Below are 70532 nucleotides of genomic sequence, written 5' to 3' on the forward strand. Positions count from 1 at the left end.
TATCAGGAAGGGAAAAAACCCCCCTCTAAATCCCACTTTCCCATAGTTGCTGCTGTTCTCTAGCCCAGGGTTTCTCAACCAGGGTTCCATGGCACCCTCAGGTTCCGTGAGAGGTCCCCAGGGGCTCCCTGGGAGATCACAATTTATTTAAAAAATTATTTCACATTCGGGCAACTTCACATGAAAGAGGAAAGTTTCATTCTGTTTTTAGTTTAAGAACACTCTTCACGCATATCTACAGGCCTATCCATGAAACAAATATATTTGAACCTGAATGTCCAGGGGTTCCCCGAGGGTTGAAAAACATTTCAAAGGTTCCTCCAGGGTCAAAAGGCTGAGAAAGGCTGCCCTAGCCTCTTCTCAAAAGAAAATGTGTGTGTAACGGATGCAATCTGCCCTGTTTTACACAAGTGAGCTCCGTGTCCTGTCTTCCTTGCAGAGTCACTGAGAGGATCAGGTTTCAAGTATCTTGTACAATCAACCACAGGGAAAAGAATCCCAAGCCGGTAAAATAAATGCCCATGTCGTTATTGTGTCGACAACTTACAGGAGAAATCCAAGATGCATCAAAACTCCTGGAATGTAATGCAGTTAATTAGAGAGGCAGGAAAAAAGGCCTCAATTTTTTCCATGGAAATATCTGCTCAGCCACCCTTCTCCAACGTAGTGTTCTCCAGATGTGTTGGGTGCAGTATGCCAGCTGGAATTTACAGCCTGTGCCCATCTAGAGATCACTAGGTCAGATGAAACTTCTATTGATCCATCAGTGCATCGCCTGCGATGGCATTTTGGGAAAGCGGCAACTCACAGCCAAAAAGGTACCACCAACTGGACAGCTCATTTGTAGGAGAGGGATGGCCAGATGAGGAATCTACAAAATTGTTGTCCTCTTTTAGTTGGCGCGAGAGACCTGTGGCCCTTGGCCTAATTTCATCTTGGGAGGGGCAGAGTCCAGAGGAAAGAGGTAGAAGAGAAACACTGAAAAGAGGCATTGTGTAAGGGATTGGCTTAGCTGCTGGGGAAGGGAGGGAGGGAGGGCTGCAAGCCGTGCAGATCAGACACCTTACACCTTCTCCCCCACCCACCTGCTGAATGAAGAATGTGAGGGAAAAGGAGGGTGTTGAAGGGTTTGTGGAAGGAAAAAGAAGAGTGACCACACCCTTCTTTTTCCTTACATTGTCTCTCAAAGAAGGAAGGCTGTCTCTGCCTGTTGCCAAGACAGTTCCTGTTCTTTATCACAAGAAAACACGTCCTCCCAAAACGGTTTGCAATTGTCTGTTTTTATAAGCACGCATTAAAAAATAAATACAGGCAGTCCTCGCTTAATGACTGCCCTGTTTAGCAACCAAAGTTACAACTTCGCTGAAAAAGTAACTTTATGACCAGCCCTCACAGTTAAAACCATTGCAGCATCCCCACAGTCACGTGATCGAGATTTGGGCACTTTGCAACCAGCAGGTGTTCACGACCGTCGCAGTGTCCTACGGTCACGTGATCACCATTTGTGCACTTCACAGCTGGCTTCCAACAAGCAGTCAATGAAGAAGCCGGCAGTAAAATTGCAAGTCACGATCATGTGATGTCTCCCTTAACGACTGCAGGTGACTCGCTTAATGAATATGGCGGAAGTGAGGTCATAAGTCCATCACAGTCATGTGATGTCTGGCTTAGTGACAGAGCTGCTGGTCCCAATTGTGGTTGTTAAGTGAGGACTACCTGTATGCAACTATTTTCCATCGATTCCTCTAATATGGCATTTTTCAACCTTGACAACTTTTAAGATGTGTAGACTTCAACTCCCAGAATTCCCTAGCCAGCTGGGGAATTCTGGGAGTTGAAGCCCACACATCTTAAAGTTGCCAAGGTTGAGAAACACCAGGCTAGAAAATATTGCAGCCCGAGGAAGAGTGCAACCTCCTCCAGCCAATGCAACATATTCCCCGATGAACGGTTGGCTTTGGGGTCCTCCCACCTCCCTGCCAATCCCACTCTGCTCCCCCACAGGTAGGCAACAAGTTAGGGGCTCAGGATCTCGGTTGTTTAATTAACATCCTCATAATTACATCGGGAGAAACAAAACAAACATCAGACAGTGACCATCAGCGAACGGGCTGACCAATCTTCCCTTGAAAGAGAGGCCCCTCCCACCCCTCCTTGAGCCAGCCCCACCGGCCCACCCAGCTCAGGTGGAGGACAGGAAACCTGCGAGCGTGTACACCCGCAACCCCGGCCGCTGGCTTCTGACGTGATGCCAGAGGTAACGGGACAAGCGTCGGAAGCTGGCGCCACAAGGGCAGCTGAAGCGGGCCAGGCCGGGATGGCAGGAGTTGTGTCTCTCCAAGCCCAGGTGCCCTCTGAGTGACTTCCCACAGGCTGCGCAAATGAAGAGGGCTTGCTCCAGGTGCTGGAGCTGGTGGCGCAGGAGGTGAAGCAGGCCGCGGAAGGGGGACCCGCATTCGCACAGGAAGCTCCGTCCCCGGCGTTTCTGCCCCCTTTGGTGTGAGCGGAGCTGGGAGAGCCGGCTGTAGCGCACCCCACAGTCGGGGCACTTAAAGCGCCAGATGCTGCTGCTTCGGCGGGGCGGCTTTTGGGTGTGCCGAGAGGTCCGTCGCCTGGGGGGGGCGTGACGCTCGCCTGCTGCCAAGCCGCAATGGCCAGGCCCGCCCTCCATTTCCACCACGACGAAGCTGTCTTCTGCCACCTCCCTGGGACTGGCGCTCTCTTGCCCCGCCTGCCAGTTTGCGTCCCATGGCTCGGAGGCTACCGGAATGCCGCCCCCGGTATCGTACTCCAGGTCTAAGACCTCGGGATGGTCCCCTGTAGTGCAAGGCAGCAGCCGCACCACCACAGGACTTTTGGGGCCGGTGGTCGCCGCAAGAGGGGGCTGCTTGCTCGGCTGGTACAAATTGGGCAAATAACCTGGGAAGTGGAAGCTCGCCGCCTGCGACTCCCAAGCCTTTTCTCCTTCATCTGTGGCCTCGCTGTGGTCCAGAGGCAAGGAATTCCCATAAGGGAAGGTTACATACTGAGGCTCCGGAACCAAATGGAAGGCAGTTGGGTCCAGAGAAGAAATCTGAGGGTCCGGATCCAAGTAGAGTGTGGGTGAGTCCTCGGACGTCTTAATGATCACTTGCTGGAAGGGACTGGACTCCGCCTGGCCGTCCACGAGAGCCGGCTGCTCCTCCGCCTGGAGCAGCACTGTCCGGTAAACAGTGCAAGGATTCTGGCCAACCCACCCTGGGCCAATGGTCGCCTGGTCCTTCACTCCACCAACCTGCAGAGTATTCACGCTAACCGGAGTATCCAGAATGGCCGCCTGCTCTTCGGTTCTTAGGAACACAGGTTGCACGGTGTTCACGCTCCCCTGGCTGTCAAATACGGTTGCCTGCAGCTCGGCGTAATGCCGCTCTGACGCCATGGGCACAGCCTCTGCCTCGTCGCCGTCCAGAATGATGATCTGGTTTTCGGCGTTCATGACCGCTGGCTGGAAAAGACCCCCGGCCACTTGGCCTTCCAGGACAGCCTCCTGCTTCTGCCAAGGCTGCAGAAGGTTGATCCCGGTGGCCCCATCTAGGACGGCCAGGGAGTTCCCGGACTGGGTGGAGCCGAGCAGATCCCGATGCTGCCACATCTCAGCACTTGTCCTTTTCTGGCGCTTGATGGCTTTGCGCTTGCCTGTCCTTGGAGGCCTGGGAACCTGCAGGCTGGCTGGCTGGCTGGCAAGCTCCTGTATGACTGGAAAGTCAGAGGCATCTTTTCCTGCTAAGGGGTTCCTAGTGCCACCCAGAGGCTTGTAAACATAAGAGACTTGGGAGGACCACCGACTTCCCTTCCTGTGGTGGACTTTGATGCCCAGGCGCAGCAGCTTCAGGTGCCACTTGGTGTGCCGGGCAAATTGCTCCGGGCGCAGGAACCGCTTGCCACACTCCAAGCAGCGTAGCTTGCGGGGTGGGGATGGGGGACGGATTGGGTTCTGGGCTGTGCGCAGCTGGGCCACCGCCTCCTCCTGAGCATGGTCCTGGAGGTGCTGGGTGTAGTGCCACTCCTCCATGAAGACTTGCAGGCACTTCTGGCACTGGTAGGCACCGAAGGCTGGTATTCCGGGAGGGGGAGGACCTCCAGGGCGCAACGGGCAAGAGAACAAGGGAGGGATCCATTTCTCAGAAGCAGACAATTTAGCAGCGGCTGGAGGGACTGTGGGGCGGTGAACCGGACGGCGCTGGACAGGCCGTGGGGGCCGTCTGACAGGCAAGAAGAAGGTCAAATGGTCTTCCCCATCATCATCGCTGCTGGAGATGTCCAAGGATTCCCAGCAGAGGCAATTCTGGGCATTTTCCTGGTGGTGGAAAGAATCACAGAATGTGTAAGCTGACAAGGAGCTGGCAGGTCATCTGGTCCAGCCTCCTGCATTGGCTGGGCTGGGGTTGGAGAGGGAGTTTTCAAAATTGCAATATGTCTGTTTTAGGACTCGCAGGACAGCTTTCTTCGGTTCTGCATCTCAAGATGGCAGGAAACCGGGCTTTCAGTTTTCAGCAAGTGTGGTAGTTCGTGTGGGTTCCAAAGATGGTCAAAATTGAGGGCCACAGGTTGTCCACCCAGCCCCAGAGACAGGCAGAGCATGTCACATCCGCATCCAAGGCAAGAGAATAAGTGATAATTAAATTCTCTAATCCAGATGCACGCATTAAAGAGCTCTCCAGATGTTTGCATTATAATGCCCATAATTCCAGACCACAAACCTTGCTGATGGGGGCTTACAGGACCTTTAGCCACAAACAATGGCATACTGACCCCAGCCTTGGGACTGCTGGCAAAATTCACCACTAAACTGAAATCTGAACAAATGCTCTTAGTGGTTTAGCTCTATTTTTCTGTGGCCACACTCCAAAACAGGAGCGCCAGGGCCTGTTCTGGGGCAGGGTTCAGGAGTTTTAAGGGGTGAAGTTGGTACCTTAAGCCTTCGCAAGGCTCAAGGCACCTGTTTTTGCACCGTCATCCCCACCAACCTCCAAAAAACAAGCAAACAAAACGAAGGACCCCAAATTGGAGGAGGTTTTCTGGGGACCACAAAAGGGACACAAGATGGCTGCATTTTTCCCCCAATTCTGACATGAGAATAATTACCTATGTAGCACCCCATGAGCCATCTGGTCAGAGAGCTTCTACAGACCACCATTCAAGTATCCCCGCAGCCCAAATCAGAAACAGGACAGTGCCTGCTCCCTACCAAATGCAGAGGCAATTCTTCCAGGGCCCCATCTTCGGTCACTTCGATCTCAGCCCCAACATCCATCCCTGCCACCAAATCCATTGTGCCCTGAAAAAAGGAGAGACACCCTGTGTGATCTTTGCCTCGACAACTGAGACTCCAGATCCACGTTACTGCAGGCATTCAAACTCTGCCCTGCGTCCTGGAGTCACCTGCTGAGCTCAGAAAGCTCAAAGAAAGGTAATTCTGCTCCTTTCACTGACGGAGGCTTCACTGGGTCTTAACCGATGGCAGCATCTGCCCAACGGTGTCTGGACTCGGAACCTAAGGAAGATCGGGTGTGATTAGTACTTGGATGAGAAGTCTTCAATAATACCAGGGCTGGAGGCCAGGGTGGGAATTTGAAGAAACAGCCCAAAGAAGGCAAGAGATGTGGGCATGCCCTCGAAATTCACCAGGAGTTTGGAAAAGCTCAAGTTGAAGATTTTACCTTTAGGCTCAACAAGCAACAGAGGAAGAGAACTCTGAGGTCCTGGATGTTTTCTCTGGTATCATGGAAGGCAAGCTATCGGACCAAGTTGCACTGATGAGGAAGTACAGCTAAGACCTTTTGCACCTTCTGGAAGCCCTCTCAAACTTGAAGCCTTGCTGATTTCCAATGGGGAACTCCCCTGGGGAAGGGGAGGAATGACTGCTACTGCTGTCCAAGTCCCCAGCAGTATCAGGAACTAGGAATGCAAAGCACGACTCCTCCTGGCTATTTGGACACATCCCTACAATTCTCTTGGGAGTGGAAGTGGTTTGCAATCGTCTGAGGGTGCTGGTGGTGACGACGACGACTTCCCAGGCTAGCCTACAGCCCTGGCAGCCCCCATCCATGCACTAACCCAGGCCAACCCTGCTTAGCTTCCAGATTCAGCCAAGGTCACCTGTCAGGTAAGTGCTGCCACCTGCTGAGCAGGCATTTCATTCACACCAGCAGATCCCTGTCTGGAGCTGTGGCTTAGAATTAACCAAGCTGCAACCCTTGAAACGGTAGGCAGAAGACACTACGGTCCAGACCAGCTCCTGCCAGCCGAAACTATGAAGGCTACACTGCCTGGGAATTCCTGAGCGCTGTAGCCCCTCCTATCTGCAAGCCCCGGGTGGCATCACACCTATAAAAACTGCTGAGGGACCTGCCTGCAACATGGCTTAGACCCCCCGCCCCGCACCCTTTCATTTCAAGAGGGAGAGCGTGCAACGTTTGCTTTTTAGTCACAACGACAGGCCCGAGAGGCCCCGGACAACTGGAACCATCCCCTGACCCTAATCCATATTGTCCCACCTTTCTGATTTTTAGACTCGCCCTTCCCCAGCCGGGCGCCCTCCGGGGTGACAACTCCCAGGATTCCCAGCCACGGGGCGGCAGGGATTGCAGTCCTAAAATCCCCGGGGAGGGGGTGGGGGCAGAGGTGGGAAGCTACAGATCTCCCGGTTCCCTTTGCAGAAGGCGGGCTTCCCCCGCAGCCTGCCCCGACGCCGGGGGTCGCGCGCCAATGCTCCAAGCCTCCCCTCCCCCCCGCTGCAGGGGAAACCCGCGCGACGCGGCGGGCTGCGAACTTGCCTCCTACTTCGCTCCGGCTCGCCCGACCGAGGCACGCCCGGCAGGCCGAGCAGAATCAGCAACGCCCGGCCAGCCCGGCAGTCCCTGCCGCATGGTGCTCGGCGGGCCCCGGGCAGAGGCACCCGCAGGCGCCGAGGAGACCCTCCGCCGCTGCCCCGCGCGCGCCGCGGCCACCTCCCCTCCCCGCAGCGCAATGGCAGCGGCGGCGGCGCTTCCAGCCCGGGAGGAAAGTGACCCGCGCACGCGGAGAGGAGCAAGGGCTGCCGGGAGTTGTAGTCAGCCTCCCGCTTCCTTCCTTCGCTGCTGCAAGTTGGATTCGGGCGTCCCACTGCAGTTTACGGAATAAGCCAGCCACACGAATAAGCCAAGCAAGGAGTTATCTCTATCTCCATCCATCCGTCCATCCATCCAATCATTGCCAGGACAAGTCCCTGCAAGATTTTGGAAATGGTTTGCCATTGCCTGCTTTCTAGGGCTGAGAAACAGTAACTGGCCCAAGGTCACCGAGCTGGCTTCGTGCCTGGAACTGCTTCCTGCCATTTCCACACACGCAAAGGTCCTTGGTTGAAGGGCATTTTGAGTATTATTCTTGGAGCCCCCTCCCCCTTTCCTCCAGCAGCTCAGAGCTGAGCATATGGGTCCCTCTTCACACTCTTCCTCACAACCCTGTTAGGTAGGCTGGCCTATGACCCCATGTCCTCCAGGGAGCTTCTGTGGCTGAGGGTGACCTTGTGTCTCCTTGAACTTTGTCCAGCACTGTAACTACAAATCCAAGCCTGTTCTGAAACTGAACTTCTGAAGAACTTTCATTTATTAGGTTTGATCCTAACAAAATCCCCTGCAATTGTCTACAGCAGTGTTTCTCAACCTTGGCAACTTTAAGATGGGTGGACATCCCATTCCATGCTGGCTGAGGAATTCTGGGAGTTGAAGTCCACCTGTCTTAAAGTTGTCAAGGTTGAGAAACACAGATTTACACAATATTACCTTGGATTTTAGAACTGCAAGATACCTTTAGACCAGACCACTTCCTCCCCTCCCCGCAGGACTTGCACCACGTGGAATAAATAGCACTGAAGTCAACAGGCTTCACTTTGGAAGAAAATCTGGCTATCCAATCAGGGCTGCAAAAGTCCAGCTGGAGGGGAGGTTTAAGGTGCAAAAGTTATGTCTTTTTGCTGCCACCTCGTGCTCGTCCGGATTTTTGCAGCCCAAACTTAAGAGACCTGACCTGGTGCTATGTTGGACTACACATTATATTCTTTGGCTACAAAATGTTGCCTTTATGGCCTTTAGCTACTCACAACCATGAATACCATGTAATAGCCAGAAAAACGGGTACCACGTTCTTTGTTGCACTACAAATACCATCGTCCTCAGCCAGAACGACTGAGTCAAGGGGAATGTAGTCCAAAGTCCAATGAAGTCCAATGGGGATTGTAGTCCAAAACTACCACTCATTCTCACTCCCACCACTAGATGGCGCTATGGCTCCTCTGTAGGAATCCAGCCGTCTCCGATCCACCCGATAGATTCCGGTTCCAAGACACGCCCCTCCCACTCGAAGCCTCCCTGGACTCATACTTGTAGGCTTTTGGCGCATGCGCACGCACAAAACTGCTGCGACGAACTAAACGCTGACGGTCTCCCAACCACCACACACAGCCTTGACGTAGAGAGGGAGCATGCGCCAAGTCAAAGCTAACGGTGCTCACGCTCGAAACAAACTATGACCTCTTGCGCCTGCGCACTAGCTCAAGCAACGGTGGCCGACGAGGTACGTTTCCTGCTTCCTTCCGTGATGTGCTGATCCACACATCGCTAATCCCATCTGCCTCGCAACGAGCTTTTCCCCGACTGACGCTACCTTCTAGTTTACGTGACGCTGGGCCGGAGTATTTCTTCCATAAGCGGGCTCGTTATCGGCTTTCAGGACTCCGCTGCTCAGGTATTTCTTTGCGGGACTGAGAATAGGTAGTTCCTGGGGCTGTGCGCCAATATCCTTCCGCGAACGTTGAGAGAAGCCAGCGTTATCCCTCCGCGAGGGATATTTAGTGCCGGCAGCTACCTTCTTTCTTGTATCCATCCACGGGGCGGTTGCTTAGCAACTACGTCGGACCTGTAGGGCATGTATCTCTCCGCCAATTACTACAGGACTGTCTCTCCCCAGAAATTGTGCTTCTTAACCCCAAACTTTGGATGCTGTTCGTCAGGACTGAGCCACTCTGCACATGCTCAGTAACATTAGTTGCTTGCATTCTGCTTCCCCAATATGTGCTGCCTTATTTAGGTCACTTTTAGCCAATAGGTGCCACTTGCTTGCTTGCTCTCTCCCTACCATTCATATTCGTTTGTTTATTGAATTTATATCACCACCCATCTCACACATGTGACTCTGGTCAGCATATGCAATTGCAGCCCAAAGCTAAACAACATAATTCAAACACAACCATTAAAAAACAGTTTAAAAACTATAATAACAAAAAGATAGGGGCGATTGCATGTTCTCTCTCTCTTTGCAGCTTATGATTTTATTTAAGAGAGAGAACTGCCTGGAGGGATGGGGGAGGAGGTATTTCTCCTCCCACCCCCCATGGGCCGAACACACAATGTAATAGTAAGAATAATAATATCAAAATCAACAATCCAGAACTCACAACTGAGCTTTTCTCCATTCAAAACAGAAAAAGAAGAGCTGGCACAGTCTTCCCCAACCTGGTTTACATGCCTGGAGGGCACAAGTCTGGGGGAGAGGCTGGCCTTCACATATGTGAACATGCATGTACAGGTAGCCCTCATTTCGTAATCACAATTGGAACCAGCAACTCTTGTTAAGTGAAGTGGACACTGTGAAACCGGGACTGTGCTTCCTATCTGACTTCACTTTCCTTTGCTTTACAGACCTGCGAAGGTCGTAAATGCAAGGATTGGCCACAAAGTTGCTTTTTTATCACTGTTGTAATGTGAATGGTTGCTAAATGAGGGAGTCACTAAACGAGGACGACCTGTGTTGCTCTGAGGCCTCAAGCAATTCCTCCCTGAGTGAATAAAGGCAGAGGAAGGACATGAAAGCCGGCTGGGGCTTTCTCTCAGCCCAATCCACCTCACAGGGTTATTGTGGGGAAAATATGAGGAGGCAGGAGTCTTAGGGATGTTTGCCACCTTGAGTTACCTATTAAAAAAAAGGATAAAAATATAACAACCAGCATCACAACTGCTTCTCTATGGAAAAGGAGCCTGTTGCAGAGCCATTGGCCCTTGGAGGAAGAGTCTGTGCTTTGTTCACCTTTATCTTAGAACATGTCCTGACAAGCGGGAACCACGCCGAGATGAGGAATAAGTCTCTAGTGTTTTATTACTGCTACAGTAGACAGAAAATCCTACCAAACTGAAGAAGCGTGGGAAAACCCAGACAGATAAACCCCAAATGTCCAGGCAGGTCTGTTCTGTGTCTCTTTGAATGACGGCTTAAATTCTCGCTACTACGCATGTGTTTTCCCCCCTGGAGAGGGGCCCCCTCCTGCTCACCATCAGTGCTCATGACAGAACAGTGTTTCTCAACCTCAGTAACTTCAAGAAGTGTGGACTTCAACTCCCAGAATTCCCCAGCCAGCATGCACGGTCATACAGACAAAAGCCTACCTGTTCTTAGAAAGTCTTGCCTTTAGAAAGCTTGTGGGTGCGGATGTGTGTCTCTTTAGCCCACATCCCCACTTACATACACTGCTTCCAAGATTAAACTTTTACTTTTGCTCCTCATGCTCGAAGCCTACTGACACACCTTCAGGTGATGTTTCTCCACAACTCCATCATAAACTCCATGCATTTTCCTTTTGAGGCCAGGTAATACTATCCTTCACTCGTGTTATCATTCAGAGCCTAGACGGGACTCGTGTTCTCTTCCCAGATCCCATTTCCACATGTCCGAGTCGGGGCACAGTCAGCCTGGACTGTATGAACGACGCCGTCGCTGGAACCGGGAAAAGGAGCTGGGTCACCAAAGCTTGTCTGGGCCAGGGCGAGAGCGTGACTATGTCCCCTGGGACCGGGACCGAGACCGGCGGGTAAAAGTCTGCACTTCGGCTGGGATGGCAATAAGGGGAGGGATCCACCTGAAGTCTGACCCCACTCTCATTGTAGGAACCTATGGACGAACCAGTGGGGACGATGATGCAGAAGACACCCATCATTCTGGCCAAACCTCCTGCAGAGAGGGTAGGTAGGAGAACATGATCCACGAGTTTTAAGTTTTATAAGAACAGCTGATATATAATTCAGAGCTCAGAATTCAGCAGTGGAAATTTCTTTTCCAAAGGTAACTGTAAAACCCTACTTACCTGCTTTAATATCTATTAAATATCTATTATTCTTTCCTCAAGCATTGGGGCCAAGTTGATTTGACTTCCTGCCTGGAGGGGTATAATATAAATTTGGATTCCTGACCACCTATTCATTTTTCTTGTTTACCTGTACTGTTTTTTTTAATTGTATACTTGCTAAGTTTGTTGATTGTGCGCTGCCCAGAGCCACAATTGTTTGAGCTGGGCAGCCATATTCATTTCTTAAATACGTTCTCTGTCTGCTTTAATGTTTCGAAAGAGAAAGAGTGTGTAGGGTATTCTCTCTTCTTCACACATGTCCCCACCTTTCCCATTTCATATTCTTAGTGTGATTTTCTTTCCCCCAGAGAAGATAAGGGAACACAGAATCCGAAACAAACCCACCATGGAAATGCTTTCTTCCCTGCTCTGATTCTTTTCGGCATCTTATGGTGAAGGAGCTGTCCCCGTGTCCCCAAGCCTTGGGAAGGCAGTGGGACATAGTAGCTATGAGCGGAAGGGGCTGTACATCTGAGAGGGATTTTGGATCTCGGCTTGCTTGTCTTCACAGTCCAAGGGGGCACCAGCCTCCGCTCCCACCCCAGCACCTACGGCTGCTCCTGCCATGGAAAAGCCCATTGTGCTGATGAAGTCACGAGAGGAAGGCAAAGGCCCTGCTGGAGCCACAGAGGTGTCTGCTCAGCCCCCCGCAGCTGTTGCCAAGGTGGAGAAGGAAGGCCAGCGTCCCACCCAGCCGGTCTATCAGATTCAGAATAGGGGTATGGGCTCAACTGCATCCAGTGGCATTATGGACCGTAAGTCTGGACCGAAGGGCAACTTCTTGGATGGAATGGGTGTATCTGGCAGTGAATTTGCAATGTCTTTCCTGGCAGCTCAGGGGCATGGTATCACTTGGGATAGTTAGATCTGCCTCTTGAAATTGAACTGCCGACCCTTGATCCTGAGTTAACTATTAAACAGGGGAGTGAATGGGAGGGATAATATTACTGTACACTGCCTTTATGTGGAACTTGTGGATCAGGGTATCACCTGCTGATTTTTCCAGCTGTGGTTGGCCAGGCAAAGTTGTTGGCCCCGGAGAAGATGAAACATAGCATCAAGCTGGTGGATGACCAGATGAACTGGTGTGACAGTGCTATTGAGGTATGGTAGACAATCTGGACGATTTCCACGCTTGCTTGCTTTTTTTTTGTATTCTGTATCTCCCATTCCTGTAACTTTTTTGGAAACTGTGCTCTGATGTGGCTAGTTGTCCTGAACCTGTTGCTTTCCAAATCTGTTGGATGGCTTTTTTATTTGCTTTTTCCTTTTAACTGGTTTTTATAGCTTTCAAATAACTTTTTTTCTGACTTTCTGTTGGGGTGTGTGGAGGGATTGTTTTTAATAATTTTGTATTCCATCCCAACCCACCTGCTTTATTTATTTATTCATTCTTCAAATTTTGCCACCTCCCATCTCCCCCGAGAATCATAAATTACTTTATTCAATATTTGTATGCATCTTACTTTTGACTGAGAGACAAGTAGGAAAAAATGAAGAACAAGGTTCAAAAAAGTGTATTCATTGTAAACCAATAAATAATAGATTGATAAGTTCCACCATTGCTAGCCAATACCAGTGGGTTATGTTTTGTTCTGGAGAATATAGATCAGTGTTTCTCAACCTCGGCAACTTGAAATGTGTGGACTTCAACTCCCAGAATTCCCCAGCCAGCATGCTGGCTGGGGAATTCTGGGAGTTGAAGTCCACACATCTTCATGTTGCTGAGGTTGGGAAACACTGATATAAATAATATATTTTAAACTACCATCATACCTTTACTAGGTGTTATGCTTACAAGTCCCACCCACCTCTTTCTCTCTCTCATATTAGTACCTCCTGGACCAAACAGATGTGCTTGTAGTTGGGGTACTAGGACTGCAAGGTACTGGGAAGTCCATGGTGATGTCACTGCTATCAGCTAATCAGCCTGAAGAAGATCAGAGGTACTTGGGAATTAGGGAAGAGGAACTGGACTTGCCATTGGATACCAGATTGATGAAAGATGGTTGGCAGTGAGATTTGAAAATGAACTGACTAAGGAAGATTGTTATGGGACTCTTCTTAATTCAGTCATGGTGTGAGTTTGGAAGGTTTTTTTAAAAAACTGCTTCAGCATAGGAAAAAAGAATTAAAAAAAAGAGAGAAGAAAAAAGGAACCAACAAATCATAGTATGATACTTACAGGAAACCATTCTGCTTAATTTTTAAACGCATCATTACACTTTGACCTTATGAAGTAATATTGATCAATCTTTCCATTACATTGATAGAGATCCAATTCATGCACAGTAAGTGAATACATTCTTGCGATTCAGGTTTGTAAATCTAGGGGACATACTACATTAAAGTGTGGTGTGTGTGTGTGTGTGTGTTTGCTGCCTTCCCTTGGTGAACCTGTAATTCTATCTGCGTGATGCTCCAGATTTTTGGTATGTAATGCAGATGTATATTTGCATCCTTAAACTAATCATTTTTTTAACACCATGTTAAGAATATATGGGTATTAAACCAAAATGGGGCAGTGTCCATTACCAGTCCAGAAATTTTCATTCAGCCACCTTGCTGTTTGAATGTTCTTGTTTTAAATACAGTAAGTAAAGTATTATTTTCTGCTGAAGCAATGGCTTCCTTCCTTTCCCATAGATGCTGAATTCTAGACAGTGTCAAGTTGTTCCTTGAGTATTTGAGCGCTTGAATGTGCTGTGCCATCACACCAGTTCAGCTAATCAATGTATTCCTTGAAGTTTAACCCACAATAGATTTTCAGTCATCTTTAGCTTTTCTCTGAATGCTTTTTCCTTCTTATAGGACGTATGTGTTTCGCACTCAGAGCCAAGAGATCAAGGAGCGTGGGGGTAACCAAACTAGTGGCATTGACTTCTTCATTACTCAGGAGCGTATCATCTTCCTTGATACTCAGGTCAGTGGTTCTGTGATCATTCTATGATTTGTTCTAGCTCTCTTTTTGAAGAATTCTCTGGGCAACTTCTAATGGTCCCCAGGGAGGTTCAAAACTAGATGACAATTGCAGTTTCCAACCATCAACATTGGACTATCTGTGGATTCTTGCTTGAGATTGTAGTTTTTCAAGTCAACCAATCAGACTTGAGGTTCTTGGGACCACTGGGAGAACACCTCTGTTCTGCAAACTGTTTGCTTCTGTGATGTTAGAGGGCAGTGTGGGAAAATGCAGTCTGCTCTGTATGTGCTGCATAGGCAGAAGCGGTGTTTTGGATTTGCTAGAAGGATCGTGATAAAGATGCAGAGAGAGAGAAAGGGTTGGAATATTGAGGGTAGCAGTTGAGCGATCACCATTGGGTGAAAGGAGATAAAAAGGAAGTGCTGTGTCTGCATTTGTTGTTCACTGTAGATGATAAAATGCTGCTTTCAACAGATTGTTGCACAAACAATATCATTTAGTACAAGGTGTGTTCAGGGCCCCTGTCCATTTAGTTTTCTCCAGAGGAGGATTAGCTTTAGCTGAGAATTGAGGGCAGGACATGAGTTACTTTGGCTAAGGAATGAGAGCTAAAATCCTTCAATAGTTTTTCTTCTCCTCTCTGTAGCCCATTCTCAGTCCCTCCATCCTAGATCATCTGATCAATAATGACCGCAAGCTGCCGCCAGAATACAATCTACCCCATACCTATGTTGAGATGCAGGTAATGATCAATCTAATATTTTGTAGAGCAGGGGATAGAGGTGGTTGTAGGGAATATCTACAGCACTTTCACTTCAGACAAGCACCAGGGGGAACCTTCCTGTAGAAATGGTGGGGGCCCTGTTCCATATGCGTTTGCTGCTGAAGGAATATGAAAGGTGGAAAACTCGTCCAATTCGATCTAGTAGGTTGGGTATGCTGTGGGTCCCATCAGCCAGGGAGTGTCGGTTGGCGGGAACTAGAAGGCGGGCCTTCTCCTCCGTAGCGCCTGCCCTCTGGAACATCCTCCCTCCAGAAATTAGGATGTCCCCGACCCTGCTGGCCTTTCGTAAGGCCGTGAAGACCTGGCTTTGTGCCCGGGCCTGGGGCCTCGAGCGTGTGGATGGTCCCGTCTCTTGGCTGTATTAACATCCATGCACTGCTCACTTGGCAGCCATGTATACTTATTTTGTACTTATTTTATATTTTAACTGTTTTAATTGTAATTGTTTTATGGTTTTATTGTTGTAAGCCGCCCAGAGTCACTTGCTGAGATGGGCAGCTATAGAAATCAAATAAATAAATAAACAAACAAACACACACACACACACACACACACACACACACGGACGATAAACCTGTGTTCTTCATTTCCTTTTTATTTATATATATTTATTGAGGATTTTACATAAAGTAAAAAGCAAATCTAAAGAAAAAGAAAAGAAAGAAAATAGAAGAAAGAAGTGCAAGAAAAGAAAAAAGAGAAAGAAAGAAAAACCCTAGTTATGGAATGTAATTACTTCCGACTTTCTCTTCAATAGATATTAAACCTATTGTCTCCCCTCCCTCTTCACTCTTCCAGAAATCCCTTCAACCCTTCATTTAATTCCTATCTGTTTCAGTCATGAAATCCATAAATCATCATTTCATTTTTTTCTTCTTTTAGCAAAAAGCCCATAAAAGGTTTCTGGTCTTTTTAAAAAGCACTTATTGTTTTTCCCTGACCAAAGAGGTCAGCTTTGCTATTTCCACTGATTCTCACATTTTCTATGATCTTTCCTCCATTGTGGGAATTTCTGCTCTTCCATCTTTGTGCATATAATAATCTTGTCTTCCTCATTTCCTTACATTAATTATCTTAGCCTTCTTGCAGCCTTCATTTTAATCTGTATTTCATTTTAACTAAAACTATCTAAAAGAAAAAAATAGCTAGAATGCACTATTTAAAAATAATATAAAATTAAAAGGGCAGAGCATAAAAAGATGCGTGCTGCTGGACTGCTGGGTTCGCTCCAGCTTCTTATCTATCATCTATCACAATTTTGAAATTTCGTAAAGCTTTCACTTTAGCCAGGCTGGACACACGGCCCTCAGCAGTCCTTTTTGGATGTTTTAAGGGCATTCCTATGCACCTTTGACTATGTCCACGTGGTGATGGCTCAATAGAAACCCTAAGCCATATGTTGTTATATTGTTCCTTATATAAAGATTCTAGACAGATCCTTATATATCCATTATTGAAGAAATTTCCAGGCAGGGAGATTTTCAAACCATTAAGTTTCAACCAATCTCTCACCTGTATAGGCTCAAGTCAGTAAACCAGTCCTGCACCACAATGGTTTGAAAATCTCCCTACCTGGAAATTTCTTCAATAATGGATATATAAGGATCTGTCTGCATCTGTCACAAAACTCCCAGGTTGCCTAGTTTTGTGCTGCCATATGCTGCACCATCACTTAGGTTTTGAATTTCTTAACATAGTATTTTATTTCAATTCATTTTAGTATTTTCATTCTTAATTAATTTTGGATTGTAGTATATTAATTGCTTTTTGTTTATATATATATTTCATTGGGTTGTACCTTCAGTCAATTTACCATCTCTAAATTATGATCATGATGCCATCAGTTCAGGAGCAAAGATGTTCTTTGTTCTGGTGAGCACAGATCCAGACCCAGAATCTCTGTGATTTTTGGCACGCACCTGATGGTCCTTTCCTGCCTTTCTCCTCCCTTACAAAGCTGCTTTCTTTCTAGTCCCTTCAGATTGCTGCCTTCCTCTTCACTGTCTGCCATGTGGTCATTGTGGTGCAGGACTGGTTTACCGACTTGAGCCTATACAGGTGAGCGATTGGTTGAAACTAGCCTTATTATGAACCAAGAACTATAGCCAACTGTTTTAAGTCCAAAGCCCTTTAGCAATTCCTTTTCCTGCTGCTTAAGGCCAGAGCTGGATATATAACCTATTCTTTTAAACCAAAACCTGAATTCTCAAACCTTACCTATAGACGTCGTTCAGATAGTAGCTCTCCGAATGTAGGTATTTTGGGGTGTCTTGATAATAGCAAGACTGCTAAATTTTGAACAGCTTGATATGTGTATAGTTGGTTGGGTTTAGTTCCATTTCTCTGTCTTTGAGGAAACTTAACTGATCACCTTAATGCCAACTACAGGTAGTCCTTGCTTAACAACCAGTCGTTTAGTGATGGTTCGAACTTATGACGGTGCTGGAAAAACTAAATTACAACCGGTCCTCACACTTGCACCTGTTGCAGCATCCCCGCAGACAGATGATCATGATTTGGGCCCTTGGCAACTGGTTCACATTTATGACCTTTGCTGTGTCCTGTGGTCACATGATCTCCCTTCCTGGCCAGCTTCTGGCAAGCAAAATCAATGGGGAACCGTGTGATTCACCTAACAACCACGTGGTTCGCTTAATGCCTGCGGTGATTCGCTTAATGACCACCACAAAAAAGGTGGTAAAATCAGGTAGGATTCGCTTAATAACTGCTTTGCATAGCTTAGCAACTGAAATTCCAGTCCCAATTGTGGTCGTTAAGCGAGGACTACCTGTAGTAGATAGAAACCAGTGAGATGTGCTTTCTGGGTGCTTGTTATATGTGGGGTTACATCTGTGTGCCCCCTTCCACCCTCAATTTTTCTATCTCATCTTTAAAGCTGTCTTCCCTCCCTCATTTCTCCTGACAAAATTAACATTGTGAGATACCCTTGCTGTAACAAAATTAGGGAAGCGTAACAGAAAATCCTGCCATCGTTCCTCCGATTGAGTAATGGGAGATTACTACTGTTTGAAGGGTTTTCTTATCCATTGCAGGTTCCTTCAGACAGCTGAAATGGTAAAACCCTCCACGCCATCTCCCAGCCACGAATCCAGCAGCTCCTCAGGCTCCGATGAGGGGACAGAATACTACCCACACATTGGTACGGAAGAACAGGACTTTCTGGGCCCTGATGAGTCATCTCTTTCTCGCTGTAGTGTCCGATCCCCAAAGGGGGTGGTGTTAGGCTGGAAGTCAGGAAGTGGTGGGTGGCAGAAGTAGAAAATTGTGAGGAAGGCTGAGGCTGTGAGAGGTCAAACAGCAGGACGCCACCACAAGTCCCTCTTTATAGTATCCTCCTGTGACATCTGTCTTCTAGTTGCTTGCCATATATTTTTCCTTCCTTCTTGGATGAGAATTAAGCTTCCTTACTTTTAGATTTCTAGATCCTGTCTTCGTGCAGAATCTTCCTGTACAGATGGAAGATTGCACACTCGCTCAACTAAGAACTTTTTATTAGGAAATCAGAAAAAAAAATCTTTTATAGCAGTATATTTGGCTGTGTTCTGGCTTGTGGGAGGCAAAGTTATGCAAAGTTCTGAGCTGAGAGAACAAGGGCACTGAACTCATGATTCTTGTGAATGATCACCATTTGTCCCCCCTCCCCATCTCTAGTTTTTCTCCAAAACAAAGCCAAGAGAGAGAACTTCTGCCCTCGGAACCTGAAGCAGATGCATCTTGTGATTGACAAGATTATGATGCACTCCCACCTGAAATATAAAGGTAATGACTTGCTTTCCAATTAAGGCTGAAACCTGGAACAACCGAAACAATCCAGGTTTTGGTTTGTCTGGACTATGACCCATCCAGAATAGCCCTGCAAAATTCTCAAGCACAGAACAAAATGTATTTTCTCTTTCGTGTATACCTCTAGTTCTCAAGGTGTTCTTGAACACCACCAAATCCCATCAACCCTGATCAGCATGGCCAATAATGAGGCAGGCTGGAAGTTGTGGTCTAACTACTGGAAAAAAACAAACAAACACATGCTCTCTCCAATCAGTTTACTTTTATTTGCTTACTTATCAAATTGATGTAGCCCATCTCATGAATGTGACTCTGGGCAGCGTACAGTAAAAATGAACAATAAAAACACATATTAAAATAACCACAAAAACAAGGAACATGCATATAACACGGGAGAGTTTAAACACTTTTAAACTCAGACATAATAGAGCCATTTCAGGGCTCCCTGTTCCCAAGGGATCCCCAAGCCTGCTGGAAAAACCACATCTTGAGACATCTCCAGGCCAACGGGGGCTAATCTCACCTTGAGGAGGGGGGATGATGTTCCAGGGGGCGGGTGCTATGGCAGAAAAGGCTCACCTCCTGGGTCCTGTCAGATGGAACTCCTTAGCAGCCGGGACCTGTAACATACCGTTCCTGCCTGACCTGATGGGATGGGTGGAAGTAATCGGGAAGAGGCGGTCCCTCAAATACCCTGGCCTTATGCCATTCCATGTACATTTCAACGCACAGCCCATTCTAGCATCTCAGCACTGTCATTACTTCTGTGCTATGATGTTGATTTTGCAGGAAGAATCATCATGGACAGTAAAAAGGGAAGGTTATAAAAATGAATAAATATACTTAAGAATTAATTTTCCTTTTCAAGTAGGGGTCTTTGACCTAAGGTTCTTGGCTTAAGTCTCTCAGAGTTTTCCTTTATTGAAACAGAGAAATCACTAAACGTTATTACAAGAGTGATACTTTGAATAAACTGAAATGTACATGCTCCAAAATGGCCTCAGACAATGTGTTCTGCTAGCGTTAAAACTCTACCTGTGCCTGAAAAAGTTGGTGTTGTTCCAAGGGATATTCATTAAGCTGATTTTTAATAACAAATCATGACTGTGGTGTTAAAATTTTGCTTTGCAATTTGCCTCTTGATGTAAAATCTTGTCTCTGGGGGTGAAAGGCTAGAAGGATGGTTGAATATTCAACATATTGCAGATTATTTATATATAAATATACATATACATTTTAACAGATATTTGAAAAAACAACTAAGGAAAAGAAAAAAGAACAAAAAATATAGAAATTTACCAGCTGTGTAAAGTTAAATAAGAATTTTCAAGTAATGTTAGTACTACAGTATATATAAAAATCGTGTAACAATTTAGCAGTTTAAAACTGTTAAAATCAAATTGCCGATCACTAATTAGCAAAGACAGCCGATTTGCAAAGAATCATCAATAGGAATTTTTTGTGTAATTCCTGCCCAGAGCTGTCAGAAAGTGGGGGAGGAGGGCTCCTAACTGTTGACCACGGTTGTTCCTGGCAGTCATTCAATGCTCAGATGCTGTTGCACTTGGTTATGTGTAGAATCAGTCAACAAGCAGATTAGGATGACTGTTCCCCCTCGAAGGAAATGTCCATCCAACAGGCTCACATTCAGAAGAGTCATATGTATCACAGGGGATTGTTCCCCAAAAAGAGAAAAGTATATTCACTTACTCAGATTCCCTTTTTCTGGAAGGCTCGGACTGACAAAAGACAGGAAAGCTGTGAAGTTCCACTTTTCTCCCGCTAGGTACTCTTTCCATGCTTGAATGTAACGTATTCCCTGGCCTGCCACAGAGCTACCTGGACACAGAGGTCAACCTGTTCTTACTGCCCTTCATGGATTCTGATACAGACGATGTGCTACCCAGAGCAAGTGAGTACTGAGAATTCACTTCCCAGCCTTTACTTGTCCATAGATCAGAGCGTGAAGCTCCTCCGCTTCCTTCTTCCAGGCAGGTTCCTCTCCAAATAAAACATCTAGATAGAGCAAATGTGCAAAACATTTCAAGGATGAAACATCCCAACCTCCATTCAGCCTGAAAAACAGGGTGGCCCAACCACAGAAGACCCATCCTGAGGTCAGACCACTTTGGGTACACTGTGAACCAGACCTTCTGGTTTTGGAATATGTTGACCTTGAAACATTTTGAACTCGTCTCAAACGTAAAGAAGAGAAACCTGAATTTAAGATACTGCTTAATTAGAATATCCTGACTTTGAACCACAATTACGTTCATTATAGAAGTTGGTATGGGTTGTTTTGAGCAGAAGATGGAAAGGAGATGGTGCCAGCTCCTGCTTTTTCATTTGTTTTTTTCTGTGCCTATATCCAGTACCTGCCACTGCATGCTGTTTCTCTTCTAAACAAAGAAAATCTGAACTGAGCCTTGCATTTTACCAGGGAGGAAAAAGTGCTTAATAGAAAATTGTGATGAGAAACAAGGAGAAAAAGACTAAAGTTTTTTTTTCTGCCAGATTTCTGCTCAACATACGAGTTACATTGTTCTGTCCCAACATGATGCCTTACAGAATTCTGGGGCTTCCATTTGTTTGAATATTGAACTGGGCAAGGGCCTGTGTCCTGAGAAAAGGGGAAGCTTGTTAAGGTGGGGGGAAGGTGGCTATAGCTTCTGCATTCCAGCAGAATCGTTCACAATCTTTCGGAAGGCTGTGCTTGCTTGCCAGGCTGAAAAGGGAAGCAAACAGCCCATCTTCCCTTTACTCTGCAGCCTTAGGGAGTGGCCCTCTCTTCTCCCTCCTTCCTGGATACAAAGGACATCCCAGCTTCCAATCTCTGATTGCCAAGCTTCGGAGCCAGATGATGTCCATGTCCCGGCCTCAGCTCTCCCATACCATCCTGACTGAAAAGAACTGGTAAGAACGTTTAACTGCAGTTAAGGTAGATGGGACTTGCGGCTGCTGAGGCATCATAGATCAGATCATCCGGCTCTTACCTTTAGGGAAGAAGCTAATTGGCATGCTCCAAACGTCTTGCGTCAGACACCATAGGCCTTGCCAATGAAAGTTCACACCGTCATGAGTAACTCTGAGCCACACACATCGTTCTGAGACATGGTCTTCTTCCCTCTTGGGCAGGTTCCACTATGCAGCACGCATCTGGGATGGTGTAAAGAAATCCTCTGCTCTCTCCGAGTATAGCCGGCTGCTGGCGTGAGCACGTCGTCTCCATGCTGGAACTGCCAAGGGGCAGCGCCATCCCTGAGCTGGAGCAGACCAGGGTACCTGCCCCTCCATGCCGAGGCACAGGATGATGTGTCTCCCAGAGAGGGGAGCTGCACTCCAGTAGTGCCTGGCAAGATTTAAGAGGAAAAATGCAGGATTGGCTTTGTGTCCATAGAAGAGCACCATTCTGCCTCCTGCTCAGAATGGATCTTGCCCCTCAGGGTCTGTTTTTTCCACCTACATACCCAGGTGGGAGAGCTCGATGTCTTCTCCTGTACTAAAATTCATTCCAGAGATACAAAGTCCTTTCAACAAGGAGGGGTTACACCAAGACTACCTGCAATCTCCTAGTGGGAGGGGGGGTAATGAAACTCCTCTGCATTGGAATGGCAGGTGAGGCCAAAGGTCAGTGGGGAGTTGTTTTGTGTATTTAGTCTCCATCCTACTTCAGTGTGTCATTCATATATGCTTCCATTTTGTGGGACAAGTATCCTGCTTCTTATCTCCCTATTGCAGCCTGTGTCCCTTTCCCCCGTTTGTCCCTACTGTTTTTGGTCCTCTGCCACAAGCTGGACAGACCCCTCTCCTTTTTGCATGGATGGTTAGTCCTTGTTTAATAAATCATTGAAGCTGCTTCAATTCTGACTGAATTTTTGAAATACACACAAAATAAATCATTGCTGTGTAGGCGCACATGGGGAGGCCTTTTAGACTGCCTGTCATCTGCACTTGACAAGCATTGGTCTTGTGGTCTTCTAAAGATACAGCCATTTTTGCAATCGTTTTTACATGTGAGATGAGAGCAATCTTGAAAATAATTCTTGCGGGGTCTTCCCACTTTTTTGTGATTGGATTCCCCCCCCCCCAATTTGGGATGTGCAAATTGGCTCCAGTTCCAATAATTTAGTCCAATACAGATTGTAGATTAGATTTGATCCAATTAGGGTGTCAATTCAGATTGAAAAATTAGATTGAATAGATCTTTGAGTTGATTCAGGTCAGTTTGATTCAACTTGAATCAGTCCAAAGTTGATTTGACTGAATGGCTTGGAATTGAAATCTCTGAATCAAAACCTCGTCTACTTCTACAAGTATACACTTCTAATATAGTGTTTACTCTCCAGTTTCAGACAGCATTATAGTCATGCTTCAAAGGACTGCTTTGGAATCAGATCTGAAGAGCTGCAGAGTCCTAACACATAACTACTGCAAATTCAATTTATTGCGGTATTCAAATGAATTGACATAAAGGTTAACCAAGTCTTTTATTGGCAAGGAACCAATATTTTTAAATTTCTGAGTTAATATCTCTGGAATCAACCTACAGCTGAAAGAAGTAAAAGAAACAGGAATTTCCTTTTCATTCAAACTTGCTGTTTTAAAAACTGTATTTGCTATTTAACGTAAAAACTTTCTGGGAATTAAAAAAGCAAACAAGCTAGCATTCTCACATTAGAAGTGAAAGAGTGACTTTTGAATGATTAGATGCTATTCTGCAGGTTCAACCATAAAAGGTTCCAACCATTCACACATACAAAATATTCATTTCTTTCTTTAAGGAATTTATATGGCCACCCCACACACACAAATGTGACTCTGAGCAGCATGTATCATTATAGAAGAAAAATTCAAGAACAATTGAATGTTTGTTTGTTTTGGGTTATGTGCCATCAAGTTGTCGTTGACTCCTAGCAACCACGTATTTTCTCCATGATGATCTGTCCCCAGCCTGGTCTTTCAGGCCTCCCAAGGGTGCACTCATTGCTACTGTAACTGAATCCATCCCCCTTGCTGCTGGTCATCCTCTTCTTTTCTTTCCTTCCACCTTTTCCAGAGAGCTGGGTCTTTGCACAATGTGTCAGAAGTAGGATAATTTGAGCCTATTCATTTGTGCCTTGAGTGAGAACTCCGGATTGATTTGTTCAATGATCCATCAGTTTGTTTTCTTGGCTGCCCATGATATTCTCAGGAGCCTTTTCAAACACCAGAGTTAAAAAATGTCAATACTCCTCCTATCCTGCTTCTTCAAAGTCCAGCTTTTGCTTTCATAGGGTGTCACAGGGAATACCATGGCTTGTGCAGTTCTGATCTTTGTAGGTATAGGCACATCACAGCATCTGAATATCTTTCCCAAGGCTTTCATGGCTGGTCTACCAAGTGCTAGTCTGTGGCATATTTCTTGACTGTTTGTCCCTTTACTTTTGAACAATTGAATGAAAGCAGCTTTAAAATTCACTATGATCATGAAACAATACTTTCAATCTAACCTAGGGCCATCCAGATCTTTGGGAAATCTGAAGCATCATTATTAACACCAACCTGTCACTTGATAAATTACTCCAGCTTTAATTAAAATTAATTAGGACAAGTCTAGTTTTAAGGAAGTTTAATTTTACAGTTTAAAAAGTAGGCCATTTCAAGAAGGCCTCTGGTCAAATTCAGTTACCGAATGTGTCAAATACAGGAAATCCCAAATACAGGGCAATTTATACTTTACAAATTCAAATGAACTTCACCCTTATTTGTCTTTCCCCAAGGGACAACGGGAAGCATAGTTTTTGCAATGGTGGCATTTTGCAGTAAAGAACTTTCTTCCCCACCTCTCAGCTATCACAAAAAGGAAGTGATTGAAAAAGGCTAAGTTTTGTGTTTTACGTCTTTTTCTTTCTGTTCCAGTTGGTGAATTTAGTTGTGAGCTTGTGAAAATACAGTATCCAATTCAGTACACTTAACATTATTTTAAAACTGAGCATTCATTCCCAATTTGCTCCATAAGGTCCGAAGAATTCCTTCAGACGTCAGACTCAAAGGCTTTGATGAAAAGATTTTGAGCATCATTGGCTACTTCATTCAGGCAGCTCCAGAGCATGTAGTAGGTAGTTCCAAAGGAGATCCCCCCAGCTGCCATGGAGCCAAATATGGGCACTGTGCTGACCAAGTACTCTAGAAACATTAGTGCTCCACCACCAGCCTTGGTGAGCAGCTTTATAACTAAGTCTTTGGAGACCTCTTTAGCAAATGGCGACTTTATTACCCCTTTGATCTCCTCCACAGGTTTGTTGACCTTCTTAGCCAACCTAATGAGAGATTCCTCATCTAGACCAAAGCTGTTGCGGTATTTTGAGAGGTGGTAATGCAGGATGGCTACATCACAGCATACTGAGAGGCCTGGGATGGGCACAGCAGCCACTCCACAGGAGACAATAGCCAGCTTCCAGATCTGTTTCTGTAAAGCCACCTTCTTTTTCTGCAGGATGTATAGAGAGATGTTTGGCAGGGCAAGGAGAAAACAATGTCTCTTATGTTTTGGCAATTCCTTTTCCAAGGTTTCCTCCAGCTTCTTGAAGTCATATTTGTCTAACTCCCAGCTGGAAAGGAGGAAAACTCTGGAATTGGGTACTCCCTCATCCAGTAAGCACTTCTGGCAGTCTTCTTGGATCTGTTCCAGTATGGCCTCCTCATCGTAAGTTTGTGGCCGACGTTTTCTGGAGGCCTCTAGGTCTGCATCCACTTTGGAGCGCACAAAATAGAAATGCTTGTCCAGGCGACGGATTTCCTGTGCCAACTGGGCATGGGTGGCTTTGAAGCGTTCTGAGGCAATGAGGATGAAGAAGTCGTAGCGGGAGAATTCCACCTGCTCCAGGTAAGTGCTGGCATTGAATGCTGGTGTTCCAACTCCAGGTAGATCCCATATGGTGACACTGGAGTACTTGGGGTGTGAGTAAGGGGTGGGCTTCTTTGTGGTCTCCACTATCCCGGTGGGGGCAGAGCCGGCTTCCTCATCTCCTAGCCCTCGAATGGCATTGACAAAGGAGGACTTCCCTGAGCCAGATTCTCCTGTTACTGCTATGTTCAAGCAGGTGTTCTTCAGATCCTGAAGGTTTTCCACAATTGTGGAAATTGCTTTGTCCATTCTTCCTTCTTCAAGAGCATCCTTAATCTGTTCAATATCTTCATCAGAGATGACATCGTATTCTTTCAAAAACTCATCGGCCTGAGTTGCCATAAGGACCTGGAGAACACCTGCTTGAACTTAAAGGAGAAAGGAGAGGAAAGAAGGACAATATGTGAGTTATTTAACAGAAATGTGTTTATTTATTTAGGAAATAAATACAGGCCCTCCCTGTTATGACTGTTGGAAGTTTACAAAACACTCAGTAAAAATGCAACATCCCCCCCAAAACCCAAAGTCCTGGAAAAACCAACTATCATTTAGAAAAACCAGAACATCATACAAATAGGGCCAGGGTGGGGCTGTATATATTTCGGGAATAGTGTTCTACATGGCACGCACCATGACACAGAAGGTCCCACCAGATGACATTGCTTAATTGATGAGACCCAGAGCATGCCAACTGTCAGACCATGTGGGTTGGGAAGAACCTATGGAGGGTAGGTCGTCCTGCAAATAAGGCCAACATCATGAAGGGCTCTCTAGGTGTGAACCAGTACCTTGAAGCCTATGGACAACTAGTGGAATGCAGATGTCACATGGGCATGGCATGGCTTGCCCACAACTGCTTATGCCAACACAGTTTGGTCCAGATGCAGCTTCCAAGTGATCTTCAAGGGCAGCCTCATGTAGAGAAGACTGCAATAGTCCAGTCATGAGGTGACCAAAGCATGAGTTACTGCCTTAATTTGTCCATCAGGTTAACAACCTGCAGATCAACTTTTGGATGGAATAAGTGGGTAGATTTCATGAAACTATTTAGAACTGCACAGCCAAATCAGCTATTTGGGAAGAAAAGATACAGGCCTATTTACCTCCTCAGATAATATTTCCCTAAACAGAGTAATATTTATGGTATTACTTATGGTATAAGACTAATTCAAGTGTTAGCCAATGGTTGGAGTAATTCCTTCCCCAAAGTATTTATATTTTTAGAATCTTTAGGCCTGAACTTTAGGAAGAGGTTAGGGGGCTTTCGCGGCATTCCCCCCCCCTTGCCCCCCTTTGCCTCCCCAACCCGCAGCCAGACTTTTTCGGCCCCATCCTGCTGCCCCCTTCTCCCTCCCCTCTAAACTTGATCGCCTCCCCCATCTTTCGGGGACGGGGTCCCCTTTGGGAACTTGGACAGGGTTTTGTGCATTCGTAACCCGGCGTTGCGAAACAAGCCTGGCAATCTCAATCCCGGAGCGGCAAAGAAGCTCGGTGCAATAAATCAGGGCAGACCCCCCCACCATAAGTTTGGCTACAGCTCAGGGGCGCGGGGGGGCGGGCAGGTTCGGTCGCGGCGGCCCCATCGGACTTTTACCTGGCGGCGCGCAGTTTCTGGGAGCCGCAAGTTCAGAGCGGCGGTCACGCTTCCAGCTTCCGGCGTCACTGAGCTCGTCTGAATTCGCTTTTAGTTTCCATGCAGCGGCGCCGCTGCCCCCTCCTGGAAGGAATAATTCGTTTGCAGCCGACGCTCCCTCCGGCTGGAAAGCGCAAAGCTCGCAGGAACTTTTTGATCGCACAAATCCGGGGTAGAACAAGAGAGAGAGGCGGCGCGGGGGGGGGGGGGATAGTATTCGCTTCTAAATCAGGCATAGGGTGCGGATGAGGAAGGAATTTATGGGGAATTTTATTGTAAACCGCCCAGAGTCCATCTTCTGGGGGAGATGGGCGGTGGCTAAATACGAGTAATAAATAAATAAATAAATTGGGGGATGCGGGATGTCCCGGGTGGGGAATCTGGGTTCGAGAGCGCACGCACCGCCCGGCAATAGAGGCTTGCTACCCGTGATGGAAAGAGGAAACCCGGGTCCATCCAGTGGAGGTGGTGCGCTGCGGGGAAAGCGAAACTGCACTAGGTAATTCGAGATGCAACGGTTGGAGGCTGTGCATGTGAGGTGAGTTCGCGGCTCCCAAAGATCCCGCTGTTTTAAAGGGGGTGGGGAATAAGGAGCTTGTTCCCTGCGAGATTTTTCCAGGCTGCCTTTATTTGTGCGCTGATTTATCATATGAATGGTGGCAGCTCCTTTGTCCCGGAGTTAGTTGGTGTTCGGCAGAGAGCGAGTCTAGGGCAGGATGCTTAGCGGCGCGGACTTCAGAGGCGTCTCAGAAGAAAACCCTTAATCTCGTTCCGTATCGCATCGCGGACACCGAAAGAAATGCTTTCGGTATGCATCCTTGAGGGAGCGGGATGTCAGCCGAGACGGAGAAGTTTCCACGTCCCTTGCAATACAGAGTGGAAAAATAAATACCACCACCAAAATATAGTCTGGGCCAGTCGCTGGGGAATTCTGGAAGTTGGAAGTCCACCTGGCTTAAAGTGGCCAAGCCTGAGAAAAACTGGCCTAGGAGTTAGCACCTTTTGTCTCCGTTTAGCCTTGGTCCATCCGTGGTCAGCATTCCAACAGAGATGGCTCACTTCAGTTAGAAACAATATTACTGTAATAAATTGATGCTTCATTTATCACCACCCCTATTTTCTCCTAATGCTGCTTTTCCAGGACGAATCACAGCCCAATTGTCTTGCAAGAGGAGGAGAATTTATAAAGTGTCCCATTTCAGTCTGGTTGGTGTCATTTACAAGGCAACTACTTGTGAGTAATCAAACAAGTCCTAATTCAGCTGAGATGAAACGATTCACCAGTATGCCCTAATTTCAGAAATGCTAACTGCTACCAGAATTGATTTCATCAAAAATTGAAAACTTTAAAAAAAAAATCTAATGCATCTAATAAGACTCTGGCTCCAGGGGAGATTAATTTTTTTTTAAAAAAATGCAAGGTGACTCAGATAATTAAAATTAAATTTCTGAATAATATTTGTAAAAATATTTATATTTACGTATGTTTGCGTTAATTTATTTTATATACATGTAAAATATTGATTTGTGTTTATAAAAAATAAAACCCTCATTTTAATTTTTTTAATATTCCCCCCCTTTTTAAAAAAAATGCTTTTTGATCAAGCTGCCACTTTCCAATGCTGATGACATCTAATTCCTTTTAGGAACATGATTGCTGTCCTAAGAAACGCATTCCAATGCGGGCTTGGCGCACTATTCCCATATTTTGCAGTTCAGGTCAAGAAATTCTTGGTCAAATTAGCCTTTATATTGGCATTGGGTCTCGTCATCATTTTTATCCTGTGGCTAACCATGGCCAAATTAAAGGATTCTTCCATGGATTCAGAGCAAGACATCACCATGGTTACAGGCCCATGGTGGAAGCTTCCCCAAGTCATTAAAGGTCTGAAGGACATTCTAGTCATTATAGCTACTCTGATGCCTTATTCCGAACCCCTGACAGAAGGGAATCTTGTGAAGCATCGCGATCAGTTGGGCAGTGACCGACCACTGCTTCAAACATGTTTTAATATGGCCATCAATGGATTTATAAAGGAACCCATAGCAGTGCAGCAAAATGCCCAGCTCTTAATCCAATGCGAGGGACTAAGCATGGAATTTCTCGCTGGCGAGGGCCACTGTAAGATTTCGGTGCTTGTCTTGGATGAGAAGATCCAGTATATTGTCAAGGAACTGACTGCTGAGATTTATCACGCGAGGATGCATGTCTGTGAGGAGCCGTGGAGTCGCAGCGATCTGCTAAGGGTAAAGCATAACTTGGAAACCTGGGGATTTCTTTCAGAGACCCTCAGGAAATGCTTGCAGGTGGCATTGCAGAAGTTTGGCATGGAGACGTGGGACATCCAGAGCAACGCTAACATGTTAGTGGACTGTGGTGGGCACACAGTGAAGTTTGTGTCAGGCAAGAAAGAGGTTAACATCTATATCTACAGCGACAATGAAGGCACCATCCACTACCAGGTCAGGCATTCCAGTGTGTGGACCCAAGCTGCAAGGTGGTTCGCTGGGACAGAAGATCACTTGTCCCTGAAAGCGAGTAATCGCTTGCAGTTAGGGTGCAGTCAATGCTCAGAAAAAGCAGACGTCTCACTGTCTCAAAAGGAGGTGCTGGGCAGGCAGGATAGAACCAGTTGAGCAAGCCATACAAGAATCCAAACACTTCTGATCAATGGTTTTTATTGAATAAAGGGTGGGAGGCCATAAGGAAAGAATTCTGTTTGAGAGCAAACCGTATTTGCAGAATCGCTACAGGTAGTCTTCACTTAACCACAATGGGGCCTGGCAACTCTGTCACTAAGCAACCTGGTCATTAAGCGAGACATCACGTGACCACGATGGACTTATGACCTCACTTCTGCTGTGGCCATTAAGCGAATCACCTACAGTCATTAAGTGAGACAGCATTGACTTGCAATTTTACTGCTGGCTTCTCCATTCACTCTGTTTGTTGGAAGCCAGCTGTGAAGCATGCAAATGGTGATCCTGTAACTGCAGGACGCTGCAGCAGTCATAAATGCCCGCCGGTTACAAAGTGCCTGAATCTCAATCACATGACCGCGGGGATGCTGCAACAGTCATTGAGTGCAAGGACCAGCGGTAAAGTTACTTTTTCAGCACCATTGTAACTTTGAACGGTTGCTAAACAGAGCAGTCGTTAAGCGAGGACTATCTGTATTCAACTCTTCTTGCAACTCTCTCTCACCCTATGAAACAGGCTGCCTGACCCCCACTTTTTGGTTGGAGGCCTGGTTTCCCCGTGTCCCTCATTTTGACAATGATTGGCTCTGTGACCATACTGTTTTTCTCTGGCTATGTGAGAACTCACTGTCACAGGGTGATTCTAGGATTCTGTGAAAGCAAATGGTAGCCACTTCCTGTGCGATAGTGCTTCAGTTGCAACAGGAAAGAGAGGCCACCATATTCTTCAATGAGTCATACCTCTCAATTTGTGCATGGAAAAAGAAAGCCCGAGTGCTTAGCTTGCTAAGGTATTGAGGCTGTGCAGAAGCCACCAACCAGGAGCTTGTACAGAAGGTAGCTACCCATTGTTTGATGAATGCTGTACAGACCATGTTTCACTGGTCAGGACAAGCAATTCTAGGCCTTCCTGGTTATTTCCGAGTTGAAGATGCAGCTTCAACTCTGGGCTCCCCACCGTTTTTAGAATTGTGAGGCCACATGCATACACGCATACAGGATTTTTTTTTGGAGGGGGAAGCAAAACAAAATAGTAAAAAATTATTAAAAAGGCATTCTGGTAACCCCCCTCTCTTTATTGCCCCCACATCATTATATGACCCTCCACCCCACCCTAGCCAGTAGTTGCTCCTTGACCATTTATAGGCTTTAGGTAAAGGTAAAGGTTTCCCTTGACGTAAAGTCCAGTCGTGTCCGACTCTAGGGGGCGGTGCTCATCTCCGTTTCAAAGCCTTGGAGCCGGCGTTGTCATAGACACTTCCGGGTCATGTGGCCAGCATGACGACACGGAACGCCGTTACCTTCCCGCCAAAGCGGTACCTATTGATCTACTCACATTTGCATGTTTTCAAACTGCTAGGTGAGCAGGAGCTGGGACGAGCAACGGGAGCTCACCCGGCCGCACGGTTTCGAACCGCCAACCTTCCGATCAGCAGCTCAGCGGTTTAACCCGCAGCGCCACCGCATCCCCTTTATAGGCTTTACTTTGGGCTTTATTGCTTATTCCTGTTTGGATCATTTTAACTGCTGCTGTTGATGTAACTGTAATAATTAAAACAGTTTCTCTTTTTCTTCAAAAAACATACTCAAAGTGTCTTAGCTTGCCTTGCTGTGTGGTGTGCTGTAATAAGGGACCCATTCCTGCTTGAGTCTGATTGGACTTAGCTGTGATTGTACTAGTGTTTATTTATTTAGTTGCTTCCGACTCTTCTCCTGTTGGTCGAGTTTTTCCATTCCCTCATATTCTTCCATTTTAGTCTCCCAGTCCTGTACTGATGGCAAGGTTTCTCTTCTCCAATGTTGTGCCCAATTGATTTTTGCCACTGTCACCATATATAGTATCTAATAAACTGTGATGCCTTTCACTTAGGTTCTCTGGGATCACACCTAATAAACATATTCATGGTTTTATTTCAAAGTTTATTTTCAGAATTTTCTGCATATTTTGATGTATTTCTTTCCAGAACGCTTGCTGATGCTGGCTGGCACTCTTGCAGAGTGCTGGAAAGCATTTGGCCCAGAGAGATCAGAAAAGTCACACACCAGGCATTTCTATAAAAATAAATTTATTTACAGAAAGCACAAAAACATATTTACAGGCTTGTGCATTCACACACGCTCTCAGAGAGCACTGAGGACTGCTTACTCGGCTGCAAAAGGAAAAACTAACCAAGTAACAAGCAAGCTGCCTTCCTCCAAGCAATGCAGCTATTAACACCCAAACTGAGGACAATTAAATTCGACCTCTTCACTCTGCAGATACTTAAGGAAGTACTCAATTACCATGGTAACTAATGGCTTGTCCTAGCAAAAACAAAGAAATTCCAACAGGTACTTCCCAGCTGCTGCGGCTTGCTGGGACGGCTGCAGTATTATGCTGCACTGCAGCTCAGGGACTTCTTGCAGCCCCAGAGCCGTGCGGTTCTGGGGCTGCTTGCCAGCCCCATAAGGCAGGGGGCAGGGCGGCCAAAAGGGCAGAGATGGCGGGGGGGGGGGGAGATAGCCAGGTGGGGGGAGTTGGAAGTAATCCCTTACCCTTACTGAGACTTGGTGCTGGGAGGGACCAAGCCCAGAATGGCTGGAATTGGTGTTGGTCCTTGCTTCATGACGGCAAGGGGAATGCCCAGGATTGTGGTCACTAAGCCATGCGGTCACGTGACATCTCGCTTTATGACCACATCGCTTAGCGATGGAAATTCCAGTCACAACTGTGGTCGTAAGTCAAGGACTACCTGTATCTGGTGGACTGTGTCTATTGGCAACCATTGTGGATATAAAATGGCTAATGCTAAGTCATGGAGGCCATGTTATGCAAATGTGGTCATGAAGAAAACAAAATGGCGAAGCTCTCCACAGCAATGATTCAGCTGTTGAAAATAATATAACTGTTAAAAGTGGTAAGAATGATACAGCTGGTGAAAAGGATCCCTGTAGCATTAAATCAAAAGTCTTAGAAGACATTAGTCTTGAAAGATGGAGTGTGCTTACTGTTGAAAATTCACTCCCGTGGTGGGCTGCTTCAGTGTTGCTTAGGCAATCCACAGAGGGTTGGGTGATATGAGGACCTTACTGATATTATTATTATTATTATTATTATTATTATTATTATTATTATTATATACACGAGAACGTGAAATCGTAACTGCCAGTTCTTTAGCTGGTGTTGGTTTTCATTTGCATCGAGTTCTTCTCAAGAACCAAGGACGTTGTAATGTATCGTTGTTGTTGTTGTTGTTATTATTATTACTCCTGCCAACAGCAGCTTTGCATTGGCTGCCTATGCCCAGCATCAGGAAAGAGAAACTTGGGGGAACCTCTGTTTAGACTGTTCCCACAGCACTCTTAATAGTACATCAGTGGGATTTATGGAAAGAGCTGCTTCCTATTAAGGACTACCAAGGACAGAATTGACCCATTCTTCAAGTTTAGGTGATCAAGTGGACTACTGGTAGTCCAGCAAAAGCAGGTAGAAAGATGGGGAACGATAAGCTCCAGCAAGCTTGGAATCCCCAGTTAGGATTAGTAGAGGAGTATAGAGAGGTAAATTCACCATTAAATATATTTTCTTCGTTTTCCTGATTATGTGGTATGTTTAAATTGGACTCAGGTTTGGGTTTAGGCCAAGGGTTTGGCTTTTGTGTTTTATTCCGTGAAGGAGGACGTCGGCCAGAGCCCCCAGGGATAAATGGTACGTGGGGATCCTGATTCTGTTCTGGAGGCATTTGAGCAGGTCCACTTTCCTGCTCATGCAATAATTCTTGCCCCACAATCCCTCGCTCGTACACAGTAATTCTTTAGAGAGACATCATCAGTTGCTGTAGATACTTCCAGTTTACCCTCAGGAAGAGGGGGCCCCCTCTTGTATCTTGGGAAGCACCTTATGGTGCCACTTGCTAACATCCAGACTGGATTGCAGAATGACATGTATTGGTTCAGCTATAGCTCTATTCTCTTGAATAGAAGTACCTGTTACGTTTTCTGCAAGACCATCCAGAAACTGGGATGCTCGTGAAAAGATATGAAGCCTGCTTTCTGTGTACTGCAGCTGAATTGTTTTGTGACCACTCATGGAAGAGGAAGTAGCTGTAGAAAGCATTCAGATATTGGTGAGAACGTTGCACACCTGAACCTCTCTGTTACCCTAATTCATTATTCTGGGTTCCACCCTTAATCCTGCATCTTCTCTTGAATTAATGCCATTTTCTGCAGTTGTGTTTTCTTGACTTGATTACCTGTCAGAAAACCCTCATGGTCGCTACAATGAACATCCAGAGCTTTGTCTTCGCGCAATACCTGCCATGCTTCAAAAGCAGAGAATAATGGCATCTAGTGACAGAAAATGGATTTTGCTGCCCTGAATAGGCAGTCTCAACTAATTAGAAGGCCAATGCTCTTCTCCAGGCTTCCATCCTTTCAGACTGTAATATACATGATCAGAAGACGCAGATGCCACCTGTTCTGTGAATTCTGGTCTGCAGAAGTAAAACAGGACCTGCCTTCTTCCCATGATTAAAATTATTCTTATCTAACTTTCCATTGAGGAAACCTTAAGAGAAGTTGCAAAGAGTAGAAGTAAAGTCTAGTATAATCAAGCGTAGGGGCTGATGATTATATAGAAACACCCATGGAGGATTTACTAGTAATCTGCCATATGGAGCCCCCCCCCCCGAGATCTGGCAGGCCCCCACCTTTCCAGCTTTCTAGAAGGCCTTAAAATCTTAAGCATTGTGATTGTGTGAGGCTGAAGCTCAGCCATGACTGTTGTTGTTATTAAGGAGTGTTGTTTGAGAGCACCAGGCACTGTTTTTTGGATGGCATTCTTTTTTAACTATTTATTATATGTTTTTAGTGTTGTTGCACTAAAGTATCCAGAGTTATGGGATACAACATGGGCGGCCATATAAGTTTCCCAAGTAAAACAAACCAACCAATAAATAAATAAATAAATGTCCCGTGCTAACCAGACTGACCCCATTTCACTCCAGCACCCGGACATGAAATAACAGTATGTGTTCAAATTATAATTATTTAATAAAGATTCTTTAAAAATTCCTAACAGTAAGAGCAGTTCAGTAATAGAGCCAAAGACCCATAGAGTTAGTGGGGAGGTGAGGGGGGGGGGCTGCTATACACTGGATGTATTCCAGCAAAGTCTGGACAGCCATTTGTCAAGAATTCTTTAATTTCGATTCCAGCCATGAACAGCAGGTATGACTAGATGTCCAAAATAGCTCTTTTGAAGTCCATGATTCACTGCAAGCATGGGTATCCACAACATAATGTAGAAAGAATCAAGATGATGGCCAAGATGGTGTGATGAAGGCTGTGCTGCTTTTACACGTGTTGGACACTTGACACACACAAAAAATAAGCGAAACTCCGATCCCAGTTGTGGCTGCCATCTTGACTTTTTTGACCACACCCTGTGGAAAACTCTGAATGAAACGTTTCTTAAACATATTTAAGAATGCCTAGATAAAATAATGACTGCCTTCCCACCTAATGTGCCTCACCTAGTTACTGAATTTATCTATTTCTTGGGTTTGCACAATTGATCGCCTGCTACAGTAACCAAAGAGTTTGGGTTCATACACATTCTGTGCCACAAAAATCTATCCAAGTTTAGCTTGCTGTGCAAATACAGCCCCTATATCTGCAACTGACCTGCTGAAGAATGTTGTGTGAACACAGTGAGTGATTCAAAAGTAACACCTCATTGTCTTAGAGCAGGGTTTCTCAACCAGGGTTCTGCAGCACCCTTGGGTTCCGCGAGAGGTCCCTAGTGGTTCCCTGGGAGATCACGATTTATTAAAAAAATTATTTCAAATTCAGGCAACTTCACATGAAAGAGGAAAGTTTCATTCTTTATTTTCAGTTTAAGAGCACAGTTCATGCCCATATCCAGGCCTACCCATGAAACAAATATAATAATTTTGTGACTTCTGGCCTATATTTGAGCCTGAATGTGCAGGGGTTCCCTGAAGCCTGAAAAATATTTCAAGGGTTCCTCCAGGGTCAGAAGGTTGAGAAAGGCTACAGATACAGACCTCACTGCTGTTGGAAATGTCCATGAAAACAAGGTTTTGGATGCCACGGAATAAGATGGAGATGCTTTGAATACCCTTTTACTTCTTTCCATGACTGGTTAAACCTAGAATCAGTGGTTTAAAAAAAATGCATGCATGTATTCATTCTTTTCTTTCAATGACTTATATGCTACATCTCTTCCACAGAATGTAAGATGGTGGATAATAATAATAGTAATAATAATAACAGCAACAATAATTCATTGATTAGCCATTAGGCCATAGCAGAATGCAGAATATAGCATACAGAACAATAAAATACTATGTGATACAAAATAGAGTAAAAGACATAACTAAAAGAAAATGCAAGTCATATTTCTATGACATCCATACAATTTACCCCAATTAGATCCACATATGCAGTTTTGAATTGTACTGTTTTGTTCAGATAAAGGGCTGTATTATATGTAATATTGGGTTCTAACTGCACATGAAATATGTTGTTTTAATGTAAGGCTCCCAACAAGCTGTTCGTCTAACATGCGGTCCAGGATACTGATCTCTCTCTTTCTTATACAGTTGATACTCAAATAATATATGAGCTATGATTTTTATTTCTGGGGCTCCGTAAATACAAGTCCATACTTGGTTAAACCTTCCATATTTAACCATTGCATCCATAAGATGGTGGCTTGGTTGGTTCAAATGTATACTTAAAGATGGTTGGTTCAGGATGGTTCAAGCTGTATGCTTAAAAAGCCCTATTCTATTACATAATTTAAAATAGAATAGCTGAATCTATTCATTTTTCTCTTGGTCTGTTGATCATCGGGGGGGTTAGAATAAAAATTTTCTGATGAGATGGCAACAGTGTAACTATGCATGTTGTGTGTTTTGCTATCATAAAATCTATATTTCATCTAACTGAATTCAGCATTGCAAAATTCTGTTCCTAGTTAAGGCCTGAACTTGATCTTTGAGTGACATACTGGTGGCTCCTATGCTATGAAGTACAGGTGGGGCAGGTTAAAAAACTGTATTTTGCCTATATTAAATTAAAATTAAATGTATTAATGGGGGTTCCCCTCTAGTCATGGATTTAATAATTTTCCCCCATCAGTCACATTAAAAATTATAACCGTTATTCCTTAAAAAAAATAAACAGTTTGGGGCTGCATCCAAGGATTTGGAAGCTAATATTTTTAGGCTGTTGTGCCAATGATCAGTTATAGGCATTCAGGGTCTCTCTTCACTTTGACAGCTGCAGCTTCAGATAGAATTTTCTTGGTATCTTTCTTAACATCTGACAGACATTTCTTCAATATGAAGAAAGAAGAAATAAGGGAAGTCCCTCCTGACAATATGCAGCCAATTATGGGGAAACTTTCCCAATAGAAATATTCCACACTCATCACTGAAGCTCCCAGAAAATCAGGCAGCCTCTGTAAAATCCGTTTTTTTTTACTGGGATGTCATAATTGATTGCAGCTCTGACCTTAACCCTTTCATAAAGTCAGCAAGTCTGGAGAGCGACGGACTATCCACACCAAACTTACGGCAGCACCAATAACCAAACAGCAGGAAGAGGACAATGCCCTCCAGGAACGCAACTCCCGGGATCGGGATCATGGCTATAAATCCGGAGGAAATTATGGGGAGCCAAATCTTATTTTTCAGTTTGTCTGCCTTCTCGTCCAAACTGCTTGAAGCACTGGAAGTGACGCCGTTGTTGAAAAAGGCTTTCTTCTTCCTCAAGAGATCACTCCCCAGCGCTTCCCGTAGACGGGGGAAATCAAAGTGGTTGGGCTTCTTGCTGGAAACCTCAAAGACTTGAGAATCTTTCACCCCTTCATTTCTCAAAGAATCCCTGCAGAAATCCTTGGCAGGCAAGAGAATCTTCTCACCATAGCCAGATAGTTGCTGTTTCCTAGCTTCCTCCACGTCCAGGTCTTTCTTAGTTTGAACCAGAGAAATCTCCTTGTCCATTTTTTGGATCTCAAGCTTAATATGTGAGTGAGTGGCCTGGGAACTCTTTGGGGAAAAGAATGAAGAAGAAATCAAAGGAATTTAAATCTACCTGCTTGCCATAGGGGTCTTCATGAAGTAACTTACCCTTCCATGTGATTTCTGAAAAGGTGACCCCAGGAAATTCTTCGTTTATGCGATCTGGGGCTTCTGCTCTTGTAGCAATGTCAGTTGCAGCTGCACCTGAGCCATCCAGATGTGGACTCTGCATGGCGTTAATGAAGGAGGTCTTCCCAGAGCGTGGTTCTCCTACTATGGCAATGTGGAGTGGAAAATCAGCAAAAGACTCTCTTGATTTGGCCAGGAGGATAGATAAGGCATCAGTAAGTTTCCCTTCTTTAATAGCTGCATCAAATTCTTTGCTATCCAAGGATCCAAAGGTACCATAATCATGTGCGGAACTGCAGGGGGAATGAGTGAGAAGGTTGTAACCTCAAACATTTCAACTGTTTGGAACAGGAGCATTTGCAGGGGACTCTTCTGAGTCAAGATGGTGGCCACAACCACACCATTGAAGGCTTGCCCCTTTTTTGTGTGGGTTCCCTGGGCTAAGCCTGTAAAAAAAAAATGGGCGGGGCTTTGATTGCATGATTGCGGTTGCCACCTTGACTTTTTGAACCACTCCTGAGGATACCCCTGGGTTTGCAGTGTTATAGGTTATCCTGACTTCATTTGTATCTTTTAAAGCAAGCTGCTTTCAGAAAAATGTATAAAAATATTGCATATAGATTAATACAAGATTAACTGTTCTGTCTCTCTCATCCATCTCTGTCATCTATCTATCTATCTATCTATCTATCTATCTATCTATCTATCTATCTATCTATCTTCTATTTATTTGTTTAAGAAATTAATATGGCCACTCAAACAATTGTGACTCTGGTTGGCATACAGTCAACATATAACAAGTGACCAATACAGTTAAAAGCAACAACAAAAATTATTAGGCAGTTGGGAACCTAAACACCTATTCTACCGCTCCAGGTGGGAATTCCAACCAACCTGGCCCGAACGCCTAAGGAAGCCAGATTTTTACAGCCTTTCTGAAGGCCAGCAGGGTCAGGGCCAACTGTATTTCGGGGGAGGTCATTCCAGAGGGCAGACGCTGCCACAGAAAAGGCAGATGACATTGCTGCAGGGAGGGACCTGAAGTGTGTCCATTCTACCAGTGTGTGTGGGAAGGACAGATACCATTGAGGATAGATGGTCCCACAAATAACCCAGTCCTGTGTCATTTAGGGCTTTATGGGTAACGACCAGCTCCTTGAATTGCACCCAGAAGGCTATTGGGAGCCGGTGCAGGTCATGGAGTAGTGGTTGTTATACTGAGGTGAACTCATAACTGCTATGTTGCTGCATGCTGGACCAGTTTGTAGCTTTTGGATGGTCTTCAAGGGCATCCCCATGCAGAACACATTGCGGTAATCCAACCAGGAGATGACTAAGGTGTGAGTGGCAGCAAGCAAAGCTTCTTGATCAGAAACAGGTACTGTACAACTGGTGCCCAAGATGAAGTTGTGCAGAGGCCCTCCAGGCCACAGTTATCACACGAGCTGTGAGTCCAGGAGAATCCTCAACTTGTGCACTGGCTTGGAGCAGGGGAGTGCTATCACCCCTCCCCCAAGCTGAAGATGGAAATACTCCCATCCTGGGATCCAGGGGATTCCAAACTCACAGCCACTTGGTCTTGCTAGGGTTGAATCAAAGCCTGTTCTTGCTCATCCAGACTTATTACTCCTGCTTTTCCTTTTGTTCTTCCTCCAGAATTGTTGAGATAACCGAAGAAGGAGTGTCCACAGTATGCTGCGGAACAGTGTTTCCCAACTTTGACAGCCTTAAGACTTCGACTCCCAGAATTCCCAGCTGGGAATCTTAAAGTTGCCAAGGTTGAGACCACTGCTCAACCACTGCTATAGGCCATACAAAACCTTTATCCCCAAGAAAGCTGGGAAATAAGTCAAAGAAACCCAGTTCAAAAGTTATCCCTTTACCTGCTCCCAGGTAGAGTTTTCTGGTGACTTTCAACCATGGTCTTTTTTTTTCTCCTGCTCTTTTTCTTTGTTTTTTATCTGCCCTCCATCCAAAGGGTGTTTCCTTTTCTCTCCCCTCTCAGTTCAAGCTGTTTCTGCAGAAATTCAAAGGGCAGCAACACAGACAAAAAAGGAGGTTCCTTAGGTTGAATGTGAGACAGTACAAGTGAGGTGCTAATTGCCCATTGGGAAGCTGAAACATTTGCTTCACTGAGATGCAATCAGATCTGAACAGGCTGTGTGTGTGAGACTTGCCCCATCTCCAAGGATCCTCAGAAAACCCTCACAATTCATCAGGCACCTGAGGTGAACCATTTTAATAGGCCCATCATCTTTGCAAAGGTCCAGAGTGCCTGCAACCTGGAACGAAAAATGATCTCACCACAACGAAAGACAGCTGTGTCCTCCCTATCTAGGTCAAGCATCACTGGCTCTGCATCAGTGCTAAAATTACCTGGGTCAAGCCCATGGGTCCCATGGAGGCTGTGGAATCCCAAGTCAACTTGGATCCAATCCCAAGGCATGAGTTGGAAGTCCCTCAAAACCAGAAGGCTTAGGGAAGTCCCCCAGAGCCAGCCATGAGAGCTCATGGAGGGCTGCTGCCGTGGCACACCAGCAGCAGCCCAGGTTTGTCCCTACAGTTCAGCTTTACATAAAAGTACTTGCATACACCCACCTGCAGGGCACAGCGACTGGTCACTGCTAGAGTGTCTCAAAGGGTTGCAGCTACACATCCTCACCAGCCTTGACATCTTGACTGAGGCAGGACTTCAACTCTGGATGGGCAGGTTTCTTTATGTTCTCTCTGAAATCACCATGAAATCTTGCAAGATTTTCCCAGGGAGTTTTGTGAAGCGAGGTATCTGTGCTCTTTCGTAGAGTTGTGATAACTGAAAACCGTTGCTGATCTTTACCCAACAGAACTCAAGGCTTTGTTACTCAGGGCTTCCTTTCTACACCTCTCAGTATTCTCTTCTTTCATTTCTCAACTTCCCTTTCTTCCTTCTCCTTATGTATCTCTTTGGGTCTTATCTTCCACTCCTTTTCTCCTTTTACTCTGAGCTACTATACTTTTTCATGGAGTCATCAGAATTCTTTCTGCATGTCATTCCTTCTCTCTTTCCCCCATCTTGTAATTTTACCATTTTGACTTTTCTAGTGTTAATTTTTATTCTAGATCTGGTCCTTTTCCTTGATTTTGACTCTGTTTTGCCTCACTGACTGACATGGTACATATAGACTAGTGGCAACTTGAAGATGTGTGGACCCCCTTGTTTGATTGACTCCCCAGCATGCCAACTCTTTAGATTGTGTGACTCTGTTCTTCAGTCTACTTGGCATCTCAATATGGTGGAGGTTTGGTATATGATGTCCTGCTTCATTTCAAGGATGAAGATCCCATTGTCACAGTGATCTAGCTAGATGCACTACTGTGACAGTTTCACCTATTTATTTATTTATTTTTTAAATTTTTATCCTGCCTTTATTATTTTTATAAATAACTCGAGGGGGCAAACATAGCTAATACTCCTTCCTCCTCCTCTTTTCCCCACAACAGTAACCCTGTGAGGTGAGTTGGGCTGAGAGAGAGGGACTGGTCCAAGGTCACCCAGCCGGCTTTTGTGCCTAAGGCGGGACTAGAACTCCCAGACTCCTGGTTTCTAGCCCGTTGCCTTAACCACTAGGCCAGACTAGACCATAGTCAACCAAGTCTTTCATTCAGAGCCTTTGGATGAGAAGAAGCAGAACCCACCAGCATTTGGATCCCATGCTGCATCTTCTGCTAGAACAAAGAAAATCCTTTGATTTCTCACTCAGCTACTGACTTTGGCTTCAGCTGTTTTGCATCAGTTGAAGATGCAAACTTCTTGCCTCTCTGATATCAGCCCAGACAAGTCTTTGAAAAGCCAAATATATAAGAAATTAAATACATATACTGTTTCTTTTCTCAACTGTCATTGTTTGAATGAAAATAATGTTTGGGTTAGTTAAATGGGTAATGATGTCTTTCTGGTGAACAGGGGATTTTAACTCTTTCCCTCTTTCTTTTTCCCTATTCCCCCTATATTGATGCTGTTACCCTCTGACCTCAATTGCCAGAGGAATATGCCCAGCCTACTTTTCAATTTCTGCCAACTCCTTTCCTCACAGCATTGGCAGTTATAAACATCTGGGCCAGGGTTCATACACTGCTCCCAACAGATTGGGGTTTTAAAAACACAATGTTTCTAGGCATGAGAAAGAGGGGTGAAGAACTTAAGACAGAGAGTCCCCTGTGTTCAAACCCTCTACTTTTGCAGGCCTACACAGGAGAGAAAATGAGGACGCTTCCTACTCTTTCCACAGCAGGGATCTGCAAAGAGAGCTCAGACTGAGCGAAATCTTATAGCTTCCTCTGGATTCTATCCCAAGGGAGATGCCCCACATTCTTTATGATTGAGATACTTTCACTTTAAGAAAAAAAAAGAATCTTAGAATCTGGGGTGGCAGTTACTGGAGGAGGGAGCTTAAACTGGTGCAATTATTTTGGGTTCATTTAACTGGTAGTAGCTGCTGGCAATAAGAACAACCTACCTGAACTTGACCTGTCCCTCCCAAACTACAACTATTTTGGTAAAATATAAAATCGTCCAAACCATGGTCTAGTCCATGGTTTCCAATAGGGACCACAGAAAGATTCATTTCCTTTCACCCATTCTAACTCCTGGAGTGAATTTTTGAGGATCTAATGGCCCCCATCCCAAAACAAGGGACTCATGAATGCATTCATTCCCTGCCCAATGTTCCTATTCATCTTTGGGCAAGTCAAGGAGTCAATAAGCTTTGCCTTACCGCAATCCGTCTAATTTTCAAATCATCCCCAAGGCACACCATCACTAAGCGTTTCCCCCCCTTTGTTGCCAAAGATGCATGACTCCAAAGTGGATTTCCTTTCTGGGGGAAGAAAAGATTTTTTTGGTGTTGGCTCAGTAATGGGATTGATTGATTGATTGATTGATTGATTGATATGCAGACTACACCCTGTCAATGTGATTTTGCAACCTGCATCATGCAATAGTTGAGTGTTAGATGAAGCGTGTGTCTGGTGCAAGACACTTATTAGTAAAACTAGCCACAGAGCAGCTTCAGAGTTAAAATAAAAGCCTCATCACTTCATAGGTTACAGACAACGAGATTATTTCAGTTTAAATCCTTGATAGAGCAGGATAGCAGAGAGAAAGCTGAAAGGGAGACATTTCCATCGCACTGCAAAATAGGAGTCTGAGTGTAGAGCTTGATTGACACCCCTGCTTTTCCTTCCCTCTCCTTGAACGTACATGGATTAGGGTTTACCTCCTTTTAGTCCTGGTGCAATCTCAACCTAATCTCAACTGCTGTTGCCATTGCAAGACTGGGGACATGTTTAGCCACAAAGAGTACATTGATTAATCAATTTATTCATTTTAATCAGAAATTATACAGAAAAATCCGGATTAAAAAAAGAGGAAGAGAAAAAGAATGGGGAGAAGAGGAGGAGGAGGAAGAGGAAATTATTATCTATAATATATGTATAGTCTTGTTCGACTAGGTTCTGACATAATAGACAGGAATTTTTAAACTCTTCCAGTTAACTCAGGTGGCTGGCATAATAGGAAGACATTATCCTTTGAGTTCTACCAGGTCTTTTAGATATAAGGGGACTTAGAAGGTCAGAATATAATGTTCATAACAGAACCAGTTTGGTGTAGTGGTTAAGGCATCAGGTTAGAAACCAGGAGACTGTGAGTTCTAGTCCCACCTTTGGCATGAAACCAGCTGGGTGACCTTGGGCCAGTCCCTCTCTCTCAGCCCTAGGAAGGAGGAGGAAACGGCAAATGACTTCTGAAGATCTTGCCAAGAAAACTGCAGGGACTGGTCCAGGAAGTTGTCAGGAGTCAACACCAACTCGAAGGCACACACACCAAAATCCATTCTAGAGGCATGACCAAGAGACTGTGTTTCTCGAACGTCACATGAATGTATTTGCTTTGAGATGACAGACAAGGAGAGTAATGCTTGTACTGTAGGACTCACTGACTGTGTGAAGGTTTGGAGTGCATCCAGCATGTACATAACTTTGTTCAGAAGCGTAGATATCCACTACAAGTCATAATGCGCATATTATTACTTGCCCCCACTTGGCCCCCTGCAGACATCCATGATCAGGCTGGCTTTGTTTCACATTCTTCCATGGGGGAAGGAAAAATTCAGTAGTTTTTTGCCTGTTTAGGGCTGAAGGCCATATGGCCCAAATCTGTTAAAACGATTTCTCTTGGTTTCTCAGTTCTGAAAATCTGTCAAGGTTTTTCGAACAGTAGGTCGATGCTAATACACATTTCACTGAGCTCATGACTTTTGTTCCCCAATTTTTTGCCTACCACACACAGATTTTGCAAACCATTTTCCTTAAGATAATGCATGGTTTGCACTTTATTTTCAGGAATATTCCCCTTCTTGTGCATTTTCCCTTTCCTGGGGCATTCACAGGGGGTCAAAAAAGTAAAGGTGATGGCCATGACTATGACTGAAGCCCCATCCCAGTTTTACCATTTACCATCCCATTGTAAAAAAAAAAAAAAAGGGACAGGGTTTCAATCACCCAGCTGTGGCCACCCTCTTTACTTTTTTTGGCATCCCCTCCCCCCACATTTGAATGAGAACTAAACTGTGGTTTCTGTATTGATTTGAAAATGTGACGTTAGATACATTCACAGTCAAATGCAGAGAGAATGAATTTCTCCCTCCTGCCCATCATAGATTCCTGGGTGATCCAAGGGTTATGGGCATACTGTAGCAGGGAACTCCTTCACCTGTGTTCTTCCTTTGCCCTTCAAGGTTCCTTTAAGCTGGAGAATTTACTACAATGCAGAAAAAGTTGCTGGACAAGCTCTCACATGGTGGGATATCCAAGACCCTGCAACCTTCCCTGCAAATCTTCTTGTTCTTTGAATTTTTAAGGACAGGTAAGGAAGCATCAGACAACAAGGGGAAATTTGTTCCACTGGGGAGAAATGGGTAGAAGGTCCCAGTTATACCAGAGGGAATAAAAAAATGGGCAAGGGATTTTCCATTGAAAGTCACTTGTAGGGTGTTACATGTCGATAGTAGGAGGAGCTCAAGAGAATAGTGGATGGGGGCAGAGCAAAAATGCAGGGGACTGTTCATGCTGTGTTTTCCTAGCTTCTCTCCCTCTTTTCCTGTCCTTGCAGTGGGCCATGTAGATTGCTCTTGCCAGACATCTAAATGGCTTGCTTGAAGAGTGTTATGAGGCCTAGGCTGAGGATGGTATTTGGGCTTAGAGCTGGATGTTTTCCCTACAGCAGTCGAGGAACAAAGATAGGTACTCATCCAATTTTTATGTGCATATTTTACTGTTAAATGCCCCATTTTGAGGGCAGTAGTGAAGATAGGGCAGAAGAAGGCTACCCACTGCAGTCCTGGTGGTTCGGACAATGAATGTCCCAGCCCTTTCCTGTGAACCATGTATTTGGAAGGTGGAGATCTCTGAGTCAGGGAATAAAAACATCTATCTGCTAGGATTGTGCCACATTTTGATTTGGAGATTCGATTCAGAGTAATTTTCTGAACCTTCAGTTTGGATAGAGCTGGTTACCTGAACCAAATCAACAGTTTGGGTAGGACTGGGGAAGATCCAAACTCCACTACAGTTCTGACTCTACTTCAGAGTCTATAGTGCATTTTTTTCCAAATAGTTGCCTTACAAGTTTGTCATAATTCATAGATCATACAGCCAAAATTAATACTTAAGGAAGTCCGGAGGGATGATGCCATTCTATATGTTCTCAGAACACCCCTCCCTCTCCTCAGTTGCCACTCTGGAGTGTGAAGTTTGTTCTGACAATGGCACCAACTGTATTGGCAATCTGCAGACCTGTGATGATAGTCAACACAACACCTGTGTCATCATTTGGATTCGTAGTACCCTAGGTGAGTGACCAACGCACACCAGATCTGGATACCGTTTAGACTAGCAGTTTAGGCTAGACGGCTTACCATCATGGCATGGAGACATCTCACCCTAACCCTGACTTACCTCACATAGGTCTAGCTGATTTATATTTCTGGAGCATTTATTGGCAAGGGAAATGATGGTGGGCTATGATCTGAAGGAAGCCCATTTGCCCTCATCCAGATCCCAGCATGGCCTCTTTGAGATCATTCTAAGGGAAGGCAGAAAGGGGAACCCCATGCCCCATGCTTACACAGTCCAATAAATCCAACAAAATTATCTTATTTCAAATATATAGTCCAGAGGAAATCATGTCTTCAGGATTATAATAAATTTTGGAAACAGCTACCAACTCCTGGTGCCCTCCCAGGTTTGCAGTAGACTAAGAACTGCTGATGATCATCCTCAGTTATGGATTCTTTTCTCTGCATCGCATTCTCCATGCTGCCCCAGCAGACTGCAGGGACTTGCAGTCACTTCTTGGCCAAAGCCACCCCCCTAAGGTCACTAGTGTCCTGCCTAAATTATGGGATGCAGCTGCTTGCTAGTGCCTTAGGAAATGTCTTCCTCTCTATTTCCATTATAGGTGACACAGTGATGCAGACTGTGGCCAAGGGGTGTGACTCCAAAGAGGTCTGCAAAACTCCAAAAAGCCACTTGAATATGGGGCATGGGAAAATCCTGCAAGCAAGTTTGGTTTGTTGCACCGAGGATGCTTGTCATACAGCCAAGCCTCAATGTAAGTGAATATGTTTTCTTGACATCTCCTCAATATTTGCTTTTTTTTTTTTTAATGTACAACCCAAACGATTACCACCAATAACCACCCGACCCTTTACAGAAATAAGTAAATGCATTCCTAGCAAAAATTGAATGCCTCCTGAGAACCAGGTAGAAAAACATATAGTAAGTCTCTCCCAGATTTATGTTTGGGAGAAGGAAACGAGAAGACGACATCATCATCATCATCATCATCATCTAGCCCGGGTCCTTGGGAATGACTCGATAGCTGGACATAAATGCCAAATCCAGGCTAAACATCTGGCTGGCTGTGCGACCAACCATAATAAATCGGTCGTGGTGGTCCCAGTGGTCATTAGCACACTGGGTGCCAGACCAAAAAATCTTAGATGGCACCTAGCAAATCTGCACATTGACAAATTTTCCATCTGTTAATTACAAAAAGCCACGTTGCTTGGACTCGCACATATACCACACTGATACATTACGACACCGGATGGCAGTGTTTCTCAACCTTGGCAAGTTTAAGATGGGTGGACTTCAACTCCCAGAATTTTGCCTGCAGAACTCAGGGGGGAGGCAAATACATCTCCCTCTGCCACCAGTCACCAATACTTTATTTTGTAGCTGAGAGTAAAAGTCCTAATAAGTGACTGAACCAGCTGGGGAATTCTGGGAGTTAAAGTCCACCCATCTTAAGCTTGACAAGGTTGAGAAACACTGCCTTAGGTTCTTGGGAAGAACTTGATGCGAATGAAGGCCAACACCAGCTGAAGAACTGGCAGCTCTGATTTCACATTGTTTACGTAACAACAACAACAACAACAACAACTTATTACATTTATCTGCCACCGGACTCCCAATGACTCTGGGCAGTTTACAATTGTTCAAACATTTTAAAAAAACAATGAGCAATTTAAAAAACCCACAAAAACAGCACAAGAGGTAAGAACAATGATGGCAAAGAAAATAAATCCAGGGGGGAACAGAAAGGGAGAAAGGGGCATCAATTGTCTTCTCTAAAGGCCTGGGAGAATTTGGCCCAGCATTCATTCATTCATTCATTCATTCATTCATTCATTCATTCATTCATTCATTCATTCATTCATTCATTCAATTTCTATAGCCACCCATCTCAGCAAGTGACTCTGGGTGGCTTATGATGATAAAAACCATAAAAGGATAAAACAATTATAATTAAAACTTACAACACAAAATAAATATGCATGGCTGCCAAGTAAACAATGTAAGATGTTAATACAACAAAGAAATGGGATCATTACCACCCTCGGGGCCCCAGGCCCAGGCACATAACCAGGTCTTCACGGCCTTACAGAAGGACAACAGGGTTGGGGACATCCTGATCTCTGAGGGGAGAATATTCCAGAGGGCAGGCGCCATGGCTGAAAAGGCACGCCTTCTAGTCCCCGCCAACGGACATTCTTTGGCTGACGGGATCCGTAGCATGCCCAATCTACCAGATCAAATTGGATGGGTAGAGACAACTGGGAGAAGGGGGTCCCTTAGGTAACCCCTGTCCCAAGCCATGAAGGGCTTTAAAGGTGACAACCAGCACCTTGAATTGCACCCAGAAGCACACCCACAACCAATGCAGCTCCCGTAGCAGTGGTGTTACGTGTGTCGAATATATGACTCCACTTATTACCCAGGCAGCTGCATTCTGCACCAGCTGAATGCTCTTCAAGGGCATTTACTTGTATCTCCCTCCCACACTGACTATTAAGTTGTCTGGGAATCTCCCCATCCCCCTTCTGCTTTCAGTACCCCCACGAGAGGCTAAACTCAATGGAAAGCAATGTCTTGCATGCTATTCAGTGGCAGGAGTATGCAGTGAAGAGATGGTGAATTGTACTGGATCGGAAAAGTACTGCTTCGAAATATTTTCCCGTACTTATGCGGGTAAGTCCCATTTTCCCTGCAAAGGTGCCTGTGAGTTTCATTTGGTGGCTGGATTGCGCCTAACTCGTTCATAATCTGCCACAGGAAATAAACTGGAAACATGGTCTTTCCCATATGATAAGAGGAAGACCTTCCTGAGCAGTGTTTCTCAACCTTGGCAAGTTCACGCTGTGTGGACTTCAACTCCCAGAATTCCCCAGCCAGCCTGGCTGACTGGGGAATTCTGGGAGTTGAAGTCCACACAGCGTGAACTTGCCAAGGTTGAAAAACACTGTTCTTGAGTCCAGAAGAGGGGCCCACTCCGCGATTGAATTTGGATTCTCTTTATATTTGATCCATGGATTGCAGCAACTGGGTTGACATCTTACATCAGCCTCATTTCAGGAATGCAAATGATATGCTAATAAAATGGTAATGAGGCTAAGCTGATTTCCCCCACCTCCATCTCACTCTGGTTACCTTAATGCTCTTTTCCCAACCCATCCAGGCCTCCAGTCTGCTTTCTAGCATCCGAGTCTTCTTTTCTGGGAAAGTGGAGACATGTTCCAAAGTTATAGCCCCCCATTCTTATTTTATTTATTTTTTAATTTCTTAAGAATGGTTCCGAGATCCACACGGAGAAAAGAGATTTTTTTTAATCTCAGTCCATGACCAGTCCATGAACCACATTGCGTACATGAAACTAGTAATGATTAATTAGTTAATTTGGAAAGCATATCAATCAAACTGCCACGCATCTTACCTTTTACCTGACAACATTTGTCCCCCGTTAAAGAAATAGAGTCATTTGAGTTTGAAAGTTCGAAGTTTTAAATAAAATCAGTTGGGATGAGCAGGGAATTTAGTTAAACGGGGGATGAACAGCTTGTGTCAATTGTCAGCGTGAGACAAAAGTGTCATGAAATATGTTTCACTGCCTCCTTCTCTGCATGGAACAGGGTGCCCTTTCTAAAATTGCAGAGGGGAGTTCCTTGAACCATGCCAATGCAAGAGTGTTCCTTAGCTTGGGGATAGTAATTTTGTTTTGATATTTGACAGGTCTGCAAGGAGTAAGCCTTAGAAACACGTCTTTGGGGAGGGACATCAGGTGTGCATAGCTCAGAAATATTTCTTGGAAATGAATGTGTCCTGGAGGCTGCTGTTTTGCTTACCAATAGGTCAGGTTCCAAAAATATATATATATTTTTAAAAAAAATGGTTTTGGATGTCTAAGGCACTTTGAAGATAATCGGGGGCTGGAGACCTGTTGGGCTCCAAGGGAACTTCACAGTCTGAAGCAACTGTGCTTGCTTTGCACCAAGAGAGTTTATTTTGACCTAGTGGGTTGGCTTGAAGGCCAACTGCAGGCACACGTGTTTACCCAGACGGCTTGTCTTGTCTTCCGTGTCCAGATGGAGTGCTTTGGGACTCAGCCATGACAGGCTGTACCACCAAGTCAACGTGCAGATCAATAAACCGTGGGGAAATGTCCATTCTGCAAGATCGCGATACAGTAATTAAAACATCCAGATGTTTCCGGGCTGCTTCGAAGGGGGTTTACCTCTGGAAGTTCTTCCCACTGTTGTTTGCTGGATTTCTCTTTGCACAGGCTTTCTTCTAAAAGACGTTTGCTGTGGGGCTGTGTTAGCTCCACATCTGAAGTATGTATGTGTGTATGTATGCATGCGTGTATTTATGCTTCCCTTTTGCCCCTGCAATGCTTCAAGGTGTGTTGATCTTCCCTGTGTGTATTGTCCTCTCTGCTTCCTTCTGTAAAAATAAATAATAAGTTTAAGCAAGCATATATTGTGCAGTCAAATTTTAAAAAACTCTGGGAGAAATCAGGGAATGCCGTGATTCTTGAACTTGACCCCTTAAGACCTGGAGATGCCATCAAAATGAAATAGGGGGCAGGGTGCTCCCGTGTGACACCCCTCCACTTTCTTCCTCAAGCAGAGGAACAGAGGAGGCAAATAGATGCTTCAGAGCACACACAGGAGAACCTCTAGACCCTGTCTGTGACTCTTTACAGGTAGTCCTCAACTTACAACCATTTGTTTAATGACGGTTCAAAGTTACAATGGCCTCAAAAAATGTGCTTTATGACCTGTACTTACACTTACCACCCCTGCAAGCACGTGGTTGCAATTCAGGCGCTTGGCAACTAGCTCGCATTTACAACTGGTTGCAGCATTCTGTGGTCACGTGATCGCAATTTGCGACCTTTTTTGCTGGTTTTCAGTGAAAAACATCCATGGGGGAAGCTGGATTCGCTTAATGACCTCCCTTTGAAGTTTAGGGAACCATGTTTTTCCTTTGAGCCAAAGCCATTTCCTCTGATGTGCAAAAACCAGCCCTTTCAGGGATGTCAATCAAACAATAGGGGTGTATTCTGAACTCCATGAGTATTGCACGGGTTAAAGAAACAAACTCGGTGAGAAAGGAGGAGAGGCAACATATTTTAAGGGGAGCTGTCTTTTTTCACATCTAATCAATATCTTTTACTGTTTGATTTGTTGCTTTCTGATGCATCACATATCTCAAATGTATGTATTATTTGTTTCTGTACCCTATATGAAGGCTTGACACCCTTAATAAAATGCCTTTCGCTTTGCCTGAAGTACTTGCGGTTCGTATTGTGGGGGCAGAGGGTGGGCGGGCGAAAAAACCCACTTTGCAAAGGAATTGAGTGTTTGTCTCTCAGACTAGGTTCTTACCAGCTCCATGCCAACTTGGGTGCCTGAGTTTGTAGGCAACAATTTGGGGGCTTGTCCAGGATCGCAGCGTGGCATCCCTCAGGGCTTGGGTTGGCCCGCCTCAGTCACAGAACACGTAACAGCCAGTACAGGGTGAGTTTCCCCCTTGCATCTTTGGAGGAAGTAAACAACTGAGGAGCCAGGAGGGGGTAAGTGCCAGCTGGTGGTCCCTTGGGAGAGAGAGAAGACAAGGAAATGGGGCAGGGAAGGACTGCACCCCTGGGGAGCCAGTTGGGACTCACGGCCCAGTTGTGGGACCAGGGAAACTTGTCGGTCCAGCAGGGAATGGCCAAAAGGAGAATGGTCAGGCTGATTTGATTTCTGTTGAAATATTGATTTCTGTTGAATTACCATCATTTAGAAACTATGACTTTATTTCCAGTGGCTATAGTTCTTCTCAGGCCACTTAAAAAAAAAAAAATAGACTACCGGACCTTATCTTATCCCCAGGGACCATAAAACAGAACCACCACTAACAGATTAACACAACCATCCTCTGTCGCATATCCCGATTCCAAAGTCCAGTGACACAGCCATGTCAAAGTTGCATGAAAGGCCACCAGGGTTACGGCTAATCTGATCTCGGGGGGATGATGTTCCAAAGGGTGGGCGTCATGACAGAAAAGGCTCTCTTCCTGGGTCCCGCCAGATGGCACTGTTTAATAGACAGGACCTGGAGCATGCCTCTCTTGACGGGTCTGATGGTGTTACCTGGACCTTTAGGCTTCATTATTAGCTTTTTAATAAAGGTGATATTAGTATTTTAGTATGGTATCCATGCCTTCTTTTGAAGTTCAGGAAACCATGTTTTCCTTTTACCCAAAGCCATGTCTTTCTTTTAGGTGCAAAAACTAGCCTTTTCAGCAACTAAACAAAAGAGAGTGTCTTCTGAAAGTTCCTGAACAGACTTGCAAGTTTTAAGAAAGATACACTCGACAGGGAAAGAGAGGGATGTAACCCATATATTGCCACATGTGGAATGTTATCTAGAACCAGTGTTTTCTATTGTTCAATTCTCACATGTAATCCATGTCTTTTACCGTTTGCTTGGCTGCTTTCTGACGTATCACCTGTACCACATGTGTGTATCATTTGTCTCTGTACCCTATAAATGGACTTGACACCCCCCCCTTTAATAAATGCTTTTGCTTTTGCCTAAATTGCTGTGTGATTCGTGTTTTCGGGTAGGCAAAAAACCACTTTGCAAAGTTAGACTTTCTCCCAAATTCAGGGACCAAGTTTTTATCAGCTCCACGCCAAACTCGGCGGGGCTGAGCTTCTAGGCAACCCCATGATGTGCTTTACAGGCAGCTACTATACCAGCACCTTGAATGAACCTGTGTATTATCATGAATTATTTTAACTTTTATTATGAACATGGAATGTTTGCCACTTAGACTCAGCTATGATTGACTGGGCCTACAAGCCTACTCAAAATCAATCCATTCCCTCTAAACAGGTCTTTTCCTCCAATGCATGCACATGCATCTCTCTCTCTCTCTCTGTGTCATCATCTATCTTTCTTTCTTTCTTTCTATCTATCCATCTATCATCTATCTATATCTCTATCTATCTATCTATCTATCTATCTATCTATCTATCATCTTCATCTATCTATCTTCATCTATATCAATCATCTATCAATCATCTATCTATCTATCTATCATCTATATCTATCTTCATCTATCTATCTTCATCTATCTATCAATCATCTATCTATCAATCATCTATCAATCATCTATCTATCTATCTTCATCTATCTCTCAATCATCTATCTGTATCTTTTATCTTCTATCTATCTATCCATCTATCTATCATCTATCTCTATCTTCTATCTATACATCTATCTATCTTTATCTATCTATCAATCATCTATCTATCATCTATCTATCTTTATCTATCTATCTATCATCTATCTCCATCTTCTATCTATCTATCTATCTATCTATCTATCTATCTATCTATCTATCTATCTATCATCTATATCTATCTTCATCTATCTACCAATCATCTATCTATCTATCTGTCTATTATCTATATCTATCTTCATCTATCCATCTATCAATCATCTAGCAATCTATCTATCTATCTTCATCTATCTATCATCTATCTATAAATCATCTATCTGTATCTTCTATCTATCTTCTATCTATCCATCTATCCATCTATCCATCTATCCATCCATCCATCCATCCATCCATCCATCCATCCATCCATCCATCCATCCATCCATCCATCCATCCATCCATCCATCCATCCATCTATCTATCTATCTATCTATCTATCTATCTATCTATCTATCTATCTTCATCTATGTATCAATCATCTATGTATCAATCATCTATCTATCTATCTATCTATCTATCTATCTATCTATCTATCTATCTATCTATCTATCTATCTATCTATCTATCTATCTATCCTATCACATTTAGAAACCTGTGGGTTACTTACAAATAAAAGTACTTTCACTTTAAGGGCAATGGAACCTGACAGACTCAGCTGACAGTTAGATCAGTTAAAAATACAAAAAGTATTGATGCTGAGAGCATTGAACAAGAAGCGATTTCAGAAACCGTCTATTAATATTGGTTAGATGCATCACTTGATGACAGGTTGTCACTAAATATGGAATTCTTCCCAAACAAAATTCTCTTCAGTCTGCAGATAGCCAGACAAATTATCATTATTCATTATTTATTTTTAAATTTTAAATTATTATTATTAGTAGTAGTACTACTACTACTACTGCCCATCTCACTCAAGTGACTCTGGGTGGCTTCTAATGATTAAAACACAGGAAACCCACCACATATAACCTCACGGCACCTGAGGATTTGGTCCTTTGCTGACAATTCACCTAATATGCAGATCCGTTTGATTTCTTTCCCTACCCAAGTTAATGAGGAGACCTCTGTACTAATTAAATAGTAAGAATGGCTCTCAGTTCCAGGTTGCAAACTTAACGCTAAGTGGCAGCAAAGATACAGGAAATAGGAATTGAAATAGCTGTTTGGATTTTTGTAGTTCTGCTCTGCTAGTTCTGTGTTAATGAATGTAATATTAAACGTTACCATGAAAATGGAGAGGGTGGGGCTATCATTTGACTTACCTGCTTCTTTAAGATATCATTACAGGGACTTCTGAGGATTCATCACAAGGAGTGCTTCTTGGGAGCTGTCAACATGCAGGGTCTCCTAAGATGTTTCCTTTGCTTTGTGCTTCTAGCCAGAGGTAAAGAAGGCTTTTGCTCATTGCCTAGATGTTCAGTTTGGACAACTGGAATCAGATCTAAGCTGGGGTGTGTGTAGAGGGTGGTAGGGGACTTACATCTCTGCCCACAAGGGGCAGCATTAAACCAACATGAGATAGTAAGGCATGGCAATAACTGCCAAATCTCAGTTCTTTGGTGTCCTAGTGGCCAGGACAAGCCACAAATTCCCTGTTTTTAACCTGGCATTTACTCAGGTTCCCAGGTCCAAGGTTATTAAAAAAAAATCCTTTAAAAGAATCTAATTTAAATTTAAATAGTATCCCAATAACCATTCACACTTGGATGGCTCTGTGCTAATTAATGAAATAGGCGTCCTCTGAAAGAGCCACTTTCCAGGTAACAAACCAACCTCTGGAAGGCCAATGAGGTTGGAGCAATAAAAATATCTAAAGAATGGAACAATAATATAAACATAAATATAAAAACAAGCCATTTTATGTTTGAGTATAATATGAGCTGGTTCTTCCAACTTGCTAAGAGAATGGCTGGGTTTCCCACGTGAATAATACATCTGATGAAAATGCATAAGTAGCGCCCTTGAATGACGCTGTCAACATATAGATGTCATAAATTGTTGATCTTCCCTCCTGGAGATTTCTATGCCCACTACTAAGCTGAAATGCTTTCCACCCATCATTGCTCCCATGAAACTAGGGTTCCCCACCAACAACCTTTCTCTTGCCTCTGATCCCCCTGCAATTTCCCAACTTCCCTCCTTGGGCATGCTACAGGTTCTGCCAGCCAAGGAATGTTGGTTGGCAGGGACTAGAAGGCGTGCCTTCTCTGCCGTGGCGCCTGCCCTCTGGAATATTCTCCCTTCAGAGATCAGGATGTCCCCAACCCTGTTGGCCTTCCGTAAGGCCGTGAAGACCTGGTTATGTGCCCAGGCCTGGGGCCCCGAATATGTTAAGGGCCCTGTTTCTTGGCTGTATTAATATCTATGCATTGTTTACTTGGCGGCTGTATTTTGTACTTTTAATTGTTTTTAATTATTTTAACAGTTTTATGGTTTTTATGACGGTAAGCCACCCAGAGTCACTTGTTGAGATGGACGGCCATAGAAATTAATTAATTAAATAAATAAATCCACCCATGGTGGGAGGGGCTGGTCTAAAAGTCAAGGTGGTGGTCCTGAGCTCATTCAAATTCAAATTCAAATATCTTTATTACAGTCTTTGACCAGCCTTTACAATAGAAGAGAAATAGTTTATTCAACAATTCATTATCAGGAAAAAGGAAACCAACAAAACAGTGAAACATCCATCTAGTTAAAAGTTTTGTGCAATTTGCTTGATTGATAACTGACAAATAGAGGGAGAAAACATAGAGGCAGTGAAAGACTTTGTATTTCTAGGTGCAAAGATTATTGCAGATGCTGACTGCAGTCAGGAAATCAGAAGACGTTTAATCCTTGGGAGAAAAGCAATGACAAATCTTGATAAAATAGTTAAGAGCGGAGACATCACGCTGACAACAAAGGTCCGCATAGTTAAAGCAATGGTGTTCCCCGTAGTAACATATGGCTGTGAGAGCTGGACCATAAGGAAGGCTGAGAGAAGGAAGATGGATGCTTTGGAACTGTGGTGTTGGAGGAAAATTCTGAGAGTGCCTTGGACTGCAAGAAGATCAAACCAGTCCATCCTCCAGGAAATAAAGCCAGACTGCTCACTTGAGGGAATGATATTAAAGGCAAAACTGAAATACTTTGGCCACATAATGAGAAGACAGGACACCCTGGAGAAGATGCTGATGCTAGAGAGAGTGGAGGGCAAAAGGAAGAGGGGCCAACCAAGGGCAAGATGGATGGATGATATTCTAGAGGTGATGGACTTGTCCTTGGGGGAGCTGGGGTGTTGACGACTGACAGGAAGCTCTGGCGTGGGCTGGTCCATGAAGTCACAAAGAGTCGGAAGTGACTGAACGAATAAACAACAATAACAGGATAAATATATTTGGCCACCTGGTATGTGAGTGTAGAATCAGCATCTCTTAAAAGGGAATGAACATAAAATCTATCTATGCTTTGATCTCCCCAATTTGAGGGTTATGCTGATAGATTTTATGTTCATTTCCTTTTAAGGGTGATCCTGAACATAAGATCAAAATTCTACCCATTTCACATATATGTCATTTTGACACACATAAACAAGGGGTGGGGGCTTCAATTGTGCAACCATAGCTACCATCTTGGCATTTTTGACCCCATCTGTGGATGCTGCTGGAACGTCCTCAGGGCGCCAGCAAGAAAGCATGTCTTACATTAAAGAAACACATGAAAATAAGGAAAGCATAATCATGCATCAATGCAAGGCTCTGGTTCTAGTGTAGGTTTCTCAACCAGGGTTGTGTGGTCACTGTGGGTTCCCTGGGAGATCACAATTTATTTAGCAAATTATTTCAAATTCAGGCAACTTCACATTAAAGAGGTCAGTTTCATTCTTTGTTTTCAGTTTAAGAACACTGTTCATGCATATATATCCAGGCCTACCCATGAAACGAATATAATAATTTTGTAACTTCTGGCCTATATCTGAGCCTGCATGTGCAGGGGTTCCCTGAGGCCTGAAAAATATTTCAAGGGTCCCTCCAGGCTCAAAAGGTTGAGAAAGGCTGTTCTAGACAGACAAACTGGGTAGTAGCTTTCTCTAAATTGTTCCAGAGGAAGGGGAAATTGTTTAGGAGAAGTTGGAGACCACTGGAGGAGAGGACAATTTGGTGAAAAACAGCATGTTCACATGCACTTCTATTGTCCGGTTGTGGCTGCAATCTTGACTCCCACCCCCACCCCATGCCTTTGGCTCAAGACAATGCAGTGGGTGTGGTCAGGGTAAAAGTTAGAAAGGTTTTTGTTGAAATGTAATGCCTTTAAGGAAACACAATCAATATGCTTTCTCCCCATGTAGTTCATAATTCTCTCTTTTTTTAGTTTTCCTTTTTTTAAAGGAGGTTTTATTTTATTGCTTTATTTCATTTTGCTTGAGCTTTTGACAATTTTTTAAAAAGGAAGTTGCACAAGAAAAAAATACAAAAAGCCAAGTAAGGAAGAAACAACTATATAAGAAGCAGGAGTAAAAACCTTTTACGTTAAAAAGGAAAAAACTTTTTAGTGATGAATTCTCCCCTTCCCTTCCATTTGTTTCCCCACCACAAACCACAACCTAAATATTGGTACTTTACATTGAATGTTGAAGAATAAAGGTTATTGCTAGTATCTCTTTAAGTTATTTCATCTGTTATTTTTAATAGTTGTCACCAGCTGCTCTAGGTGACCCACAACTTGAATAAATATACAAAGAAGCAGACAAACAAAAAATAAGCACTGCCAACACATCCCCTTTTCCTTCATACTGTTTCCACCTCTCCTACCACAACAGTGTTGACCACCACTATGAGCAAGAATGGATATTCTCAGGATGTTCAGTACATTGGCATCATAGCACCCGTGGTCAACATACAAATTGTATTTATTGGTCTTTGTTTTTCCTTCCACAGGTTCTTCTTTGGTATGTGAAATCTGCCAGAACAATAGCATTTAATGTAATGGTGCTGTGAGGAACCGCTTCACTGAAACAGATATCTGTGTGATTGTCCTTCCAAATAACACTCTCGGTTGGTGCATGGGTCTGCCAAACAAGAAGAGGGTGCAGGGGGGATTCCAGATTCCAGCAAGTCGATCTATGATTGTTGTGTGGCTGGAAAAATGTCTGCTGCCTTGAGACAATAATTCCCAGAATTCTCAGGTAGCCCAGCTAAAAGGATTCTGGGAGTTCAGGAAAGTTCATGCAAAACACTGCTTTAGAGCTGCCTGTCAACGCCCTTCCACCCCCCGCCCCCCAATCTTCTAAGAGTAGTCGCTGCTGTTGACAGCCTACCTTTCTTCACTCAAGATGCACAATCATGCCAGAAGCATTTGCACAGCATTCTAAGCTTGGTTAATTTTAACTTTGCTAGGTCCTCCTCCTCCTCCCTCCCCCCAGTCCATTAGGTTGGTTTATCTTTCAATGTATTATTTCAACCCAGAAAAATGGTCTATTTGGGAATTAGATTAAATATGTTGTGTGAACAGAGTCAGTATGCCCACAGACTGGGTCCCTGTAACATACGTTTCCCAGTCAAAGATCATCCTCCCTGTCCCTATGAAAAGGGTTTTGCCAATCCCCCGAAACACTGTTTTATTTTCTTCTTTTACTTCCGCTGTAGAGGGGAAGAATGATTACCTAATAGAGAAAAACTGTGTAAGATCTGAGACTTGTAATAATTCCTGCATTTACTTTGACCTGGGGAGTGGAAAGGCCTACCAGTCAAAACTGCACTGCTGCTCCAAGATACCTGCTCCAAAGTTGTTCCGATATGTAAGAGTTTCTTTATACTCAGGATTTTAGCCCCATTCTTCAGCTAAAACAACTCCCACAATAGATCAGGGGGAGGCAACCTTTCAAGTGGTGGTTAAGGTGCCAGGTTAGAAACTGGGAGACCCCGAGTTCTAGTTCTGCCTTAGGCATGAAGCCAGCTGGTGGCAATGGCAAGCCAGTTCTGAAAAACCTGCCAAGAAAACTGCAGGGACTAGTCCAGGCAGTTGCCAGAAGCAAAAAATGACTCAAAGGCATGCACACACACATGCACGCACACATACACACACACAGCAACCTTTGGACCATTAGGTGGCTGTTGGTTAATTTTATGCAGCTTAATTTAAAAAGTTCTCAGCAATCAACTCATTGAGACCTCTGAGGACACGAATCTGTCCTTTACCTTCAAGTTTTTGTAGGTAAAATGTGTGTGTGTGTGTGTGTTTGTGCAAAAAAAAAAAAGTCAAAATGGCAGCCACAACCATACGACACCTGTAAAAACGGGGGTGAGGCTTCAACCGCATGGCTCTGACCACTATCTTGACTTTTTGGGACCCTCCCCACGTGGACACCCCTGGTGAGAAGGGAGAGTGGGACCTCTTCATCCCTTTGCCACACGCTCTTCTGTGCATCTGTCCCCAGGCTGTAGGCAGGATTACTTAGTAAGAACATTGTATTGAAAACAGTTAATTGGATGCTCTTAAGGCTGTTCAGTCATCACTTCTAGAAGCCACTGATGGATCTTCTACTGAAGACATCTCTTTAACTCACAGCTTTGATGCTTTCAAAGCCACCCAGAGTCACTTTTATAGTGAGATCGGCGGTGTACAAATGTAATAAATAAATCCAATATATTTAGCAATATGTTCATCTCTGAATTGAGCCTACCCCAATCTTTACTATAAATTAATTAAGAATCCTTGATTCTTCTTTCAGTGCCACCATTAGAGAAAGACCCCAGTGGGAAACAGTGCCCTGCCTCTCACCTCTGGGAAAAGACCTCTGAAAAGAAGACAGTGGGTTGCACCAAACCAGATTCTGATTGCTTTTCCATGATGATGACCACTTATCTCAGTTAGTATTACATGCTTTCATTTTCTAGGTGGATGGGTTAGACTCCTCCATGATGTAGATCCATACCTAGGGAGGAAGTGGAACAATTTGGTAAGGCATCCCAGGTGAGCTACGGTGAACACTGGGGTGAATTTTGGTTACTTTAAGGGTCACCCAAAGCCCCACTGAAATAAATGAGCAGCCTTAAAGAAACTCCAGTTCTATCAATCTAGATGGGTCTGGATAGATTCAGTCTGTTCAGGAAGACATGAATGGATGTTTGCCTGCTGGGAAAAAAAATAGTGGCTTAAGTTGCTATCCGAGAAAGAGAGGTGACAATGTTTGGAGTTCTTTAGCTTGAAGAATCCCTCAAGCTGAACTGAACTTTGAGTGACTCCATGAGCAAGCCGACATAGTTTTGTTGGGCAACAATATGGAAATAGCTTGCAACTGCCTTCTTCCAGGACTTTTTTCCAAATTTCTCAGTCTAGCCTACAACCATGAGATTCCTAGTAGTCTCCCACTGAAATATTAACCATGTGTCCCTGCTTAGATGTTCAAAATCAGCTTATGTTGGCTAGGTTCTTCCTAGAGCTGTTCTCTTTAGCTGGGAGGGGGGAAAGAACAGGTAAGTGAGAGGTGTGAGCCAAAGACATAAAAGAGTGTGGGTGTGTGTGTCTGGGAAAAGTAGATGTGGAAAATGCCAATGAAACTGACTTAGGAGAGGTCAGAGGTATTTCTTCACAAGCTGCATAATTAAATTATGAACTTCACAGGAAAAAGATGTGGTGACGGCCATCACTTTGGGTGAAGGGGATAGTATGATTGTATTTGTGTTTTACCAATAGGCTCCTCAGAATCATTGGGTTGGCCATTGTGGGAGCGGCTGGAAAAGGGAGGCCATAGTTCTGATTAAGCTTGGCCCTTCAGATATTAGATGCAACTCTGTGCTTCCCATTCAGACAGAAAACCTTTGACGAACATTATGAAAGGATGCACTTCTAAATCTAACTTTAATACCTTGAAAAGTGGCAAAGTCCCCTTTTTTAACAATAACACAGTTCCAACCAAGATCAGCTGTTCTGGAGCATCTCGACTTGTGGGTTCCCTCTTGACAGCTTTCTCCGGCTTTTTGATCCTGAGGTTCCTTGTCTAAGTGAAATAAGCACAGGACGGGTTCAAGTTCTGTCCTGAAGCGTGCCTCCCTCGTGTTCCATATTCCACATTCCAGTTCCACTTCCTTCCTACGGCTTATAGTTTGCTTTTTTCCTGTTGAATTCTGTAAAAATAAACTCCAGGTTTAAAACAAATAGAATTTGAATGTTGTGCCTTCTTTTAATAGAATTTGGGATGGGATTTTTTTAAAAAGCTAACATTGTCTAGTGATTGCAACCTCAACTTCAGTGATTCATTGAAGGGAAATAAAATGTTAAATGAGCTTAAAGAATAACGTATCTTGTGGTTTCCATCAGCCTCCCTATCTGTTCCTTTCAATGGGAATTGAAGAATTCAGCAAATTATTCTTAACGTCTTCCCATTATGTGCCCTGCCTTTCAGTGAGTTAAGCCCTACTTGTGAGCAAGGCCATTCTTGTGAGTAACAATTTTGCAAGGAACCTTCTGCACCTGAAGCTCTGTCTTAAAAACCTTTAGTTCTAGGCTGCTGGTTTCTGAAACAATGTCCCCTTTCTAGTTTTGTCCAACTTGCTGCTCTGTTGAACTCAGCATGCTAACTCTTGATTCTTGACTGTTAGAAGATTTTGTTTCTATCAGCTTCATCCCTCCAAATGTTGTTATTATGGTCCATCGTCAACCCTGGGCTGTTGTCATAGTCCAATGAATCAACCTGATCCCTGCAGGAACCAGACCATGGAGATGATCTCGGCAACACTAAAAAGCGGCTTGCCGGTACCGCCTTTGTATGGCGGAGGGAGATTCACTGACTAGTCCAAAATCATCCATCTGGTTTTCATGTCAAAGGTCAGATTAGGACTCATATCTCCCAGCTTCTGATCCAATTCTCTTTAATCACTGCACCAAACTGACTCTCTGGCTAGATTGAGAAGTTATGAAAAAAAAATCATCCTGAAAGAAGGCAGCGAGAAATATTTCCATACTGCTGCCAAGAAATATGCTCATGAAGTCACCAAGAACTGACCTCAAGTTGAAGATGGCTTTTACCTTTAAAATTTAAATTGATGCTATGCTCTTCTTCTGCCTACAGAGATCATCTTCCCCGTGTTTCTCAACCTTGGCCATTTTGTGGACATCTTAAAGTGGCCAAGGTTGAGAAACCCTGCTCCAGGGAGTAGCAGTCACTCCTAACTGGCTGCTTGCCTGTCTCTCTTTGCAGGAAAACAAGCATGAGTAGATCTGGGAAGAGAAACCTTCTTAAGGTGTATCCTGGCATCTTTCCCAGATCTGCTCTGTGAAATCAGGAATGCTTATGTCTTTTCTTATCAGCTTCCTTTCAAGCTGCAGAGCAAATTTATGCCAGCCTTTTAGATGGATAGGTCTGTGTTGACATTTTCTCCCAAGTATGCAGATTTGAATGACTCTTCTGTAATTTCCTAGGTTTCAAAATAATATGTTGTAATAGTTGCACACACAGTTCTTAAAAGGCCTTACTGTCATTAGGAAATATTTTGCTAATATTAGTGTCTGTTTTCTGAGCAACACTAAGCAGGTCTGGCTGTGTTAAGCACAGATTTTAATCTCAGGGGGCATCTAGATTTTTTTTCCCTTCAAACTTTCCCCCTTTGTTTTCAGAACTATTGATGAACCTCATATCTTGAAGAGAAAGCATGCAGCTCGGACAATTTCTGCAGCAACACGGCCTTCTATATAACTGTTGGGATCCAAACACAGAGGTAGAGAGGAACTGCTCCAACAGATTTTGGCAAAGGGTTTCTGGCACTTTATTTTTATTTTGGAAGCAATGGAGTTGTCAAACCTTTTTGTTCTGAGAAAAATGCAGTCTGGCTTCAGCTGTTTGGGAGGGAGGAACCATGAACAAAACTCCTAAAACTTTATGTTGGCACTGCAAATGAGGATGGATGAACCTTTCAGTCCAGAGTTGTTGTTGAGATGGGCGGTAGAGAAATGTGATTAATAAATATAAAGAAATACATTTCATGATGTTCCCATGAAAAGCATGAAAAGCTACGGCAGGTGGGGCATATATTTCGGAATTCAGCAACTGTTCTTCCCACCTGCATCCCATTCATTGCATGAATGTGACTTTCTGAGCCACAAACCAGCCAAATGGGCGTTAATCCTACTATGCTGGGCAAGCATGGTTCAGGTTATTCAAACCACAAAAACTGTGTTGAATAAACACTATTTGGAACATCATGGTAAAGCACACGGAGTAAAAACAGCTACTCAGTCCAGCAATGCAGAGTGCCAGGGATAAACTCTTTGCCTCTTAAAAGAAAATGCTTTACTGTAGTATTTTTCAGTAACTCTCTCATCTACACACATCTCTTACACTAACCACAAAGGCCTTTTGCTGCATGCCTGTTCTTACAAGGGAAGATGAGATTAGATGCTTCTAATACAGGTTTTGCCTTTTCCTGGATATTTAAGTCTTCCCCAAATGTGCTTGGGATTACTATCCCAAAATTTGCTGAGTAAAGATGATAAATCCCCCCAAATAAAGCCTCCATGTCAGGAATAGCCCACACTATCCTGTGTCCTGTAAAATCATCTTAAGTCTTTCAAAGCAGAACATAGCCCTGTTCACATGGTTATCCCCATCCCACCTGCTCAGGTTTTGAGGATTTATTTTGACTCTTGCATTTCCCTGGAATTGGGCATCTTGGAGTTTGGGAATTTTTTACTTGTTGCAGGATGATCTTATTTCCAACAATGTTCTAAACGCCCCAAGAGTGCAGGCAAGGAGTGGATTTGCATCATGGAGATTCTTGCTGAAAGCAAGATCTTTTTGCCATGTAGATTTTATTATATTTTTATTGTATTCTGTAATGTAATGGTTTTATATTTTAATCCTGTTTTATTGTAAGCCGCCCAGAGTCCCCCGTAGGGGAGAGATGGGCGGTGAATAAATTTATAAAATAAATAAAATATATAAATAAATAAAGCAGGGTATGGCATTGTTCCTCTTCCTCACCACACCTGGTCCTAACCTCAGGATTACCTTACCTCCTCCTCCCCCATGGGAGCTTTGGAAAATTTGCAGATATAAATTATATATATTATGTTGTTGTTTATTTGTTTAGTCGCTTCCGACTCTTCGTGACCTCATGGACCAGCCCACGCCAGAGCTTCCTGTTGGTCGTCAACACCCCCAGCTCCCCCAGGGACAAATCCGTCACCTCTAGAATATCATCCGTCCACCTTGCCCTTGGTCGGCCCCTCTTCCTTTTGCCCTCCACTGTAATGTTTTTAGTTTGTATTTGGCGCGCTTTTGGTTATTCTCAGCTTTGTGTAATGTTTGCCTATTCTGACATACTCAGCCTCACAAGCAGGTTCTTAATGAAAACTGATTTATTGAAAGAATAGTGTGCAAATTCAAGGAAAGCTGAGAATAACCAAAAGCGCGCCAAATACAAACTAAAAACCCTCGCTTCAAACCCGATCCCGCCCCTCGCCCCACCATAGCAACCACCCCCTCCCAGGTGCTGGTAACCGTTCCACATCGGCCTGGGAAAGTAACCTTGAACACATGCCATCACCCAAACACACATTCCTCAGCAACAGTACGGAGATTACAGCCCGGCACGGCTGAAATTCCCCTCCCCGCAAATGACAGACACGGATCAGGAGATTGACAAGTGAAACGTTACAATGTATCCAGACCATTGGAACGGTGAACATGACATCCACTCTCCCCAGCATCAGCATCTTCTCCAGGCTGTCCTGTCTTCTCATTATGTGGCCAAAGTACTTCGGTTTTGCCTTTAATATCGTTCCCTCAAGCGAGCAGTCTGGCTTTATTTCCTGGAGGATGGACTGGTTTGATCTTCTTGCAGTCCAAGGCACTCTCAGAATTTTCCTCCAACACCACAGTTCAAAAGCATCCATCTTCCTTCTCTCAGCCTTCCTTATGGTCCAGCTCTCGCAGCCATATGTTACTACGGGGAACACCATTGCTTTGACTATGCGGACCTTTGTTGTCAGTGTGATATCTCTGCTCTTAACTATTTTATCGAGATTTGTCATTGCTCTTCTCCCAAGGATTAAGCGTCTTCTGATTTCCTGACTGCAGTCAGCATCTGCAGTAATCTTCGCACCTAGAAATACAAAGTCTTTCACTGCTTCTACATTTTCTCCCTCTATTTGCCAGTTATCAATCAAGCTGGTTGCCATAATCTTGGTTTTTTTGAGGTTTAGCTGCAAGCCAGCTTTTGCACTTTCTTCTTTCACCTTCATCATAAGGCTCCTCAGTTCCTCTTCGCTTTCAGCCATCAAAGTGGTATCATCTGCATATCTGAGATTGTTAATGTTTCTTCCAGCGATTTTCACTCCAGCCTTGCATTCCTCAAGCCCAGCTTGTCGCATGATGTGTTCTGCGTACAAGTTGAATAGGTAGGGTGAGAGTATACAGCCCTGCTGTACTCCTTTCCCAATCTTAAACCAGTCCGTTGTTCCGTGGTCTGTTCTTACTGTTGCTACTTGGTCGTTATACAGATTCTGCAGGAGGCAGACAAGATGACTTGGTATCCCCATACCACTAAGAACTTGCCACAATTTGTTATGGTCCACACAGTCAAAGGCTTTAGAATAGTCAATAAAACAGAAATAGATGTTTTTCTGAAACTCCCTGGCTTTTTCCATTATCCAACGAATATTGGCAATTTGGTCCCTAGTTCCTCTGCCTTTTCTAAACCCAGCTTGTACATCTGGCAATTCTTGCTCCATGAATTGCTGAAGTCTACCTTGCAGGATCTTGAGCATTACCTTACTGGCATGTGAAATGAGTGCCACTGTTCGATAGTTTGAACATTCTTTAGTGTTCCCCTTTTTTGGTATGGGGATATAAGTTGATTTTTTCCAATCTGATGGCCATTCTTGTGTTTTCCAAATTTGCTGGCATATAGCATGCATTACCTTGACAGCATCATCTTGCAAGATTTTGAGCAGTTCAGCTGGGATGCCGTCGTCTCCTGCTGCCTTGTTATTAGCAATGCTTCTTAAGGCCCATTCAACCTCACTCTTCAGGATGTCTGGCTCTAGCTCACTGACCACACCATCAAAGCTATCCCCGATATTGTTATCCTTCCTATACAGGTCTTCCGTATATTCTTGCCACCTTTTCTTGATCTCTTCTTCTTCTGTTAGGTCCTTGCCATCTTTGTTTTTGATCATACCCATTTTTGCCTGGAATTTACCTCCAATGTTTCTAATTTTCTGGAAGAGGTCTCTTGTCCTTCCTATTCTATTGTCTTCTTCCACTTCCGCGCATTGCTTGTTTAAAAACAATTCCTTATCTCTTCTGGCTAACCTCTGGAATTTTGCTTTTAATTGGGCATATCTCCCCCTATCACTGTTGCCTTTTGCTTTCTTTCTTTCTTGGGCTACTTCTAGTGTCTCAGCAGACAGCCATTTTGCCTTCTTGGTTTTCTCTTTCTTTGGGATGTATTTTGTTGCTGCCTCCTGAACAATGTTGCGAACTTCTGTCCATAGTTCTTCTGGGACCCTATCTACTAAGTCCAGTCCCTTAAATCTATTCTTCGCCTCCACTGCATATGCCTTAGGAATATTAGTGAGCTCATATCTAGCTGATCTGTGGGTCTTCCCTAATCTCTTTAGTCTGATCCTAAATTGTGCAAGAAGAAGTTCATGATTGGAACTACAGTCAGCTCCAGGTCTTGTTTTTACCGACTGTATAGATGTCCGCCACCTTTGGCTGCAAAGGATGTAGTCAATCTGATTTCGGTGTTGTCCATCTGGGGAAGTCCATGTATAAAGCCGTCTCTTAGGTTGCTGGAAGAGAGTGTTTGTTATGCACATTGAGTTGTCTTGGCAAAATTTGACTGCCCACCTTAGCATTCCAGTCTCCCGTGATGAAAATAACATCTCTTTTAGGCATGTTGTCCAGTAGGTGCTGCAGATCCTCATAGAACTGCTCTACTTCAGCTTCTTCAGCATCTGTGGTTGGGGAGTATATTTGGATCACTGTGATGTTAGATGGCTTGCCCTGAATTCGAATTGAGATCATTCTGTCATTTTTTGGATTGTATCCAAGCACTGCTTTAGCCACTTTACTATTAATTATGAAGGCTACTCCATTTCTTCTGTGGTCCTCTTGTCCACAGTAGTAGATCTGGTGGTCATTTGATGTGAAGTGGCCCATTCCAGTTCATTTCAGTTCACTGACGCCCAGAATGTCTATCTTTAATCCTGACAGCTCATCAATAACCACATCCAATTTGCCCTAGCTCATAGATCTTACATTCCAGGTTCCAATGGTGTGTTGATCCTTAGAACATCGGATTCGCCGTTCACCACCAGCACCGTCGGCCGCTAGCCGTCCTTTTGGCTTTGAGCTAGCTGCGTCATCACATCTGGGGCTAGTTGAACTCATCCTCTGTTCCTCCCCAGTAGCATTTTGACCTTCTTCCGACCTGGGGGTCTCATCTTCCGATGGTATACCGACATATCTCTGGTTGTACTGATCCATTGAGTTTTCATGGCAAGAATACTGGGGTGGGTTGCCATTACCTTCCCCAGGGATCGCATTTAGTCTGACCTCTCTGTCATGACCTTCCCGTCTTGGGTGGCCCTTCACGGTTTAGCTCATGGCATCATTGAGGTGCTCAAGCTCCAGCACCACAACAAGGTAACAATCCTTTGCTGAAGATATATATTATATCATATCATATTATAAATATGAAATATGAAAAAATATAGGAAGAGTGCAGAGAAGAGCAGCAAAGACAAGAAGGGGTCTGGAGGCTAAACCCCATGAAGAATGGCTAAATGAACTAGGTATGTGTAGCTTAATGAAGAAAAGTATGAGGGGAGACACGATAGCAGCCGTCCAATACTTGAAGGGCTGCCACATGGAAGAGGGCGTTGATTTATGCTCCATAGCACCTGAGGGTAGGACAAGAAGCAGTGGGTGGAAGCTCACCAGAGGGAGATCCAACTGAGAAACAAGAAGGAGTTTCCCGATAGTGAGAACTAGTAAGCAGTGGAACAGCTTGCCTCCTGGAGTTATGGGTGCTCCATCGCTGGAGGTTCTCAAGAAAAGACTGGGTAACCATTTGCCCAAGATGGTATGAGGACTCCTGCCTTGGGCTTAGGCAGGGGGTTGGACTAGAAGATCTCCAAGGTGTTTTCAAACTCTGTGATCCTATGTGTGCATATATTTGAAAATGAGTGGGGGGGGTTAATTTAAAAATTTTTAAAAACTTAAAAATTAATTTTAAAAAAAATCACAAGGAAGAAAGCACAATACGTGTATGCCTCAACTCTGTTCTTTAGGCTTGTAGCTAGCACAGTTTCAGGTCTTGTGACAACATGCCTGCTATGCTGTATTTGCACAATACTCCTATTCTGGTTGCTGAGTTCATTTTCTGGATGTACAGAATATGTTGAAACACATCATCACATGGGCTGGGTTTGCACAACATGTATACTGATTTTATAACATCTGGAGGTAGAAGATAAGTTGTCCTCTCAGGGACATCCACAGGAGGAGGCATCAACAGTGCCAAAATGATAAGTGCAACCAGGCAGTTGAAGTCCAACCCTTTTTAAAGTGTGCATGCAAAATGAGGCAGGGCTTCGACTGTCCCCATTGCACCCCATTCTGCAGCATTTTGGCACAGAATCCCTTTATTAGTAAAATTGCTTCTTTACATTCACTTTTTGTGAGTTTCAGTATGGACTTGTTCTTTCAGCTTTTGAGGAGGGGGTCAGAATGGGATGGTGGGAGGAATTTGGATGTGGTTAGACTTTTTATTCACATTGAACCAAATTTGGTGACACGGTTCCCTTGTCTAAATGCAGACATATGTGCATACGTTAGGGAAAAGTGACATAACATACAGAGACACGTTGCATGCAATAAATCTGCTTGCCAAAAAAGCTTTGTGTTAGGAGAAGGGGACACAAAAATGCTTTGCAAATGTTTGCATAGATCAGTTTTTTTCAACCTTGGTAATGTTCAGATGTGTGGACTTCCACTTCCAGAATTCTGGGAATTGGCATCAACACATCTGAAAGTTGCCAAGGTTGAGAAACACTGGTATAGATGGAAGTTGGAAGGGGAGAAATGAACAATACTGAACTTGATAGGTTCATCCTACCCAACATATAGCGAGACCTATGCTGTCCTGAGTATGGTGTGCCCCTCTTCACTCTTGTGGCCTGTGCCCTTCCGAATAGGCAGAGATGTGAGCGTGATCTTACAAGGCTGAACCTCTGAGACCACTGCCAAGCCATTAGCCTTTCCGCCTCCCAAATCCTTCTGAATCTTGTGTTAAATAACTGAGATTGACTGAATTGACAGTCAGTTGTATAATTTGGAAGGACTTCTGTGCATAAGCCGAAGCCCTTAACACAATTTGGAAAATCAAACATGCTGATTCAATGTCCTATATCATCACATCAGACCAAGCATGCTTGCAAGCTGATAGAAGTTGATGGAATCCTCAGCCAATCAGAGCTTGCCCTTTCTGGCCAATAGATGAGGACAAACACCTATCAACCAATCAGTATTTGTGTATGACCAGTTACCGAGTGCTTCATCCCACTTTTCTAGGGCAGCGGAACCCACATTTCCCCCCACCCCTCTAAATCAAGACAAAACCAAAACATTTATTTGAGCTTCCTGGTGTTGCCTTCAAAATCTTTAATGTCGTTTCACTGGCAATTCTGTGTTTTGGCTCCTTTTTCCGAATCATGCCAGGACATCCCAGGACTTGAAAGGCAAATAGGAAATGAGAACCATCTCCAGAGCACCTTTTGAAGCACAAGCAATGACACAGTGCCATTTCTGAAGCAACATTAACTCTTTTGAAATGGCCTTTCTCTGTCTACTGGCCTAGGGATTTATCAAAATTACTCGCAATTCCAAGTCTGTGGTTATGATCAACAAAGGGCTCGTCTCATACTAATACTGAGAGTGTGGCCTTTATCTGGAAGACCTCTGGACCCGAGAGGCTGCTTTTCAATTTTCTCATAGCTCCAACTGGTTACAGGAGAAATAAATCATTTACTGTAATGCACTTTAATGGATGCTGTTGCAGTGATTCATCCTTCGCTAATGCTCTTTGGGCTACCAAATTGCATTATCTCGGTTTTATTGGATAAAAACATGACAAGGGGAAAATGGAAGCCAGAAGTTACATATGATTTGATTGAATTTGTTCTTGTGAGGCAAGGCTTTGCCATAGGAATTGTAAAGAGTACCTCCCATGCTTTGCTTTGATGGCACAACTCATTCAGTCTGATGGGAAAATAGATTGTTTGTTTGTCTGTTTGTTTGTTTGTTTA

The 70532-nt window shown here is 44.3% G+C and overlaps 4 protein-coding genes and 1 pseudogene across 5 annotated transcripts; 2 read left to right on the forward strand and 3 right to left on the reverse strand.

The window, feature by feature from the left end:
- Positions 1-2024: 2024 nt before the first annotated feature.
- Positions 2025-8863, reverse strand: LOC134503452 (uncharacterized). Its single transcript, XM_063312250.1, has 3 exons — positions 8695-8863; positions 5228-5317; positions 2025-4336 (listed from the first exon to the last, which is right to left on the reverse strand). Exons 2-3 carry the CDS (start codon positions 5309-5311, stop codon positions 2183-2185), a joined length of 2238 nt encoding a protein of 745 aa, XP_063168320.1. The 5' UTR covers positions 5312-5317; positions 8695-8863; the 3' UTR covers positions 2025-2182.
- Positions 8627-22566, forward strand: SMG9 (SMG9 nonsense mediated mRNA decay factor). 2 transcript variants are annotated; one of them, XM_063312251.1, is made up of 14 exons: positions 8627-8763; positions 10723-10885; positions 10956-11030; positions 11706-11949; positions 12201-12298; positions 13028-13140; positions 14006-14117; positions 14764-14859; positions 16874-16959; positions 17955-18061; positions 18574-18681; positions 20492-20617; positions 21474-21618; positions 21841-22566. In XM_063312251.1, exons 2-14 carry the CDS (start codon positions 10736-10738, stop codon positions 21917-21919), a joined length of 1539 nt encoding a protein of 512 aa, XP_063168321.1. In that variant the 5' UTR covers positions 8627-8763; positions 10723-10735; the 3' UTR covers positions 21920-22566. The 2 variants fall into 2 exon arrangements, with proteins under 2 accessions (XP_063168321.1, XP_063168322.1); XM_063312252.1 differs by having other exon boundaries at positions 10723-10879.
- A 607-nt stretch (positions 22567-23173) lies between these two features.
- LOC134503455 (interferon-inducible GTPase 5-like) lies at positions 23174-27396 on the reverse strand. The gene is made up of 2 exons (XM_063312253.1): positions 27186-27396; positions 23174-25959 (listed from the first exon to the last, which is right to left on the reverse strand). Exon 2 carries the CDS (start codon positions 25931-25933, stop codon positions 24719-24721), a length of 1215 nt encoding a protein of 404 aa, XP_063168323.1. The 5' UTR covers positions 25934-25959; positions 27186-27396; the 3' UTR covers positions 23174-24718.
- Positions 27397-37176: 9780 nt separating this feature from the next.
- On the reverse strand, positions 37177-39105 carry LOC134503521 (interferon-inducible GTPase 5-like; annotated as a pseudogene).
- A 5569-nt stretch (positions 39106-44674) lies between these two features.
- Positions 44675-50306, forward strand: LOC134503152 (phospholipase A2 inhibitor gamma subunit B-like). Its single transcript, XM_063311805.1, has 5 exons — positions 44675-44987; positions 45853-45972; positions 46581-46733; positions 48518-48655; positions 50047-50306. Exons 1-5 carry the CDS (start codon positions 44888-44890, stop codon positions 50253-50255), a joined length of 720 nt encoding a protein of 239 aa, XP_063167875.1. The 5' UTR covers positions 44675-44887; the 3' UTR covers positions 50256-50306.
- Positions 50307-70532: the final 20226 nt, after the last annotated feature.

Source organism: Candoia aspera, chromosome 10, assembly GCF_035149785.1.
Source record: "Candoia aspera isolate rCanAsp1 chromosome 10, rCanAsp1.hap2, whole genome shotgun sequence".
NCBI lineage: Eukaryota > Metazoa > Chordata > Lepidosauria > Squamata > Boidae > Candoia > Candoia aspera.

What these genes read in the sequence shown, in the direction of transcription:
- SMG9 (XM_063312251.1), top strand. Translation starts at nt 10,736, where the DNA reads ATGTCCGAGTCGGGGCACAGTCAGCCTGGACTGTATGAACGACGCCGT. An exon ending in CCAAACCTCCTGCAGAGAGG is followed by an intron (nt 11,031 to 11,705) that starts GTAGGTAGGAGA and finishes TTGTCTTCACAG; the next exon opens with TCCAAGGGGGCACCAGCCTC. An exon ending in ATCCAGTGGCATTATGGACC is followed by an intron (nt 11,950 to 12,200) that starts GTAAGTCTGGAC and finishes TGATTTTTCCAG; the next exon opens with CTGTGGTTGGCCAGGCAAAG.
- LOC134503455 (XM_063312253.1), bottom strand. Translation starts at nt 25,933, where the DNA reads ATGGCAACTCAGGCCGATGAGTTTTTGAAAGAATACGATGTCATCTCT.
- LOC134503152 (XM_063311805.1), top strand. Translation starts at nt 44,888, where the DNA reads ATGCAGAAAAAGTTGCTGGACAAGCTCTCACATGGTGGGATATCCAAG. An exon ending in TCATACAGCCAAGCCTCAAT is followed by an intron (nt 46,734 to 48,517) that starts GTAAGTGAATAT and finishes TTCTGCTTTCAG; the next exon opens with TACCCCCACGAGAGGCTAAA. An exon ending in ATTTTCCCGTACTTATGCGG is followed by an intron (nt 48,656 to 50,046) that starts GTAAGTCCCATT and finishes TTCCGTGTCCAG; the next exon opens with ATGGAGTGCTTTGGGACTCA.
- LOC134503452 (XM_063312250.1), bottom strand. Translation starts at nt 5,311, where the DNA reads ATGGATTTGGTGGCAGGGATGGATGTTGGGGCTGAGATCGAAGTGACC. An exon ending in AAGAATTGCCTCTGCATTTG is followed by an intron (nt 4,337 to 5,227) that starts GTAGGGAGCAGG and finishes TTCCACCACCAG; the next exon opens with GAAAATGCCCAGAATTGCCT.